The sequence below is a fragment of the Triticum urartu genome, chromosome 7, assembly GCF_003073215.2.
Source record: "Triticum urartu cultivar G1812 chromosome 7, Tu2.1, whole genome shotgun sequence".
Lineage (NCBI taxonomy): Eukaryota > Viridiplantae > Streptophyta > Magnoliopsida > Poales > Poaceae > Triticum > Triticum urartu.
In genome coordinates, this window is record NC_053028.1 from 513868417 (window position 1) to 513940505 (window position 72089).

At 48.0% G+C, this 72089-nt stretch overlaps 2 protein-coding genes across 2 annotated transcripts; one reads left to right on the forward strand and one right to left on the reverse strand.

The window, feature by feature from the left end:
* The first annotated feature begins 28615 nt into the window (after positions 1-28615).
* Positions 28616-37385, forward strand: LOC125525221 (kinesin-like protein KIN-14M). The gene is made up of 21 exons (XM_048690230.1): positions 28616-28941; positions 29042-29223; positions 29306-29398; positions 30335-30560; positions 30818-30969; positions 31060-31143; positions 31261-31338; positions 31405-31530; positions 31613-31642; positions 31957-32661; positions 32756-32837; positions 32916-33011; positions 33093-33272; positions 33350-33456; positions 33566-33744; positions 34117-34281; positions 34364-34617; positions 34699-34862; positions 35183-35733; positions 36032-36132; positions 37112-37385. The coding sequence occupies exons 1-21, from the start codon at positions 28914-28916 to the stop codon at positions 37192-37194; spliced, it is 3666 nt and encodes a 1221-aa protein (XP_048546187.1). The 5' UTR covers positions 28616-28913; the 3' UTR covers positions 37195-37385.
* Positions 37386-37716: 331 nt separating this feature from the next.
* On the reverse strand, positions 37717-48923 carry LOC125525219 (ABC transporter G family member 42). The gene is made up of 21 exons (XM_048690229.1): positions 48244-48923; positions 46106-46560; positions 45862-45938; positions 45382-45435; positions 44388-44478; positions 42752-43053; positions 42342-42623; positions 41939-42255; positions 41694-41854; positions 41496-41611; positions 41264-41420; positions 41036-41173; positions 40767-40954; positions 40259-40606; positions 39701-39991; positions 39532-39615; positions 39295-39428; positions 38952-39179; positions 38699-38870; positions 38335-38589; positions 37717-38248 (listed from the first exon to the last, which is right to left on the reverse strand). The coding sequence occupies exons 1-21, from the start codon at positions 48651-48653 to the stop codon at positions 37979-37981; spliced, it is 4530 nt and encodes a 1509-aa protein (XP_048546186.1). The 5' UTR covers positions 48654-48923; the 3' UTR covers positions 37717-37978.
* Positions 48924-72089: the final 23166 nt, after the last annotated feature.

The following is a 72089-nucleotide window of genomic DNA, read 5'->3' on the forward strand; positions in this document are numbered from 1 at the left end:
CTAAGCACAAAAGAGCTCACTCCAGACCCATGGCGGCGATGCGCATGAGCAGCCAGCGGCTGCGCCAGATGGTCCACGACGCCGGCCTGCAGCATGGCGTCGAGGATCGTCTCCAGACGGTGTTGGAAACCGGCTGGTGGATGGCCGCCGTCGACGCCAACTACGACTCTCAGTTGGACCAGATGATCGTTGCCACCAGCAACAAGTTCACCGTCCTCAAGAAGCTCGCAGACGACATCGCCGTACTCCTCCAGCCCGCGCGCCCGGGCTCCTCATTGCCTGCCACCCTAATCGGCCTCCATGGCCGGAACCTCTTTCAAGCACTAGTGGCCCTGCGACTGCCCGCTGACGCCACGAAGAATGTCCACCTGGAGGTCGCGCTCGCCGCGAGGTGCCTCGCCCTGCAAGAATTCGTCGACCTACACATCCACGTGTACGAGGAAATCATGTACATAGGTATCTACAAGGCCAGTGAGGACACTACGACGTTGGCCTTCCTCAACCGCTGGAAGCCTTGGATGCCTTTGCTGAGAAGCACCTCGACCTCGCCACAAAAGCCGCCGCTCCTTAGCCGCCGATCGATGGCCCGGCGCACTAAGTTGAGGAGGAAGTTGTATGTTCGTGGATCCATCTTTATGCTTGCCTTCTGTAACCACCACTGCGATCGCATCATCGTGGCCTTAATTCTTATTATGTTGTTGCATTCTCGTTCTAGTCAATACCGACATGTGCGATCCCTTTGCTTAATTATATGCATCACTATAACTAGTACTCCATCCGTCAATTTATAAGTTGTGCTTATCTTTTTCATCAACTTCGTGCAACGCGCGGGCATCTTGCTAGAAACACTAGAATATGTCTATATAATCCGTATGTGATAGTCCATTTGAAATCTCAAAAAAGACAAATATTTAGGTACGGAGGGAGTAATATATTAGAAGTATATCAAAACAATAGTGATTTATTTCAAGTTTGTGAACAAATACTACTATTCTACTATTTTGGATCCGTCGCAGCGCACGGGCACATTGCTGGTAAAAGGAAAAGGCCTGCCGCGTTCGTGTCGCACCCCCACACGCCCGGGAATCGGGAGTACCACACGGCCCGTCCGACACGACACATAGCTTAGGGAAGGCATGTTGCCTAGCATTTTCACTTTCATGTGGGACCGCCATTGAGCAAACCGACACCCCGCCCGCCGCCGGGTTGGAAAACAGAAACGAGGGGAAGATCTAGCTGTAGCACGGAAGCCAAGAAATTTGGTGTCAGACGGGGCTCGTTGATAGAGTAGGAGCATTCTGTACTAGTACTACTCCTACTAGTACCAAGTTTGTACTCCTAATACTATATTACTGGTACTACTACTATACAACTAGTAGGTACGTGCACGGCACAACATCGTAGGAACAAAAAACGGGAAGATCTTGTTTTGGGTGATTTATCTTTTTTCAATCAATGTAGTATGAATAATATGATGTGGGGGGCACCCATGAAGCTTATGTGGCTTGGTTGCATGGCTACGGAAGGTTAGAGAAAAATAAATAGATAATGTGTTTAGAGTGCACTCCACTAAATAGATATACTTTGGATCCATTGCAACGGACCAACACATCTATATCTATACCCCCTATATAGTGTGTGAAAAACTTTGAAAGTTGGTCATTGGATGAAGCCAATCCGATGGTACAAAGATGGCAAATCCGAGCACTACTGGCCGTTGGATATCATCCACCAGATTCTGCCACATGTATAATCTAGAAGACTCCATGGTTGAACTTAATTCATGACTAACTTTGCCACAACTGAGCTTAGGCAAAGTTATTAGTTCTTCAAAATGAGAGCCACAAGTTGGCAAGCCTAAGGGAACCTTGCCACATTTTTTGTGTGTATGTCATGTGGGGCCTTAGTGTGGCTTGCCTAAGGTGTGGCTTGAACCAAACACTCACCTAAGTTAATCAAACTTGCCTAACCTTACATTCCACCAGATTTTGCCACATGTTAGAATCCAGAAAGCTCCACATGTAGAAGCATAATGCACAAACCACCAGAATCTCATGCGTGCAATGCACGTGTACCTTACTTGTACTAGTTGGTAGTAGTAAGAAACAAATTCCAGTTTGGGCACGAGCTCGTACTGCGGGAGCACCACAAGGCCTGCCGCAGGAGTTACATTTCCCTCTCGGGGCCCACGGGACCGAACTTCAGTGGCTTAGTGCCCGGCCTATGAGTCAATGACATGCGGACCTTAAATGCGGCTGGCCCACATGTCATTCTCATGGTGGTGGCCTGGTTCGCGACTCACTCGTTCGAGATGAACCGGCCGGTGGTGGCGTGGCCGTGGCGAGGGTGCCACAGCTGGGCGTCGGGGCGTTACGAGGCGTAGATGGCCACACCGGCGGGTACTACCTGTAGTACATAAGTACTCCAGCTGAGGATTGATGCTCGAGATGAAATGTGTCACAGCCGCTGGATGAAAATTCGATGGTGCGGGAGTACGAATCGAAGCACAGCAGCGGAGCAGGCAAACCGCGTCCAATCGGGTGTGTCTATGGTAGAAAGTTGATGGTCGCCGCAGTTCAGCTGGCCCGCATGTCATGCACACAAAGTCAGAGGAGCGGTGGGGCCGAGAGGGATGAGGGGCACGTCGGGGGGATGAGGATCCCCTGATGCGAACAATCCTACAATTCTGTCACTAGCATGTGGGACCCATAAGCATGGGTCCCACCTGTCATCGAAGGAAAGGTAGGGCAAGGCAGTGATAGCCACGTCAGAGGATCCATGTCCACGTCGGGGGACGTCGTGCCGTGGGTTGGAGCGGCGTCGTGGGAATCACGTGTGGGTGTGGCAGTGGTAGAAACAAGAAACGTGATGGTCGCCGTGGTTCAACTTCCATGGACAAGCTGTCATGTCTGCTGACACATGTATATCAAAACTAGAGTGTTTATATTTCAAGCACGTGAACAAGTATTATTCTACTACTTTGGATCCATTGCAACGCACGGGCCAGCACATTGGTAGTAGTAATGTCCAACTCTATCTCAAGAGGCCTTCCCTCGTTCATCATTTTCTCTCACAAGATAAACTACTCATACAAATGCATCTTGATGTTCCGTGGAACGCACGAGGATGTTTCCTTGGGGGTCTCTCCAGCGCGGTGTGGCCGTAGTTGCAAGTTGACGCCCCTTGAGATGCCGACGTTGAGGGGCACTCGGATTTCCTCCGACGAGCAGGTAAGATGAGTTTGATCACATAGTAAATGCATTCTAAAGACTACTTCCGTGTCCATTTCCTAATTCTCCCCCTGCCCACTGTTTCACAGGTTATACTCGGTGCGAGTGGAGATTGGCTTGCATATGTACGGGAGGGTACCAACATCAATTTGCACAACATTTACAACAGTGACACCGTTCCCGTAGAACCTTTGTCCAACATTGGGATCAGCCATGCAACGGGCCACCGCATGAATTGGTACGATGGAACCACGGTGAGATTGAATAAGATAGCACGAACCTTGCACATGGCGGTCAAAGGCGGACCATGCTGTCTGCGGCCGATTTGTTGCCGTACGAGTAGGAAGACGTTGTGCTCCTTTCTAACCGCATCTTCGCGGTGACAAACCAGGGGACTTATTTTGTATGGGACACATCCTACGATATACTCCCTCTTTCCCAGTTTATTTGTTTTGAATCTTTTCGTTTTATAAGTTTCAAATTCAAATTTAGAGCTCCCCATCACATGTTGAGATTACAATGTCCATTAATTCGTTGCGTGCATGTATAGTAAAGAAACAAATCTCGAGTTTGGCACGAGTTCGTGCTGCGGGAGCACCACAAGCCCTGGCGCGGGAGTTACATTTCCCTCTCAGGGCCGTCGGGACTGAGCTTCAGCGCCTTACTACACCTACCTTTGAGTCAATAACATGTGGAACCGATAGGTGACTGGTCCACATGTAATGCTCCCGTAGGCAGAGGGGCAGTGGGGCCAAGAGGGGTGAGCCGCAGGTCGGGGGACGTGTGGTTTCATGGGTTCAAGCGGCGTCGAGGGAATCGCGGGTGGCTGTGGTAGAAACTTGATGCTCGCCGCATTTTAGGTGGCCCACATGTCATGCACACAAAGGCAGAGGGGTGGTGCGGCCGAGAGGGGTGAGGCGCACGTCGGGGGGGCGTGGTGCCGTGGGTTGGAGAGGCGTCGTAGGAATCGCGAGATGAAACGTGATGGTCGCCGTCGTTGAACTTCCATGGACAAGCTGTCATGTCTACGGACACATGCACTGCATACCGATCACTGGAAGGAGTAGCATAGAAAGCTATATATGCGGATAAATAGTTCCTTATAGTCAAGCGGACCCACTCTACTACTCTGTTCCAAAGACATGCACACCATCGAAATAGTCCATCTATATCAATATACACCGAGAGGGAATAATTTTTTTACAAGAGAGGAAATAGTTCATCCATCCATGATGCCCTCCTGCTGGTGCAGCCTTTTCTTCTTCTTCTTCTTCTTGTTCTCATTCTCTGTGGGAGACGGCTTCGCAACAAGCTCTTTGGACCTTGCAGCTATCTCGAAACTCACACGGGCATCGAGGGCAGCATATTTTATTCGCTCGTACGTCAAGGGATAATTCTCCCATCCAGATGACCTTAATGCCACCGTCTCGTCACCCTTCTGAAGATTTGTACCGAGCACAAAATTTGCTACATCGAATAGGGATGGTGTCTATTTATCACAATATTCTACAGGAATTTTGATTCTGGTTTGTAGGTCAGCGATGATTTTCAAATCAAGGTTGTATGGCTCCAGCTTCTGTTTTTCCCCTTCGATGGCTGCCCCACAGAAGTATACGTCCTCCCGAGACAAGAAATCGTGAAGCTCATGTGGTATGGAGGGCGAGTGTATGATGTGGCACACCAAAACATCATCTTCGTGGCACAGCTGAAGGACGGTGGCGCGCTGGATCTTCCCAGGGGCACGCTCTGTGTACTCTGCGTCGAGACCGATGACCCTCGTCTCTACCTTTTCGAGGGAGTTGGATACATTGTTGATCCACTGCCGAACAACCCTTGGGTGGACGGTGACGGTGGCAACTATGCGCATCAAGCCTTCGACGAGGACATGTTGGACACTAAAAACCTGCATCTCGATCTCTTCCGCCATTTGGAACCCCTGGAACGGAGGGCTATGGTTTGGAGAATTAGGATTAGATGGCTAGTCTAACTGAAGTAGTAGATGATTATTTGAAGAGGTTAAAACAATGTGAACGCAGTGGGGTTTGGATGCAAATGAAGACGAAGGGGAGGTGAAGAAGCCGAGGAGAATCGGTTCCCGATGGAGAAGTAAATGGGAGAAGTAGCGTGTAGGCAGTTGATTAGACGGCTAGGTAGACTAAACGAAAAGGCTATGCGGGTAGAATGATGAGTCGTACCTGTTCGTATACGTGCCCATCCTTCCTGATAGGTGGGACCTATGCAAACAGATAAAAATGTGTCGTAGTTTTTTTGAGCGCGTGAGTGGGAGACACAACATTCTCTGGTTAAGGAATACTCCCTCCGTTTAGGTGAGTATAAGTCACCTTATGAAAATCAGGTTTTCCCAAAACCTTTAGGCCTGGAGCATTAACTTCCTGCTCGATCCCCTCCCAGCCTCGTTAGCCAGCGTTCTCTTCCTCTGCTGTCGCGTTCTACCTTTCCATTTTTCCTCTTCTCAAGTGTGGAACGATTTGCATGTCGTCCTTGATGCACCTGAATGACCACTGCATGCATCGCGACAGGGCGTTGATTGGGCATGCACGAGAATTTGGTTAGTCCTGCCTTCGGTCGCTGCGTGTTGTTGCTCAACAGTGGCATGGCGGCGCTTGACGACCAGTTTGCCGGCAAAGTGCTAATGGTAACCATTAACGGCGACCGGCCTCCCGTCTCACCGGACGACCTTGTCAAAGCTCTTGGCATTGCGCACGGCATCCAAATAAGTGACTTGCTCGTCGAAGTCTGTCCGCCACCGGCTGATTTCTTCGTCAGGTTCACTTTCGACTGCAGTCATGTGTTCGAATCTTCCCGGCGTTTGTTCTGCAATGGCACGCTGGTGAGCTCTGATCGGTAGCACCCAGGATGGGGATCGGTTCCCTCTGAGCTTGAGTTTTTAACAAAGCTTACCTTCCACGGCATGCCTCGACGTGCTTGGAACAGCGAGTCCATGAATGAGCTTACCAACGACCTTGGAGGTGAGCTCATAAGTATGTTTGTTCCTCCAGACAGCTGGGCTCTGATGGTTATGGCATGGATGAAGAAGACGTCCACCATACAGAAGGTGATTGGTGTTGAGATACCGGTGCAGGAACCGGGGTTGTACTATTCGTCACCACCAAGGCCGCGGCGGACCACATTAGGGATGTACCTGTATCGAGTGTTCGTGCATGTTGAAGAAGTGGTCAATCCATCAATCGAAGTCCTGCCGCCGCCGCTGGTGCCAGGGTCCGTTGACGACTGTAACGCCCGGATAATCTTGCTACAGAAATCCCACGCTAATCATGCCATGTCATCCCGATTATTGTTGCTAAACGCCCGTTAGTTCAAACCGCGTCAACTTCAAATTTAAAATTAAAATTAATGTCGGCAATAAAAGTTTTCAAAAATTGAAACAAAAATGTTCGGTGGTTGCCAAATATTACATAGGTAATTATGGGGCAGCAAACACATTTTTATAAAATGTCTAAATAGTTTAAAAGGTTTAAAAGCAGAAATGCAAATAGATAAAAACAAAATAAGAGCAAGCCCCCCCCTCAACTGGGCCGAATGGCCCAGCTGGCCACCGCGCCCCCCCTAGGGCCTCTACCCACCGGGCCGCCAGGCCGGCCCACCCCACCGCGCCCTTATCCCCCCACTGCCCTGAAACCCCAGCCCCACCGACACCCACTCGCCCCCACTCCCCCTCGTTGTTCTGGATCTGGATCGGGATCCCGATCCCCTCGCCCCTCGACCCTGTGTGCGCCGCCCCGCCGCCCATCGGCGGACCGCCTCGCCTCCCCCTCTTCTCCGATCTGGATGCGCCGCCGCCCGAAGGCCTCACCGTCGCCGGACCACCCTGCCGTCGCTGCTCGTCGCCTGGAACTTCTCCGCCCCGTCGCGCCAGCCCCGACTCCTCCTCGAGCCGGCTTTGCTCATCTACAGGGCTCGGTGAGCCCCGTCCTCCCTCTCTCCCCTTGTTCTCTGTCGCCGGCGCCGTCCACCGCGCGCCGACCGAGCTCGGCCCTGCGCCTCGCCATGGTCCTCCACGCCCCTCTACACGCACGCCGCGTCCGCGTCTTTGCGCGCCCCGGCCTCCTCGCGGTGCACGCGCGCGGCCCACTCGCGCCCAGCGCTCGGTGCCCCTCCTCCCTGCTCGCCCGCGCGCCCCACTGATGCCGCCTCGCCCTCGCCGTGCAGCCTCGCACTGCTCGCTACCCCGCGCCGGCCATGCCCCTGTTCGCCCGAGCTCCCCACCCCCCACACGCGCGTAGTCTCCAGCCGCGCCCGCTGCTGGCCCTCTCTCACCGCCAGCTCCACCCTGCAACTGCTCGCCGGCCACCGCCGCCGTGTCCCCGCGCCGCCCCTCGCCCCCGCGGCCGCCGCTCCGGCCTCCTGGCCAGCGCCGTGGCCCCCGACGCACCGCAGCGCTCAGTCGGGTTCGGCCACGCCAAGGCGCATGTGCCCGACGCCCGCGCCAACTATGGCTCACCAGAGCCACTGGCTAGGGGCCCCACCCGCTGAAACGAAAACAAAAACAAAAGAAAAAAAAGGAATTTAAAATAAATAAATAAATTTAATTAATCAATTAATTAACTTAGATTAATTAGCTTAACTTAATTAATCTATTTAGTTAAACTAATTACACGGGATTAGTTAGTCTAAGTGAATGACATGTGGGACCAGAGGTCTGTTGACTAGTCAAAGTCCACATTTGATTGCTGATGTCATGCTCACATCATGCTGACGTCATAAATGCATTTTAGGATTAAATTAATTCTGTTAATTCTAGAAAATGATAAAATCCTTTTAAAATTAATATAAAATAAACCGTAGCTCGGATGAAAAAACTTTATACATGAAAGTTGCTCAGAACGACGAGACGAATCTGGATACGCAGCCCGTTTATCCACCACACATCCCTAGCAAAGCGAACATGCAACTTTCCCCCTCCGGTTCACCGGTCCGAAAACGCGAAACACCGGGGGTACTTTCCCGGATGTCATCCCCCTTCACCGGTATCACCTACTACCGCGTTAGGGCACCTCTAACGCCGTTACTTGTCATATCATGCATCACTATGCATATGCTTGCATTATATTTATTGTTTCTTCCCCCTCTTCTCTCGCTAGACACCAAGGCCGACGCCGCTGCTACCCAGTACGACTACGGTGTTGACGACCCCTCTCTCTTGCCAGAGCAACTAGGCCAGCCCCCCCCCTTGATCACCAGATATCGCCTACTCTCCTCTATACTGCTTGCATTAGAGTAGTGTAGCATGTTACTGCTTTCGTTATTCCTATCCTGATGCATAGCCTGTCCTTGTTACTACTGTTGATACCTTTACCTGCAATCCTACTTGCTTAGTATAGGATGCTAGTATTTCCATCTGTGGCCCTACCTTCTTGTCCGTCTGCTGTGCTATACTATCGGGCCATGATCACTCGGGAGGTGATCGCGGGTTTATACTATGTACTTTATACTTGATACATGTGGTGATTAAAGACGGGTCGGCTCGTAGGAGCGCCCGCGAGTGGAACTTTGAGGCGGAGCGACAGGGCAGGTTCAGACCACCTAGGAGAGAGGTGGGCCTGGCCCTGGTCGGCGTTCGCGGATACTTAACATGCTTAACGAGATCTGGGTATTTGATCTGAGTCTGGCCATTTGGTCTATACGCACTAACCATCTACGCGGGAGTAGTTATGGGTATCCTGGCGTCGTGGTATCAGCCGAAGCCTTCGTGACGTCAGCGACTGAGTGGCGCGCGCCGGATTGGAACGTAAGCCTGCTCTTGTATTAAGGGGGCTAGTTCTGCTTCCGGCCGCGTTCGCAACGTGCAGGTGTGCTAAGGGCGATGAGCGCAGACCCCTGTGCGCTTAGGGTTAGACCGGCGTGCTGACCTCTCTGTTGTGCCTAGGTGGGGCTGCGACGTGTTGATCTTTCGCGGCCGGGCATGACCCCGAAAAGTGTGTCCGGCCAAATGGGATCAAGCGTGTTGGGGTATGTGGTGCACCCCTGCAGGGAAGTTAATCTATTCGAATAGCCGTGATCTTCGGTAACAGGATGATTTGGAGTTGTACCTTGACCTTATGACAACTAGAACCGGATAATTAATAAAACACACCCTTCCAAGTGCCAGATACAACCGATGATCGCTCTCCCACGGGGCGACGAGGGGAGGATCATCGGTTAGGATTATGCTATGCGATGCTACTTGGAGGACTTCAGTCTAATCTCTTCTACATGCTGCAAGACGGAGGCTGCCAGAAGCGTAGTCTTCGAAAGGACTAGCTATCCCCCCTTATTCCGGCTTTCTGCAGTTCAGTCCACATATGATACCCTTATCCCATTTGATACCAATGCATACATATGTAGTATAGCTCCTTGCTTGCGAGTACTTTGGATGAGTACTCACGGTTGCTTTCTCCCTCTTTCCCCCCTATCCCTTATACCTGGTTGTTGCAACCAGATGTTGGAGCCCAGGAGCCAGACGCCACCTTCGACGACGACCCCTACTACACCGGAGGTGCCTACTACTACGTGATGCCCGCTGACGACGACCACGAGTAGTTTAGGAGGATCCCAGGCAGGAGGCCTGCGCCTCTTTCGATCTGTATCCCAGTTTGTCCCATTTGATACCAATGCATACATATGTAGTATAGCTCCTTGCTTGCGAGTACTTTGGATGAGTACTCACGGTTGCTTTCTCCCTCTTTCCCCCCTATCCCTTATACCTGGTTGTTGCAACCAGATGTTGGAGCCCAGGAGCCAGACGCCACCTTCGACGACGACCCCTACTACACCGGAGGTGCCTACTACTACGTGATGCCCGCTGACGACGACCACGAGTAGTTTAGGAGGATCCCAGGCAGGAGGCCTGCGCCTCTTTCGATCTGTATCCCAGTTTGTGCTAGCCTTCTTAAGGCAAACTTGTTTAACTTATGTCTGTACTCAGATATTGTTGCTTCCGCTGACTCGTCTATGATCGAGCTCTTGTATTCGAGCCCTCGAGGCCCCTGGCTTGTAATATGATGCTTGTATGACTTATTTTATTTGTAGAGTTGTGTTGTGATATCTTCCCGTGAGTCCCTAATCTTGATCGTACACGTTTGCGTGTATGATTAGTGTACGATTAAATCGGGGGCGTCACAAGTTGGTATCAGAGCCGACTGCCTATAGGAACCCCCCTTCCACACCCCTTGGCCGAAGTCGAGTCTAGACATTGCAAAAACTTTTACTAACTTGGCTGTGTGCCTTACGGGCCCACGTCGCCATCGGGTGGTACTAGGATCTTTTACTCCTCGACCTTTACTCTGGGACTCTGAACTCTCTCCTACTCGGGTTAAACGATTTTACTAACTCTAACACTAGGATCCCGTGACCACGTTCACCCCGAAGTTGGATAAGCCCTAGTTATTCTTTAGAGTAGTATCTGAACATTATCCGCATTGTCATTTGACTCCTGTGAAAACATCTTTGTTTTCAGATGGAACCCACGAGGCAGGTCGTGCGCCACACGACGGCCATTGGTGCCTCAGGATCACCTGTTGTGTTGGTTGAGATGATGACCTATCTGGGTTATCGCTGGCACCCTGAGTACACCGTCTATGAGGAGTATCAGGACTTCAACCAGGAGCAGTACCGTGCCATCGTCCACCTCTACTCTCGGGAGTATGACTCCACTACCGTGCTGCACACTGCTCATGGTGTTGGAGTGACCATCGACATGGCGGTCCACGATGCTGCTTATGCTGCTCTGACACGTCTTCGTGGAGAGTATCAGGAGTTGGACACCTCCCCCTTCAGGCACATTGCTATCGCATCCGATGTTGGTGCGGAGGGATACTACACTGCTGCCTACTCCACTGTCACCCGAGATCCCTTCTACCATCAGAACCTGGTTCTGCATGCTGATGGGCTGGATAGAGCTAACCGAGCTCTTCGCCACGAGTTGTACACCACCCGTCAACACCTGTATCGTGCTCTGACGCTGTTGCACCCCTCTGTCCACTCTGGTGATCTGTCGCGTTCTGCGATCTACCCTGCCCGGACCGTGATGCCCCAGGGCGTCGGCTGGCCAGATGTGGGAGGCTACTCTCCTGCATTGGGTCCTCTCCTGCCACCTGTGCATCGGGTTCCGCACCAGAGTATCCGCGGACCCCAGGCTACTCGCGTGGAGGTCTTCCCTTCGCGTCACTACCAGCTGTCGGGCTACACCTACCTCCGCAATACCGCATGGGACTGACGTAGACTTGCTTATTAGTGTTAGCTGCATTCGCCGCGAGCCTGTGTGCCGCCTATGATGTCTTAGCCTATGTACTGAACACTGTGTAACGAACTCTATGCATGATCTCTTTTGTAAGATATGCCGACTACTATGTAGTATCTATCGTGCTACGTTCGTTGTGCATGTTTCATCATGAATGATTCTTGTTTTTTTTTGCAATTCCTCAATGCTGAACTACCCCTGTTAAATATTAGCAGGATGGTTAGACCAGGTGGTCGTGGTCGTGGTGGCAACGCCCCACCACCGCCTGAGTACATGGCTGGGATGATGCAACAGTTTGAGCTGAATCGTCAGTTCATGGAGAATATTATGGCTCAGTTTCCTCGCCCCAATATGAACCAGCAGCCAACCCAAGTGACTCTGCAAGATTTCATGCGCCTCAACCGAACCGTGTACCGCAGCTCAACTCAGCCTCTGGATGCTGACGACTGGCTCCGTGACATCACCTATGAGATGGAGTCTGCTGATGTAGCCCCTTCCAGCTATGTCACCTTTGCTTCCTTCTTCCTGAAAGGACCCGTGGCTCAATGGTGGGACAGCCACAGGCGTACTCTGCCAGCTGGAACAATCATCACCTGGCCAGACTTCCAAGCTGTCTTCCGTGCTCGCTTCATCCCTCAAGGAGTCATGGACCGGAAGAAGCGTGAGTTCCGCAACCTCACCCAAGGCAACAAAACTGTGGAAGCTTACCAGCGGGAGTTTCTTGACTTGTCCCGCTATGCTGAAGAAGACATTGCAACTGATGCACGTAGACAGGAGAAGTTCCGTGATGGCCTTCAAGCTGACATCAAGCTCGCACTTCTAGTGCATGACTTTGCTGATTTCGCCACCCTGGTGAACAAGGCCATCAATGTCGAAACTGGTCTGCAGGAATACCAGGGCTCTCACAGGCGCAACCGTGACACGGGCTCATCTTCGGGCCCGCCTTCACAGAAGCGTAAGATATGGATTCCCAACAGTATGTACCAGCCAAATGCACCTGCCCCAAGGCAGACCTATGCTGCACCTCGTCTGCCTACTCCTCCAACTAGGCAGACAAGACTTCCAGCTCCACCACCACAAGCTCCTGTTCCCACTCCCAATAATGGTCTCTGCTACAAGTGTGGACAACCAGGTCACCGTGCTAGGGATTGCAATCAGAACCAGAATCAACTGGCCCTCCCAGCAACTGGCCGTGGAAGCAACCAGCCTCGCAACAATAGTGCCAAGTCTTATGGTCGTGTTCATGCCAACCATGTTGATCTCAATGAAGTTCTAGACCAGCCTGCTACCGTGATGGGTACACTCCTCGTAAATTCAGTACCAGCATCTATTTTATTTGATACAGGAGCATCACATTCTTTCATATCAGCTGAGTTTGCATTCATGCATGGCATCAAATACAAAGAGATGAACAATGCGATTGTGGTACACACCCCTGCGGGCCAGTGTCAAACCTCTATGGTTAGTCACAACGTTCCCATTGAAATTGAAGGACTGGAATTCCTTGCCTCCCCCATCGTACTAAAGTCCTGTAGCATCGACCTCATTCTGGGAATGGATTGGTTGAAAGCGCATACTGCTTCTATAGTTTGCGCCACTAAGGTCGTCCATCTGCTACACCCTTCTGACGAAATAATAGCTTACCAAGCTCATCTAGTTCAGAACGCCGAGGCACGACTTTATGCCTTGAACGCGTTGAACGCTGCACCACTCGAGGGCATTGAAAACATTCTCGTCGTTCGTGAATTCCAAGACGTCTTCCCAGAAGAACTTCCAGGGATTCCTCCTGCTAGAGCTGTCGAATTCATCATCGACTTGAAACCCGGCACTACCCCTATAGCTAAACGACCCTACAAGATGCCGCCGCATGAACTCATTGAGCTTAAGGAGGAAATCGACAAATCTCTTGTCAAAGGTTTCATTCGCCCAAGTTGCTCTCCTTGGGGAGCACCTTCTCTCTTTGTTAAGAAGAAGGATGGGACAAACCGATTGGTCCAAGACTACCGTCCTATAAACCAAGCTACCATTCAGAATAAATACCCTCTTCCTCGGATCAATGATCTTTATGATCAACTGGTTGGCTCATCAGTGTTCTCCAAACTCGACTTGAGGTTGGGTTACCACCAGATCCGTGTTCGTGAGGAGGACATCCCAAAAACCGCCTTCGTGACTCGGTATGGATCATACGAGTACACCGTCATGTCATTCGGCTTAACGAATGCTCCCGCCACCTTCTCTCGTCTGATGAACTATATATTCATGGATTACCTCGACAAGTTCGTCGTGGTTTATCTGGACGATATCCTTGTATTTTCCAAGAACGAGGAAGAACATGCTGGACATCTTCGTCTGGTGCTAGAAAAGCTTCGAGAGCATCAACTGTATGCTAAGTATTCCAAGTGTGAATTCTGGCTCCCCGAAGTAACCTATCTTGGGCATGTCATCTCCAAGAATGGTATTGCCGTCAACCCTGAACGAGTTCAAGCTATTCTCGATTGGACTCCTCCGAAGAATGTGAAGCAAGTCTGAAGTTTTCTCAGCCTCGCCAGCTATTGCCGTCGATTCGTCGAGAACTTCTCCAAGATTGCCAGGCCTCTGACTAATCTGTTGCATAAGGGTGTCAAGTTTGACTGGACAGACAAGTGTCAGGAAAGTTTCCAGGCGCTCAAAGACAAGTTGACTTCTGCCCCCGTACTTGCTCCACCTGATACTAAGAAGGACTTCGTCATTTACTGCGACGCTTCCCGTCAAGGATTAGGCTGTGTCCTAATGCAAGAGCGTAGAGTGATTGCTTATGCCTCTCGTCAACTGCGCCCTCACGAAGAAAACTACCCAGTTCATGACCTCGAGCTTGCTGCTGTCATTCATGCACTGAAGCAGTGGCGACATTACCTTCTCGGTAATCGTTGCGAGATCTTCACCGACCATCAAAGTCTGAAGTATCTGTTTACTCAGCCAGATTTGAACCTACGCCAGCAAAGATGGATGGAGACTGTTGCAGACTTTGACGTGGGTATATCCTATACCCCCGGCAAGGCTAATGTAATGGCTGATGCCTTGAGCCGCAAGTCTTACTGCAACCACCTCCAGGTCCACAAAGTTCAGCCCTCGCTTGCCGAAGAATTTAAAAGGCTGAACCTCCATATTGTTCCTCCAGATCACTCGCTCCCCCTCCTGAAGGTTTCCCCAAACGGAACCTCCATGTTGTTTCCAAGGGTTCTCTCAATACCCTGGTTGCGAAACCAGATCTTGTGGACACCATCAAATGGATACAAAAATGTGACGATGAAGTCCTCAAGATTAAGCGCGACCTCAAAAAAAAGCCCTCATTCTTCACTGTTGCTGACGATGGCGCCTTGTATTTCAAAGGCCGCCTAGTGGTACCATGTTCGAAGAAAAACCTGGATAAGACTAAAAGGGTTATGCAAGAAGCTCATGATACGCCTCTGTCCATCCATCCTGGTAGTACAAAGATGTACCAGGATATTCGTCAAAGATTCTGGTGGTCTAATATGAAGCAGGACATTGCTCGTTATGTTGATGAGTGTGACGTTTGTCGCCGAATCAAAGCAGAGCATCAAAGGCCTGCTGGAACTCTGCAACCTATCTCTATTCCTGAATGGAAATGGGACCATGTTGAAATGGACTTCGTCACTGGATTTCCCAAATCTCAGAAAGGTAATGATGCTATTCTTGTCTTCATTGACCGGCTTTCCAAAGTTTCCCATTTTCTGGCGGTCAAAGAGACAATCACTGCTAGTCAGCTTGCTACTCTCTACATGGCCAGAATTGTTTCACTTCACGGTATCCCACTGGTTATCAGTTCAGACCGTGGCAGTTTATTCACTTCAAGGTTTTGGGCGAGTTTCCAAGAAGCTTTGGGAACTCATCTGTCGTTCAGTACTGCATTTCATCCTCAGTCGCAAGGACAGGTTGAACGTGTCAACCAAGTTCTCGAAGACATGCTTCGAGCTTGTGTAATATCATTCGGCAAGAAATGGGAGGAATCTCTTCCATATGCCGAGTTCTCTTATAATAATAGCTATCAAGCTAGTCTGAAGATGTGCCCCTTCGAAGTGCTATATGGACGAAAGTGTCGAACCCCTCTGAAGTGGTCAGAAACTGGGGAATGTCCACTCTTCGGTCCGGATATTATCCAACAGGCCGAAGAACAAGTTCGCATTATTCGCGAGAATCTCAAGACTGCTCAGTCACGTCAGAAAAGTCAGTATGACCGTCATCACCAAGACATGGTCTATCAACCTGGCGAAAAGGCTTATCTTCGAGTTACACCAATGAAGGGTGCACACCGCTTCGGGATCAAAGGAAAGCTAGCTCCCCGCTATATTGGTCCTTTCACTATTCTCGAAAGGCGTGGAAAGGTGGCATATCAACTGGAGATTCCGCCGAACCTTTCTCAGGTTCACGATGTATTCCACGTGTCGCAGCTTCGACGCTGCTTCAAGGACCCAATCCGAGCAGTGGATCATGAAGTGCTTGAATTGCAACAAGACCTCTCCTATAAAGAGCATCCGGTCCGCATTCTTGACCAAGCTGAACGCCGCACACGTCAGAAGGCGATCAAGTTCCTCAAGGTCCAGTGGTCGAATCACTCTGAAGACGAAGCCACCTGGGAACGCGAGGATCGTCTTCGTGATGAATACCCCGCACTGTTTCCTTCTACCTCCTAAATCTCGGGACGAGATTTCTTGTAGTGGAGGAGATTTGTAACGCCCGGATAATCTTGCTACAGAAATCCCACGCTAATCATGCCATGTCATCCCGATTACTGTTGCTAAACGCCCGTTAGTTCAAACCGCGTCAACTTCAAATTTAAAATTAAAATTAATGTCGGCAATAAAAGTTTTCAAAAATTGAAACAAAAATGTTCGGTGGTTGCCAAATATTACACAGGTAATTATGGGGCAGCAAACACATTTTTATAAAATGTCTAAATAGTTTAAAAGGTTTAAAAGCAGAAATGCAAATAGATAAAAACAAAAAAAAAGAGTAAGCCCCCCCTCAACTGGGCCGAATGGCCCAGCTGGCCACCGTGCCCCCCCTAGGGCCACTACCCACCGGGCCGCCAGGCCGGCCCACCCCACCGCGCCCTTATCCCCCCACTGCCCCGAAACCCCAGCCCCACCGACACCCACTCGCCCCCACTCCCCCTCGTCATTCTGGATCTGGATCGGGATCCCGATCCCCTCGCCCCTCGACCCCATGCGCGCCGCCCCGCCGCCCATCGCCGGACCGCCTCGCCTCCCCCTCTTCTCCGATCTGGATGCGCCGCTGCCCGAAGGCCTCACCGTCGCCGGACCACCCTGCCGTCGCTGCTCGTCGCCTGGAACTTCTCCGCCCCGTCGCGCCAGCCCCGACTCCTCCTCGAGCCGGCTTTGCTCATCTACAGGGCTCGGTGAGCCCCGTCCTCCCTCTCTCCCCTCGTTCTCTGTCGCCGGCGCCGTCCACCGCGCGCCGACCGCGCTCGGCCCTGCGCCTCGCCATGGTCCTCCGCGCCCCTCTACACGCACGCCGCGTCCGCGTCTTTGCGCGCCCCGGCCTCCTCGCGGTGCATGCGCGCGGCCCACTCGCGCCCAGCGCTCGGTGCCCCTCCTCCCTGCTCGCCCGCGCGCCCCACTGATGCCGCCTCGCCCTCGCCGTGCAGCCTCGCACTGCTCGCTACCCCACGCCGGCCATGCCCCTGTTCGCCCGAGCTCCCCACCCCCCACACGCACATAGTCTCCAGCCGCGCCCGCTGCTGGCCCTCTCTCACCGCCAGCTCCACCCTGCAACTGCTCGCCGGCCACCGTCGTCGTGTCCCCGCGCCGCCCCTCGCCCCCGCGGCCGCCGCTCCGGCCTCCTGACCAGCGCCGTGGCCCCCCGGCGCACCGCAGCGCTCAGTCGGGTTCGGCCACGCCAAGGCGCATGTGCCCGACGCCCGCGCCAACTATGGCTCACCAGAGCCACTGGCTAGGGGCCCCACCCGCTGAAACGAAAACAAAAACAAAAGAAAAAAAAAGGAATTTAAAATAAATAAATAAATTTAATTAATCAATTAATTAACTTAGATTAATTAGCTTAACTTAATTAATCTATTTATAGTTAAACTAATTACACGGGATTAGTTAGTCTAAGTGAATGACATCTGGGACCAGAGGTCTGTTGACTAGTCAAAGTCCACATTTGATTGCTGATGTCATGCTCACATCATGCTGACGTCATAAATGCATTTTAGGATTAAATTAATTCTGTTAATTCTAGAAATTGATAAAAATCCTTTTAAAATTAATATAAAATAAACCGTAGCTCGGATGAAAAAACTTTATACATGAAAGTTGCTCAGAACGACGAGACGAATCTGGATACGCAGCCCGTTTATCCACCACACATCCCTAGCAAAGCGAACATGCAACTTTCCCCCTCCGGTTCACCGGTCCGAAAACGCGAAACACCGGGGGTACTTTCCCGGATGTCATCCCCCTTCACCGGTATCACCTACTACCGCGTTAGGGCACCTCTAACGCCGTTACTTGTCATATCATGCATCACTATGCATATGCTTGCATTATATTTATTGTTTCTTCCCCCTCTTCTCTCGCTAGACACCGAGGCCGACGCCGCTGCTACCCAGTACGACTACGGTGTTGACGACCCCTCTCTCTTGCCAGAGCAACCAGGCAAGCCCCCCCCCCTTGATCACCAGATATCGCCTACTCTCGTCTATACTGCTTGCATTAGAGTAGTGTAGCATGTTACTGCTTTCGTTATTCCTATCCTGATGCATAGCCTGTCCTTGTTACTACTGTTGATACCTTTACCTGCAATCCTACTTGCTTAGTATAGGATGCTAGTATTTCCATCTGTGGCCCTACCTTCTTGTCCGTCTGCTGTGCTATACTATCGGGCCGTGATCACTCGGGAGGTGATCGCGGGTTTATACTATGTACTTTATACTTGATACATGTGGTGATTAAAGACGGGTCGGCTCGTCGGAGCACCCGCGAGTGGAACTTTGAGGCGGAGCGACAGGGCAGGTTCAGACCACCTAGGAGAGAGGTGGGCCTGGCCCTGGTCGGCGTTCGCGGATACTTAACACGCTTAACGAGATCTGGGTATTTGATCTGAGTCTGGCCATTTGGTCTATACGCACTAACCATCTACGCGGGAGTAGTTATGGGTATCCCGGCGTCGTGGTATCAGCCGAAGCCTTCGTGACGTCAGCGACTGAGTGGCGCGTGCCGGATTGGAACGTAAGCCTGCTCTTGTATTAAGGGGGCTAGTTCTGCTTCCGGTCGTGTTCGCAACATGCAGGTGTGCTAAGGGCGATGGGCCCAGACCCCTGTGCGCTTAGGGTTAGACCGGCGTGCTGACCTCTCTGTTGTGCCTAGGTGGGGCTGCGACGTGTTGATCTTTCGCGGCCGGGCATGACCCCGAAAAGTGTGTCCAGCCAAATGGGATCAAGCGTGTTGGGGTATGTGGTGCACCCCTGCAGGGAAGTTAATCTATTTGAATAGTCGTGATCTTCGGTAACAGGACGATTTGGAGTTGTACCTTGACCTTATGACAACTAGAACCGGATACTTAATAAAACACACCCTTCCAAGTGCCAGATACAACCGATGATCGCTCTCTCACAGGGCGACGAGGGGAGGATCATCGGTTAGGATTATGCTATGCGATGCTACTTGGAGGACTTCAGTCTAATCTCTTCTACATGCTGCAAGACGGAGGCTGCCAGAAGCGTAGTCTTCGAAAGGACTAGCTATCCCCCCTTATTCCGGCTTTCTGCAGTTCAGTCCACATATGATACCCTTATCCCATTTGATACCAATGCATACATATGTAGTATAGCTCCTTGCTTGCGAGTACTTTGGATGAGTACTCACGGTTGCTTTCTCCCTCTTTCCCCCCTATCCCTTCTACCTAGTTGTCGCAACTAGATGTTGGAGCCCAGGAGCCAGACGCCACCTTCGACGACGACCCCTACTACACCGGAGGTGCCTACTACTACGTGATGCCCGCTGACGACGACCACGAGTAGTTTAGGAGGATCCCAGGCAGGAGTCCTGCGCCTCTTTCGATCTGTATCCCAGTTTGTGCTAGCCTTCTTAAGGCAAACTTGTTTAACTTATGTCTGTACTCAGATATTGTTGCTTCCGCTGACTCGTCTATGATTGAGCTCTTGTATTTGAGCCCTCGAGGCCCCTGGCTTGTAATATGATGCTTGTATGACTTATTTTATTTGTAGAGTTGTGTTGTGATATCTTCCCGTGAGTCCCTGATCTTGATCGTACACGTTTGCGTGTATGATTAGTGTACGATTAAATCGGGGGCGTCACAACGACGTCCATTACAGGAGTCAACGTCAGACTTTCCCTGTGTTGCTCGGAATGATGGATGGCACAAGGCCTACTCCATCGCGCGGCGGAGGCCACTGCTTCTTTGGGAGAAGAGGTAGGGCTGGCTGCCTGGATGTGCTCTAATTTGAGGTAACAACTGAATCTTGTCAGATACTAGTTAAATCCGAGCTATGGGTGTGAAGCACTGATATGCCAGTACATTTGATTGTGACCTGTTCTAATTTTGTACCTGAACTTTTTTTAGAAAGGGATGTACGTCAACTTAATGTGCTAGCAGAACTTATTGTGTTGTCTGTCTGTTTTCTTTGCACAACATTCAAGATATTTCCCCGTCATTGATAAAGACGATGAACCGTTATGTACGACTTCGTTGGTTTCAACATATCCCTTCCCGTAGCGATCCACTGCTTCCATCCTGATTGTGCCGCCTGCGTGAAATTTTTGTATGCAAGTTCAGTGTGTTATGATGTTCTATACGATTGTGTCAACTATATAAGTTTTTACTGAGCATCAGCAATGCATATGGCTGAAAGATGTATTTACGAGCATCGACCGAAAGGTTTCTCTCTCTATCTCTCTCTCACACACACACGCGCGCGCGCACACACATACATGCGCACACGCACAAGTGGGACCCGTTGAATTATTTATTTGCTCGTGACAGCTTTTAATTAGGTTCCACTGTAATCTAACTTTTTTCTTAAGTTATTAATTGAGCTCAGTGACTTCAAAAAGTTGTATAGAAGCCTTGTTTGGGCCTTTCCGGCGTCGCTGAATGTGGGCTGAGTAACCATGTTAGGTTGTACTGTACTACACAGGCCTTTTTTCAATATCAGCAATGCAACTGGGCCGACAATTGTACACAATATCCGGGTCAACTTGTTATTCTCTGCCCCACTGGGCTGCAAACTTTCCTAGGAGGTATGCATTAGGCTTAACAAGAAAATGGACTTTAAAAAATAATAAATGGGATGTAATTATAATAACTGAACAGTTACTATGCACCAAACACGTAATTAGTTTGAAAAATATATTATTTTTGGAATTTGAAAATTTTAATTTCATTACTTGTTGTGCTCGCAATATTTTATTGGATTTTAACGTAATACAACTTTATTTTGAAATTATATTTAACCTGACTAGAAATTTCGGATAAAAATATTTCGGATCCCATCAAAACGTGGGAATGTTTTATGAATTCTGTTTTGAGCGGTTGTTTGAAATTATTAATCATTGTCCTAGCTAGAAGTTGGGCTGTACTTTTAACAAATTGTAAACGGGCTGTAGTAAATACCATTATAATTAAAAAATGGGTTGTACATTCTTACAAATCGCAAATGGGCTATATGTTCTTTGCCAAATCCGAGCTGTGGGCCTACTAAGTTGACGCGTACCAAGGGCTTTGTCAACTTAGTCAATATAAACGATTCTAGCTGCAGTGATCATACGATGTCCATCCAACAGCCGTAGTGCTTTTTCAACCTCTGGTCTTCTTGCTCTAGCCGCCCAAAGCAGCGCTGGTCGTGTCGCGTGCTCCTGCCTCCCGTGGTCGGCTGTGATGTCGCGGAGGCCTCACCGCCCCGTACTACTCCCACTGCTGGCTGGGCCATCCCTCTACTCACCCACACCCCCTATTATTCTGCGGCGACGGCAGCCTCACACCGCAGCCGAACCAGTGAACCCTCGTACTCCTCTCCGTGCGGGCTTCCACTGCCGCGTCTTCCCCGGCTCCGCGTCGTCCCCTTCCTAGGCCTCTCTGTCGTCCAGACCACCGCCCTGGTGCTCTCGGCGCGGCGTGGTCAACGTGGTCAACGACCGACTACCATTGGAAGAGTACTGTACGTGGAGAGGCTGACAGCTGGGTCCAGGCGGCCGCAAGAAAGTGCCTTCTTATTACGCGCAAAATAATTATTCCTCCACCTGACAACAGGGACCCACCGAACGGGCCACCTTATTTCGCGAAAAAATGTTTCCCCCTGACTGCTGGGACCCACCGGACGGGCCAGCGTATTTCGCGAAAAAAATGTTCCCCCCACTGTCAGCTCAGATCCACCGGAAGTGCCTCCTTATTACGCACAAAAAAATGAATACTCCCCCTGCTAGCTGGGACCCACCATGGTGGGAGGCTAACTTGTGGGCCTACTAAGTTGACTAGGACGGGGGCCTTTGTCAACTTTAGTCAATATGAACGATTCTAGCTCCAGTGACCGTACGATGTCCATCCAACGGCCGTAGTGCTTCTTCAACCTCTGGTCTTCTTGCTCCAGCCGCCCAAAGCAGCGCCGGTCATGCTGCATGCTCCTGCCTCCCGTGGCCAGCTGTGCTGCCACGGAGGCCTCACCGCCCCCTACTATTCCCACCGCTGGCCAGGCCCTACGGCGACGGCAACCTCACACCGCAGCCGAACCAGTGAACCCTCGTACTCCTCTCCGCGCGGGCTTCCACTGTCGCGTCTTCCCCGGCTCCCCGTCGTCCCCTTCCTAGGCCTCGCCATCGTCCACCGCCCTGGTGCTCTCGGCGTGGCGTGGACAACGTGGTCAAGGAACGATTTCCATCGGACGTGGACTGTACGTGGAGAGGCTGACAGCTGGGTCCACGGCCGCAGCAAGGAAGTGCCTCCTTATTACGCGGAAAATAATGATTCCTCCACCTGACAGCTGGGACCCACCGGACGAGCCACTGTATTTCGTGAAAAAAATATTTCCCCCTGACTGCTGGGACCCACCAGCTACATCTTCGCACGCAAAGAAGTGCATCCGGGCAAAAAAAAAATGATTCGCCCCCCTGACTGCTAGGACCCACCAGCTACATCTTCGCAGGCAAGAAAGTGCCTGATAGTCGGGACCCACCTAGTCGAAGCGTACGTAGCGTTGTCATTCTGGTCGCGAACATGTACGTACATATATACTGGTGGATGTAGAGGCGCGCACGTGTCGTAGTAGAGGCGTGTACGTGTCATAGTAGAGGCGCGCACGTAGCATGTACACGTACGTACAGCGGCCAGGGTGCAAGAAAGAAAATACGTCCATGTATGTGTACATACGGGCGGGGTCTCGAACGCCTACTCGCGCATACGTATGGCCGGGGTTCGTGTACATGGCTGGGTCGAAACGGAGAAAACAGCGTCGTCGTCGTGTTCATGGGGAGGCAACGGAATGCCTCATGTTCATGGGGAGGCAACGGAATGCGTCGTGTTCATGGGGAGGCAACGGAATGCGTCGTGTTCATCGGGAGGCAACGGAACGCGTGGGAACCAACCGGCTGGGTTGGAACGGAATGCGTGGTCGTGTTCATCGGGAGGGCTTGGACGGAACAGGCGATGGGAACGAGACCTAGCGTACCGCAAAACAGAGGAAACGGCCTTGTGTTCGACCGGCCACGTTCAAAACGGGATCCTGTTCATCGGGATGGGTCTGGCATACCGCAAAACGGAGGAAACGGACCTCCTACGGTCGAAATGGGGGTCCTGTTGATCGGGAGGGGTGTGGCGTACCGCAAAACGGAGGAAACGGACTTGTGTTGGAGCGCTATTCGAAGCGGGGGTCCTGTTCATCAGGAGGGGTGTGGCGTACCGCAAAACGGGACTCCACGGGATATTGTTCATCTCCACCGTCGACCTCCTCCAGCCTCCACGGGCTCCTGTTCATCTAGCCTCCACCGCGCGCTACTCCACCAGCTACTGTTCAACCACCCCTCCACGGGCACCCCTCCACCATCTACTGTTCATCCAGCCCTCCACACCACGGGGTCCTATTCAACCACCCCTCCACGGGCACCCCTCCACCGTCTACTGTTCATCCAGCCCTCCACCACACCACGGGGTCCTGTTCATCCAGAGGCAACGCCACCGCTCACTGTTCATCCAACACCCCCCCCCCCCCCCCCCCCCCCCCCCCCCCCCCCCCCCCCCCCCCCGCGCGCAATGCTCACTGTTCATCCAATCGATCGGCTTCAGTTAGCAGCAGTAGCGAAGGAATTGCTCGATCGGGTTCAGTTAACAGCCATCGATTGATTGCTCGGTTTCAGTAATGCATAGCCTGCAGTGCAATCGCTCGGGTTCAGTTAGAGCCCAACGCCTCGCTCGGGTTCAGTTAGAGCCAATGCCTCGCACACACACGCGTACATGTACGAGAGAAACGCGCATCACTCGGCCTCCGACCTCCCACCGTAACCAGGAACTCCTCGAAATTTTCCTCCCCCTCGCTTCTACCACGGTTTTTTCCGTCATGGACGGCCCAAAGAATGTCATGGAGCTGCGTCTCCGGCCTGCCTAGGACGAAAAGCCCATTTTCTGTCATGATTTTTTGTCATAGAAGTAGGAGCCCACCACATCTATGATGATACCGGGTTTTGTCACAATTATCGTCATAGAAGTGTCATATGTATGACAGAAAAAAAAATTCGTTCAGCCCAAAATGTCACGGATGTGTCTTTTTTTGTAGTGTAAGTTTCCTAACCGTAGACATGTTTGTCATTTGATTAACGGCATCACATCATTAGGAGAATGATGTGATGGACAAGACCCATCCGTTAGCTTAGCATAATGATCGTTAAGTTTTATTGCTATTGCTTTCTTCATGACTTATGCGTATTCCTTTGACTATGATATTATGCAACTCCTGGATACCGGTGGAATACCTTGGGTGCTACCAAACATCACAACGTAACTGGGAGATTATAAAGATGCTCTACAGGTATCTCCGAAGGTGTTTTTTGGGTTGGCATAGATCGAGATTAGGATTTATCACTCCGAGTATCGGAGAGGTACCTCTGGGCCCTCTCGATAATGAACATCATAATAAGCCTTGCAAGCAATGTGACTAATGAGTTAGTTGCGGGATGATGCATTACGGAATGACTAAAGAGACTTGTCGGTAACGAGATTGAACTAGGTATGGAAATACCGACGATCAAATCTCGGGCAAGTAACATACCGATGACAAAGGGAATAATGTATGTTGTCATTACGGTTTGACCAATAAAGATCCTCGTAGAATATGTAGGAACTAATATGAGCATCCAGGTTCCGCTATTGGTTATTGACCGGAGAGGTGTCTCGGTCATGTCTACATAGTTCTCGAACCCGTAGGGTCCGCACGGTTAGAGTTCAATGACAATTTGTATTATATGAGTTATGTGATTTGGTGACCGAATGTTGTTCGGAGTCCCGGATGAGATCAAGGACATGAAGAGGAGTCTTGAAATGGTCGAGAGGTAAAGATTCATATATAGGACGATAGTATTCAGACACCGAAAGTGTTCTGAGGGTGCCGGCTACGTATCGGGTCACCGGAAGGGGTTCCGGGCAACCCCCGACGAGCTATATGGGCCTAATGGGCCAAGAGGGGTTACACACCAGCCACAAAGGGGTTGGTGCCCCCCATACGGGCTAGCCAAATTGCAGAAGGAAAGGAAAATGGAATAGGATTCCCCCTTCCCCCTCTTTCCTTCCTACTCCGAATAGGAATAGGAAAGGAGGGAGGCCGAACTGGGAGGACCCTCCTACTTGGGCATTGTTAGACGTGTGCGGCGCCCCCCTCCACAGCTTACGCCTCTGGTCATATTCACGTAGTGCTTAGGCGAAGCCCTGCGTGGATCACTTCACCATCACCGTCACCACACCGTCGTATTGACATAACTCTCCCTCGACACTTTCCTGGATCAAGAGTTCAAGGGATGTCATCGAGCTGAATGTGTGCAGAACTTGGAGGTGTCGTACGTTCGGTGCTTGATCGGTCGGAACGAGAAGAAGTTCGACTACATCAACCGCGTTGTCAAATGCTTCCGCTTTCGATCTATGAGGGCATGTGGAAACACTCCCCCCCTCTCGTTGCTATGCATCTCCTAGATAGATAGATCTTGCGTGAGCGTAGGAATTTTTTTGAAATTGCATGCTACGTTTCCCAACAGTGTGTGTGTTTTTTCTATCATTCATGTTGATGATTTTTTCTAAAGGAAGTGGTTGGAAAATGGAATTGTCAGTGGAGGAGAAGAAAGGAGCTAGTTCAGAGCAAAGCCATGAAGAAGAGGTGCGGACAAAGCATATGCATGAGAGGAGGTGCAGACAAAGCAGGTGCAATGCAATGCCAAAATTATCTGTGTTCGGGGCTGCAAGTTTGTACTTGATAGAGGAGGAAATGAGTTGCAACTGAGGATAATGAGATTTCACGAGATGGCGATAGTGATAGTGACTATGTTGTGCCTCCAGCGGAGAGAAACGATTTTGCTAAAGATGAATAAATCATTGAGTGCATAAAATATGCTAAATAATTCAAGGAGAAGAGCGAAAGAAGATGTTGGGGGAGGCAGATGCAAAAGCTTTCAATGTTCCTGGGGATTTCATTGTACCAGAAACATGTAAGCTGGATGACGATGCAGATGATGCCCCTTATTGTGAAAGTGACAATCTTCCTTAGGATGAGGCTAGTGATGGAGAGGTCAATGCATGTTGTTATAAGGAGAAAAACCAACCATAAGGTGTATGATGACGATTTATGCACCACAATTTGAAGTTGGCATGGCTTTTATGGATGGTAGAGAATCCAAACATGCACTAGTGAAATATGGACTGAATAATTTCCATCATTTGATATTTCTCAAAGATGAGAATAGGAGACTGAGTGTCAAGTGCAGCCGGCCTTGTTGCCAATGGAGCATATATGGGTCAATCAATAGCATATCTGAGTAGTTATTGGTTCAGTGGTACAACGATGTGCACACATGTGTGCCTAGGAGAGATAATAAGCTGGTGATAAGTACTATCATTGCTAAGAAATATTTCAAACAAATTAGAGACAATCCAACATGAAGGGTGGAGAAAATGCAAGAAATTGTATTCAAAGATTTGCTAGCACATGTCAACATATCCAAACGCAAAAGGGCAAAGAAGATTTCCATGAAAAAGCTCATCCTATGTACCTAAGAGAGTGGTCCCCACTATTTCTTATTATCTCAACACGCGCGCTTCTACATCATCAAAATTGTTGTAGACATTAGATTTACTATCGTGATCCACTAGCATCCTTCTGATCTATGCATGAGAATCCTCTGCCATGCTTCATGCATTAGTGCATTCTAAGTGGATTTTAAATCAAATTACATTTAGTTATGACATGCACTACAACCCATTACCTATATTTTCCTAGCCATGCAACTATGCTACATCAATAGGACATGCATGTGGATTATAAGTTACATTTTTGCATTAGCATATCAACAGAGCGCTGCCACATCATTGGTTGCATGTAATTCATCGGTTAATTGTTTCATTAGATTTTTGCTCTCTCATATACAGGATATATACCTCAAGTTGAACTATTGCTTTCACAGTGTTATGATCAAAGTGATGAAACTGAATTTGTTGCTTTCATAGTGCTATTGTCGTTAATTTCATACATAAATTCAGAAAAAATCCTGACAGAACTAATACACAAACTGAAATTGTTGATTTGACATTGTTCACTTTTATACAAAATTCGGACAAACTGCTATGTTCAAAGTGAATATAATAATACTCATTTTTAGATAAAAATTCAGACAAGAGTGCTTCTAAAATTGATATAATTGAATTTATTCATTGTTCAGATAAAGTGCTCAAAAACACACTAGCATCAATCTGCATGAATACATTGCAGAGGCAACATAAGAAAACCACATCTTCAACACATGGACATCTCACTGTCTAGACATAGCACTGCCTAGATATATAGCAAATGCAACAGAAAAACCCAGAGGAGCTTTCTAAACACCCCTGCATCTGAGCATCTCCATCTTCAGTGTCTTGATTTCAGCAGCTTGAATTTCAACCTTCTCTTGCAGTTTATAGATCTCCATCTTCTCACATATCTCTTTCGACGGATCTTCCATCAACCTCATCTTTTCCTCTCTCTTCTCCCATACAGTCAGGCACAGGTCCACAACCAGGCAACTCCGAAATGACGTCGTCGGATTGTCCACCCAGGAGTAGAACTCACAACCCCAATTCCTCCAATCTTGTGAAATTTCACAAAAGATCCAAAATTATACACCAAAACTGTGCACCAATCAAATGGAATCAGAACAGTGCTGGAAAATACCTGCCAAAGCATGCACTTGTGACATCTTCTTCCAAGATTATCATCACTCCACAAAATCCATATGGACATCCTAAGCAGGAATCTTCTCAGCCAATTCCTCCCGTGCAAAGCAGGAACCTTCTCAGCCGATTCACGCGTGAAGGAGGCGCCTCAGTCAATCCTACCTGGCAAAACATTCGCCATGTAGGCAAAGCCGGAGTAACGATCCTGGTTTTGCAGTTGGGGGTGGATGTGGTCAAAATACGACAGTTGGGGGTATTTATTCTTCTTTCGTTTGAAATAAGCACTATCCCCTCCATCCTAAAACTTGGACACGTGAGACTTGCATTTAGGGATCGACAATAGAGGTACTAGCAAAGATAAGTACTAAAGTTTGAAAGGAAAATATCTAGTGCTACCAAGCCGTAGGTGCTACCATGATACGGGGTTCTGGGCTGTCGGATTCTCAGATAGAATGGCTCGCAATTACTTTGCAACACTTGCAGAAAAGCCTCCGAAAAGTTCAAAAATGGCGCATAGATCCAACAGATCCAACATCTCCTGAATGCCGTCCGATCTAAAAATCCAACGGCTCAGATGCCCGTATCACGGTAGCATTTAAGTGTCGGGAGCACCAGATGCCCTCCCAAAGTTTGAAAGGCATGATAACCAGAGTTGTGGTGACCGGTGAGGCCCCTCCCTTACCTTTCCCTCCACCTCCCGCGTAAGAAAACAGTCTGCTGATCTGACCTTGTACCTTCCCTGGGCAAGTTCAGTGAGAAGAATCCCAATCCACGACGGGAACCAAAATCACCCCCAAAATCTAGCGCGCAGCAGACAGCACAAGCAACATCGATCGCCCCCGCACGTCGCCCACTCGCCCACGCCTCTCTTCTCCCCGGCGCGCGCTCGCCCTCCCTCCCTCTTCTGGTCAAACGGCTCTCGGCTCCAATCCCCCGACCCTCTCCTCCCTCTGCCCGCGCCCGTCCGCCGGCCGCACTCGGTTTCCATGTCCGCCGCCACCGCCGCCGAGTCCCGTACGTAAAACCCTCTCGGGCTTCATTCAAAGTATGGTCGCCCCCACGCCGATGATGGTTAATTATTGACTCGTTCCACCATTTTGATTTTCCCCCGTAGCGGAGCGGCGGCGATCGGAGGCCGTCGCGTGGCTGCGCGCGCTGCTCCGGGAGTCGGCGCTGCCGCTGCCGCTCCCGCCGCCGCGCGCCTCCGACGACGAGCTCAGGGCCGCGCTCGCGGACGGCGCGCTGCTCCGCGCCGCGCTCGACAAGCTCGCCCGCCCCGCCTCCCCGCGCTACGAGGTACGCCGCCACCCGCCCACCCGCTTCTCTCCCGCTACGGCTTGTCTGGTCGTGATCGTCGTTGACACTGCGTGTGCCGCAGGGCGGAGCGGCGGCGGAGCGCGATGTCGGGCGGTTCCTCGCGGCCGTGGAGCGGATGGGCCTTCCCAGCTTCGCGCCCTCGGACCTCGAGACGGTACGCGGGTCGTTTGTTTGTTTGTGTTCTTCATCCAGCAATCGGCGTGATAGTGATCACCAGCGCTCATATTTTGGATTACCCGTTGACCCGTCGCCACCTGCCGACGGGGAATCGGATGATGTGATTGCTGTGAGTGTGAGGTAGCTGGAGCTTCGCGTCGAACAAGTTAGGAGCTCGTTTTCGCTCTAGGTTCTGTGTTGCCGGTTGTCATTGAACGGTTTGTTGTGTGGGCAAGCGACACATTAATCTCTGTCAGTCTGTGCTTGCCGAATCTAACTGCTAGTGGATGTCGCATGTGGTTTGCGATAACCATCAACTCTCAAACAGTTGAACAAATAATACCTCCAGTTATCGAGCTGGTAGGATATCTGAATATCTGATCGGCAAGTATAGTTGGTGATCAGTTTCAAGTTCAGTTTAATTGTAAAACAGTGGTAAATTGTCTTTTTATGGCGACGGTGGTAAATTGTTTTCTGAAGTAAAAAATGACAAATATAACTATGCAGCCGTGGGTTCTTTACTAGAACACGTACCAATTGCAGGTAAAATGTTTTTTAAAGTAAACAAATGGTTAATTGCTGTCTGTAACTATAGTGTGTTCTAGTCCAGAACCCATGTAACACACCGATTGCGTTGGCTAGTCTGATGCCATGTACAAATGGCAAAATTATGGAGAATTCCTCTTTATCATTGAACATAATACAGGTTTAAACTGCCTAAAATATTGAAGTTAATAAAATATTGGAGTGCCACAATTTTTTAATGTGATATTATGTGCTGCAGTAGTACTATGCACATGTGTTTTCGCAATAGTTGTCAGTTTTGCAATGCTGCCAAGGAGCATGTTTGCAGTTCCAGCTGTTTTCTGCAATACAAAGTTTCATCTTCGAGGCCTTATTGGGTTTTGTTGCGGCATTATTGCCACTAATTTAGGGCCCGATGTCAGCTGTGGTTGCCTGTCTTCTTGCACTAAGGGATCGGTTTGTCTCCCATGCTGGGGAAGGCTGGACCTGCGGCCTTCCACAAAATGGGAGGATGCACACCGTGGGATTCCCCAGAAGGGAGAATGGTCAGGTCACACAAAATTCTGAAGTAAGAGAAGATGTCAAACAAATGGAAACAACGCTACAGAAGGTCTCCAAAAGTCCAGCCATGTCAGGTGAGATCCTATTTATGTGTTCAAAGATTTGGGTAGGGGATTAACTCTAGGAGTTATCCAGTGAGGGTATACTGAGGGTGGTGCTTTACATTATTCCTGAGGATTGAGAATATAGAAGAAATCGTAATTTTAACAGTCAAGTTGTACTACTAAATTGCATGTATGTAGATTTATACATTATTGACCGTTTCAATTAGAGATGTTTTTATACGAAACAGGTTCCGTTATCAACTAAATCATTTTTTCTTCTTCTGTAGAACCACCTTCTGTTATATCACGACCTGAACTATCTTCTACAGCACGGCATGCCGGACGCAATTTTCATGAAGTCTTCCAACTGAGGCAAGGAGGTTATTCTGATCTGCCTAGTTCTAAAATTTCAGATATGATGAAATCCACCAGCTTGGATGTAAGTACTGTGTACTAAAATATACCTGTTGGAATTATTTAGACATCAGATTTGATTTTCATTCTCTGCGTCACAATATTCTTGTTGCAGAATGCCCCTACTCAGTCACTTTTGAGTGTTGTGAATGGCATCCTTGATGAGATTATTGAGAGGAAGAATGGAGAAATTCCTTATGTAGGCTACTCAAAAGCAATGCAGTTAGTTTATTCCTTTCATACATTGAAACTCCGATATATTTTGCTGTAGACTCTTTTCATCCTCTTGAATATGAAAATAGTATTCTTTGCACAGCATCTCGCTTTCTTGTTGAGAAAGATCATATTGGAGGTTGAACGACGAATTTCTACGCAGGCTGAGCACATAAGAAATGTAAGGAATACTTATTCACACTTAATTTTTCAGTTTGTTCTTGTTGTAAATTTAACCTCCATGCAGCAAAATAACCTTATGAAAGCACGCGAAGAGAAATACAAATCGAGGATTAGAGTTTTAGAGGCATTGGCCAGTGGGACAAGTGGGCAAATACATGTAAGCTCAAATGCAGCAAATGGAAAAGCACATGTAAGTTTCGGTGATGATGACCTCAATATAAGTGCAAATGGTTGGCTTCTTTCCTTATTTTCTTTCCTTAATTGTTTTCCAGGTTGCTGCAGAGCCTGTGCACCGGATGAAGGTATGTTTCTCATATAACATTGGTGACATCTTCATATTACCATCATTTTCCTATATTATATTCAAATTATGAAATCCTGCTATGTTTTCCCCTCATATCTTTCATTTGATGTCACTTCTACGTCTGCTCTTTCAATCTTTACAAGAGAAACACTTTGCACACAGAAGCTTTGCCTGTCTTTGCTTTAGGAAGGATGAAAAACCAAGAGTTTGAATTTATCCATACCAAGAATAATAGACTTATTACTGCTAATAAAAATAAGAAAATGAACACATTTTTTTCTATTTTTCAAAAGTAATTCAATTTATTTGCAGATGGAGAAAGACAAATTTGAAGAGAAAAGGCAATTACTTGAGGAAGATCAGACAAAGCTGACGAAGGACAAGGAAAATGTAACTACACTGACAAAGGATAAGGAAGATATGACTAGATTGTTGAATGACAAGGAAGACATAATTAGATTGATGAAAGAGAAGGAAGAAATGGCTAGGTTAATAAAGGAGAAGGAAGACACGGTTATCTTGAAGAAAGGCAAGGATGGGGATAGAAATCAATCAGCGGATGAACATATAGCTAAGCCAATTATGTATAAAGATGAACTCATCAGTTTGATGAAGGAGAAAGAAAACTATAAAGTTACAATTATGAAATTAAAGTTAGAATTAGAAGCCATGAAATCATCATGTGAAAAGAGCCACAGCCTGTTGGAAACTAAGAACAAAGATGTAGTTAATCTTCTAAAGGATAAAGAGAACAGTGGCAATGTAATATCACAACTCAGGCAAGAGCTTGCCATGGCAAGAAGATCACATGAGACATATATTCAAGATTTGAAGACTACGGCTTTACAGGAAAATAGGAATTTTGAACAGAGAATAAAGGAAGTGGAGCTAAAACTAGAAGATTCTACTAAGAGAGAAAGATATCTTGAAGAATTGTTGGAAGCAAGAATCCAGACCTGGGAGCAGAAGGAAATCATGCTGAACCAATTTGTAGGTCTACAAATGCAGAATATTCAGGTATAGGTTGGTTAAAACAATCTTTATATTTCCTCTATATTTCTTTTAAGAATTGATGAAGTCATCAATTTAAGTTAAAACTTCTCCCTATCAGGATTTGAGGTTATCTTCTGTTTCCATTAGGCATGAAATCCAAAACTGCCAGAAGAGATGGTCTGAAGAACTTAGTGGCCTTGGTATGAACAAATGAGTGAGTAATTAATTGATTTCTTGTTATTGGCACTTTATAACTTAAATCTTATTTGATTCCTCAGGACAAAGCCTTAAAGTATTAGCAAATGCTTCAGAGAAGTATCACGCTGCTCTTGAAGAAAACAGAAAATTGTTCAACGAGGTTCAGGAGCTAAAAGGTGGCTATGTGAGCAACGTCAATTTACACATGCTGATATTATAACTGTGTCAACTTTCTAAGAGTTCTAATTTTTTATCAGGAAATATCAGAGTCTTTTGCCGGATAAGACCTTTTCTTCCTAACGAGGATCATAAGTCTAGTACAACTGAAATTACTGGTGATAACGGTGAACTCATTTTAGCAAACCCTACAAAAATTGGAAAAGAGGGGAATAAGTTGTTTAAATTTAACAAAGTTCTTGGCCCCACTACTTCTCAAGGTACTGATGAATATGTGGCCTATTCCGTGGTAGTATACGATGTGGTTTGATTTTTTTAATTTATGTTTTTTTTCTAGATGAGGTATTCAGGGACATTCAACCACTAGTTAGATCAGTCCTTGATGGCTATAATGTTTGCATTTTTGCGTATGGACAAACTGGATCAGGAAAAACCTACACAATGGTATGAAGATCTCAATATAACAGTCTTAAATTTCTTTTTTGAGAATTATAACCACTATTTATTGACAGATACGATGTGTTTATTGTGCCTTTTCTAATTAATATCTCAGACTGGACCTGAAGATGCTACGGAGGAGGAATTGGGTGTCAATTTCAGAGCTCTGAACGACCTGTTCCTTATATCACGCAATCGAGGAGATACATTCAATTATGAAGTCAGTGTTCAAATGATTGAGATATACAATGAACAAATCCATGATCTCTTAGGAAGCAATGGTTCAGAGAAGAAATATCCTTTTGTCGCTTACATTGTATAGTCACCTATGTTTATTATGCATATTGATCTGTTTTCATGTGGTCAACATACATACACTATGATGTGTTGATTTAGTTAACAAATCCATTGTTAGTGTGTCTAGATTAAAAAGAAGGATTAATGCAACTGAAATACTTAACCTAAGGTCTAGTTGTAAACTTGACTGGTCAGTTGATTCGCTTCAAATGAACGTGTAGAAACTTGGAACTTGGTTGAACATCCCTTTACTGTCCTTAATGGAATGCCACGTATCTGTTTCATCTTGTCATAGCACACCCCCTTAAACCTCTGGAAGGTTACAAATGCATGTAAAGAACATACTGTTGTTTCCTTTAACTTGCACACTCTAGGGATTTTGAATTCCAGCCATCCCAATGGGCTTGCTGTTCCTGATGCAACATTGCATCCCGTCAACTCTACGACCGATGTTATTGAGTTAATGAGAACAGGACTTGGGAACCGATCTGTGGGTGCAACAGCACTGAACGAGCGAAGCAGCAGATCTCACAGGTTAATCTTACCGCTCCATGATTTCAGTCGAGGTTTCCTGCTGATTCTATTGAAAATCAGGCTCATTTCGAGTATTTTTCAGTGTTGTCACTGTACATGTTCAAGGTGAAGATTTGAAAACTGGAGCTACTTTGCGCGGGGCCCTCCATCTTGTTGATCTTGCTGGAAGCGAAAGGGTGGACCGTTCTGCTGTTACAGGCGATAGACTCAAAGAAGCACAACACATCAATAAATCTCTGTCTGCTCTTGGAGATGTTATATTTTCTTTATCACAGAAGACTTCTCATGTGCCATACCGAAACAGCAAACTTACACAAGTCCTGCAAAGTTCTTTGGGTGCCTATCTTTCCTCATTGGCTATCTAACACTGTTTTACATGTTTTATATTTTTTATAACTTGAAAAGATTCATTTGTAGGTGGCCATGCGAAGACCCTGATGTTTGTGCAGATCAATCCAGATGTCTCATCTTATGCAGAGAGTTTAAGTACTTTGAGGTTTGCTGAAAGAGTTTCAGGAGTGGAACTAGGTGCTGCAAAGGCAAATAAAGAGGGCAAAGATATCAAAGAATTTAAGGAACAGGTGAAGAATTTTGCATGTTTTATATTTTGCTAACTAATTTATTATTGAAACACTGGCAACAGAAATGTATAACCAACTTCTCTTGATTACATATAACTAGTACTATTCTAGTATCCTCAATGTGTTCTATGCACCTGGAAAACATAATAGATGGTGTAAGCGTGGAACTTACCTCTGGCATGAAATGCAACTACATGATACTTCCCATGGAAAAAACATACAATATTTTTTTTGAGAAAAAATACTATAATATTAACAGTTTACCACATGATACTTCCATGTATCATTTGATTACTATAATATTGTTTTTCACCCTGCAGCTCTCACTGCTCAAAGATAAAATTGCAAAGAAGGATGAGGAGATCAACCAGCTACAGACTCACAGTCCAAGGGTAAAGACAGGCAAACGTGCTGATTCCTTGCTGAAACATTCGTCCTCCTCCCCAGGAATATCCTCCCTGGGAAGCAAAATGCAACATCGAAGAACGGCATCTGGCGGAAAGGCAATGGGCCTTATCAGTAGGGCAGGCTCCGATGCTGATAACTTCTCTGAGATCAGTGACAGGCATTCTGAAACTAGCTCCATGCAGTCGATTGATGATATTCAGCAGCAGAGGGAGATTATGGTACTTTCCAAGCTCCCTGAAGATGATATGGGTCCGAATTCAGCTGACCCTGAGCTTGCCAGCTTTGGTTACGCTGATTCAGAGGGGAGGTTAAGCGATATATCAGATAGTGGCATATCCATGGGTACAGAAACCGACGGCTCAATAAGTAGCATGGTTGACTTTGCTCTCTTCCCGGAGCAGGAAAAAATAGCTAGCACATGGAAAGAACAAGAAACTGCACCCAACACACCAAAAGATCGACTGTAAGTACTTCCGGTTGTCTTGGTAGCATCATGAACTCATGGTTCCATTTTCAATTTAGTACTGTACCATCTTTCTGTTCATAGGAGGGGAGAAATTCCCTTTAGTATTCTCTACCATGTAAAAATGCACTATTAATTAATACAAGTAAAAGCAATCCATGTGACTGGAGTAGGTAACTAAGGTAATCAGGCACTATGATGTCAAAAATCTTAGATGAATATCTCTATGTGCTTACTTGGCCCTTAGCCTTTTGGCTTACCTATTTTTACTTGTAAGCACTCATTCTTCCTCATGCAGACCTAAGGTGACTACTCGAGTACAAAAGGCAACAACACCAAAAACAGCCCCATCTTCTAGTGTGTGGCCCAAATCAAGAGATTCTACTCCTAGATCTTCAGGTAAGCTCACTTGTATCTCATTGAAATTGTGCGCCACCATAGCAGATATGGTTACTGCTTTGGGGTGCAATTAAATCAACTGTTCGTGGCTTAGGATCTAAATATCTGAGTAAAGATTATTGCAATGTCCTTATAATGCTTCAGAATGTACGCTAGTACTATTATCTAAAGATAAGTATACTAGTACTCCTATTATATTTCAGAATATTCCATTGACCGCGTAAACAAGTGCAGATTTAATGCTCGGAAAAATTAAACCAGTACCCACGAAATAACATGATAAGACAATTTAGAAATCTACAGGGAGCATGTCATGAGTCTGGGCCCACTTCAAGTTATTATAGCTCATGGACTATAGTTACTGTGGCTCATGAACTGCAGCAGATTTAGTTCTGTTAGTTTGGCTGGAAGATTAGGAGATAATTTGAGTCTTAGGGCACCGCTCAAGTGAGCGCTATAAAAGAATATACTTCTTCCGTTTCTAAATATAAGCCTTTTTATTAGAGATTTCAATACGGACTACATACGGATGTATATAGATGTATTTTAGAGTGTAGATTCACTCATTTTGCTCCGTAGTAGTCCATATTGGAATATCTAAAAAGGCTTATACTCCCTCTGTCCCAAAATAAGTGTCTCAACCTTAGTATAACTTTGTACTAAAGTTAGTATAAAGTCGAGCATTTTGGGATGGAGGGAGTACATCATATCTGTTCATTAAAGGTCTCCTCCTGCACCTATGGTCTATTTCTCCCTACTCTAGTATTATACAGTATCTGCTTTGATCCGCGCCGTCCCCAGTTACTCTTGTGCAGTATTTACCTATTCATGAACTAAGCTCCCTAACCAAACATTTCGGGTACAATTTAAATTAACTGAGCTTAAACTATACATTTGATACAATACAGCAGACATAAGCTTCACTAGGTCCAGACACACATACAGTACTCTGAAGTGTTTACCAACTATTTTGTTACAGCGTCAGCAAGCACACGAAGAAGCACAATTACACAAGCAACATCCTCACCAAGAACCTCAAATACTCCGAAGCGATGGAATTAGCTCAAAGTCGATGAACTTCTTTCAATATTCTTGTTCCTTTATGTACAGAAAATTCAGAAAGTATTTTTTAAGTTGATGGCTGCTTAGTGATGCTGCCCTTTGTTTAAGTGAGAATGTAAATGACACTGTACATACGACACTGCTTCGACAAAACATTGTTGAGTGTTAAATAGAAGAAAGGTTGTCATTCTTGTTGTTTTAGCTTCTTCCCTTTTTCTAATGTAAGATAGCATCTCCCTGTTCCAACGATATGAGCAATTGAGAATAAGAAATTGTACTTCTCAGAAAATTGGATGTTTTCGTTATGTACATCAGATGTTGAGCATTCTTATATTTTCACCACTATAGCATGTCCCTTAACATCACTGAAAAATGCAATTATACAATCTATTCGAAATCTGATCTCATGTGGTCAAAATTTAAGCTTCCATTGTGGTAACAGAAAAAAGAAGAAAATATTCACCATTTAGAAAGCCCAAAGGCTGCTATCCTTACTGCTAGACAAAATCGGTTGTGAACTTGTGAAAGAAAAAACTCCAATGTATTTATAGGCCATGAACAAATTCTGCTCATCGCAGTCTTGCAAATTTGCAATGCAATACACTTCCAAGCCTGAAAGGCTGGTGCACCCTCATCGTATTTGACTATGTAAGGAATCCAAAAAACTACACCTGTATTTACACTGGCACATAAATAGACCCAAAAATGGAAGGACAAAAGAAGAGTTGGATCAAGAAAAATCGACCATATTGCCTGCGAGATCTTGTCTGTTGGCTTTCCGCTCCTACCGTGTTTGAAAGTTCAACTTCTTGAGGCAGAGAGCATACATGAAAGCGAAGAACACTGCAAAGAGCACAAGCACCGGTGCAACGACCGCCATGAAGCTCCTGTGGTATCCAAAATGATGTGTTATGTAGTAGCTGATTGTCTGGTTAGATTGGCCTGGGACGGTGATGATGTCTTCCATGTCTCCATATTGTGTCACTATGAGCCCATACACTGTCCATGCCAATGGGCAAATCCAGTAGTACCAGATCCACCATTTGGGGATTTTCTGGACAAAGCAAGAACAGAATAAGTAATTGATCTTACGAAAAAGCAAGAACTGCAACAATCATCTAATGTAGGAACACAACTTACCGGTCTTGGGATGAAGAAGCCAGAGAAAAGGTTGAATAGGGAATAGAAAGCTGCGGCGAAGATGCCTGCAACCTCATGGTTTGGTGAGATTGATACAGTCATCATCCCGTAGTAGGTGAAGTAGAGGAAGGAAAAGTAGGAGACGAAGAAGAACCAGAAGAACTTGACAGCTGTCCACTGGAAGCTCATCATGGCGTATACGATGAGGGTGTAATACGAGGTTTGGACGAAGACATAAGGTATCTCCATGACAACCTGAAGCAACACACAAAGGCTTGAGATACCCGAAGAAGCCAATGACAACCTTAATACTTTATCTACCACTCTGTTTAGTTATAGCTCTTTTATTTTACTCTATTCTTACCTGAGCAATGGCATATGGCAGTGCAGAGTACATCCCAGCAGCCCTCTCTCGGTAGAAAACTGTTCTCTCGATTGAAACAATTGGTTGAACGGTTGCACAGTTGTTGATGCCGACAAACATCACTGCTGTGTACATTGCTCCAATGACCATTCTAAGAGTATTGGCATCCCCCCTGCATCACAAGGCACCAAAAATTCAGATGCTGGTACATTAGGATTAAGGAGTCAAAGATGAAGATAAGTACAGTAATTACATATTGGTGCCAATCTTCCAAAAGATGGAGCCCAGCAGCAAGGCTGTGAACAAAGTGAAGGAAAATCTGACAAGGTTGTAATCTGGGCTGCGCCAATAGGTCAGCCAATGCTTCCAGAGGCAGGCTTTGAACTGCCCTATAATGGATTGCGAGTATTCTGTAGGAAAATACAGATCTGATGTTCCTGGTTCTGGTCGACTTAGCTGGCTCACCAATACCTTGTTTTGCCTGGAAATACAGACAGTGTATTGCATGAGAATTTTGTTCCTTAAAGTTGTGCCATGATTATGCACTTTGAGAAAAACATTAGAGGTCCATATGATGAAAAACATGTTTTTCTTACTTGTACAGATCTGAAGTCCTGTAGTAGTCAGCAAAATCCATACTCAGGCGTACTTCTGCAGCAACTGAACTGACCTCAAGCATCCACGTTGCAGGGTTGTACTTATCTTTGATTTTAGGCACTCCAGGAATCGCCTGGTAGCATTGAACATAATATTAGACATAAAAAAAATTATTTTAGTTATTTAAATGATATCTCCCACTTAAAAAAACCATAATCGTGTAATTCTATCCGTACCTCGAAGTATTCAGTCATTTTCTGTGAGTTGCGACCCAGTTTCCCAGAGTATATTACCTGGCCTCCTCTTTTCAGTAATAGTAACTGCAGGAAAGAGCTCGAGTTATAGTTTAGTTGCTGAAAAGGTTGAACTAACACTTAAACTGATTTGTCTATGTTCAGTGTTCACCTCATCAAAAGCTTCAAAGATGTCAATGCTTGGCTGGTGGATTGTGCAAACCACTGTCCGTCCAGTGTCAACAGTGTTCCTCACTGTTCTCATGACAATTGCTGCTGCTCTTGCATCAAGACCTGATGTCGGTTCATCCATGAAGATGATCGATGGATTTGCGACAAGCTCCACAGCTATTGTTAACCTCTTTCTTTGCTCTGTTGAAAGACCTGAAATTCCTGGCAGTCCAACTAAAGCATCCTTCAGATTGTCGAGCTCCACTAACTCCATAACTTCATCAACAAATTGCTGAAACCATTGAAACAATGTCAGATAAGAGCTTGATAAAGCAAACAAAAAATTCCAAGTTGTATGAACATTTCTTGACATATATTTATCAAATCTCAAGCATCCAATTAACTTGTACCAAGATCCAAGAGGTATACACTAATTGTAAAAATCAAGTGAAAATGCTTAATTCACCTTGTCAAAGTAGCAAAATGATTCGATATTCCAATATAAGTTAGTAAGCAACTAAAGATATAGTATTCCAAAAGGCAAAAAGACATGACTTACAATCTTGATTTCATCAGTGATATCTTGATCTCCGATCTTTTCAGGAAGACGCAGGAAGGCGGAGTATATCAGAGATTCCCTAATCGTGACCTGAGGTGAATGGATATCATTTTGCTCACAATAGCCAGAAATCCTTGCAAATGTTGCTTGGTTCTTCGGATAACCAGAAATTCTGATATCTCCTTCAATGTAACCACCAGTCTTTCTTCCAGCTAAAACATCCATAAGAGTGGTCTTTCCTGCTCCACTGACTCCCATGAGTGCTGTTAGCACTCCAGGTCTAAATGATCCAGTAACATCACGTAACAATTGGAGCCTATCATCAGTCACTCCTTGCTGTTTCATTTCCTACATAGATAGGAAGACCTCATAAATTTTCCAGATTTCTAATTGAGGAGGAAGGTACGATAAGAACATGACAAAATGCTGTGGAAAAAAGTCATGAGGACTCATTTTGATGCTTGTTTGAGGAAAACAATGATGAGAAAATTGTGCATAGTGAACTCACTGCAGGCATGTCGACATAGTAGTTCACATCATCAAAACACATAGATAGAGGGGAGAATGGAAGAACCATTCCTCTTCTTGGAGCAGCTTCATTGCTGCCAACGGACATGACTCGTGAAATCCCATTAGAAATTCCATTTGATGAACTATTGCTCAAACGAGCACTCAGTCTCATCTCTCTCATTTCCTCTGAAATAATTTTAGCTTTCAGTTTAGAAACTTTTACTTATGCTGTCCTATTTACATATGAATTCAGTCAGAATAGCTTACTGTTATTGGACCCATCCTTCGATTTCATGCTGCCATTTCTTCTTGTGCTGCCATTGCTTACTGTCTCTCTCGGAAGCCCATTGTCTTCTGCTTCCTTTGCAGTTTCTTCAGATATAACAGCTTGTGGTTTGCCCAAGGCTAACGAGTAAAGAGTAAGTGGGTTACATACTGATCCAAAATTTATTAGCAGAACTCGGAAGGCAATAAGATTAATTTTCCAATACTTACGATCCAGATACGTGAGGCACAAAGTAAAGAGCACATTGAAGAAGATTGTGAAACCTAACAGCCCTGCTGCTCCAATCCAGAACCAGTTTTTGTCAGTAAAAATGTTGGCGCCTTCAAGCATAGCCATACCTAGTCTTTTAGGAACACCATTCTTGTCCTATCAACATGAACACAGCTTGTTAGAAAAGCATACACGTCAATCAGTGAAAGATGAGTGCTGCAATGAGCTAACCATTACAAACTTGTCCATCCACCGAGGAGAATAGAATTCATTCACTGCTAGAGCATTATATCCATACACCAGCGGTGAAATCCAATAGCCCCAGATCCACCATTTTGGGATGAAGTCTGTTGATAGTGGAGAGCAAAGGACTAGTCAGCAAAGCTGCAGAAGAATGTGAAGTGAAAATGAACAAGATAAGTAATCGACCTTTTGGCAGAAGAAATCCTCCAAGGACAAAGAAGATGAGAAGGAACAGGGCTCCTCCGGTTTGAGCAATGATCATGGATCTACAAAGGCCAGCAATTGCTCTGAAAAGCCCACCAGCCATCTGCTGGATCAAGAACACAAGGAGCAACTGCTTGAAGAATCTGCGCACAAAGATGGCAATTTAGCAGTCACAAAAGTTATAGGTCCTGATTCACGTAACAACATGTACTCTACTCCATATGTACCTGTCAGCTTCTGGGGCAAATCCCATAGTGTAGTATGTGACAACCACCCATACTATGGATTCGATCATTGAAAATGGGATTCTGAGAACGACATTCGGTAGTGTGAATATCCAAGCAGGGTAGAAGAGGAGGTCCCGGTGCTTGAAGAACACCGGCAACCTTGTGATGGTCAAAGGGAGCTCGGCAAAACCATTGAACATGTTCACAATCAGAGTAAAAAGCAGTGCTCCCACGTAGACAAAACCATCATCCAGATTCCTTGTGTGCATCTGAGTCCTTAGAAAGACTGTTGACGCGATAAGGGCTACAATAATGAGCTTCGGAGTTCACCGAGAAATAATGTCAGGTTCTTCGCATTGTGGATTTTAAGAAGTGGCGATATGGACAGGAAAATTATGCCCACCTGTATGGTCTTGAAGATGTATACAAATGAGTTGCGCTTTATGAGGAGCCACTCCTTGTCAAAGGATGCCTTGAGGAGCTCTCGAGTTGATACCGAGTGCTTGGAGAATACCAGGGCAGCCTGATGGCTGCGGCTCTTGTCAAATGGCACTGAGAGATGGTTCTCGAGTTGTAGTCCAACATGAAACCGTTTAAACGTCTGCGCAAATTCTGAGACTGAAACATATCGGTACGGTCTCTGCTTGTCAGCCCAGTACTGCTCCTGATCCTTCTTTGATGTCACCTGAGAAAATTAAATACAAGGCTTTCATTTATATCATAACATGGAGCTTTCATCCCTTCAAAAATAATAATTAACATGGAACGCTCAGGAAGACGGTAACTGATAACTAGGCTAGTGCTTGATGTTACCTCTTGAAGAAAGTCTGCAGTGCCCTTGCGCTCTGGGCAGCGAAAGCCACAGGACTCAAAGAATTCAAGGACACAATCACGGGGTCCCTGATAAACAATCTGGCCTTCTGACAGTAGGATGATGTCATCAAAGAGTTCAAAGGTCTCAGGGGCTGGCTGGAGGAGGGACATGAGGATGGTGGCCTCGCCCAAGTGCACAATCTGCTGCAGACATTTGACAATCTGAAAGGTGGTGGAGCTGTCTAACCCAGTCGATATCTCATCCATGAATAGCACCTTTGTCGGACCGACAATCATCTCTCCTGCAAGTCAGATGAGCCAAATCATTTCAAAGACCTGCATCCTGGTAATGTTCTGAAAATTCCTCGGATTCATCAATTTATATTATTATTTATTATTATCATTATGAACCTGGCAGGAGCTCTGTCTTTTCAATTAAGAAGAAATCGATACAGTTTGGTAACAAGCAATATCATGCTGACACCAACCATTGACCCCTCAACACAAAATCCGTGTGAAATGGTTTGAAGTTGTTGCTTTAGCATTGGTATACATTTCTAAGCTAAAAATCAAGCTGCTTTCCCGATTGCACTTTCGGCCCAGCTTCAATTATGTGGAATGCATTTTATTTCTGCAAAAAATTGGCGGAAGCACTGCCCTTTCATGAAGAAGAAATACAACATGCAACGTGAAAACAATTATATAATGCAGCGGTCTTGTTCTTCGCAAAGCAGAAACAAGCTAAAGAAACTGCTCGTGCAGGAACGGGTCAGTAAGCAATGTAGCAACACATGTAAACTGCAACCCGTCCATAATGCGATATCCCCGCCAGCAGTTTTCGGCCATATATATATTTATGGTCCATTATTTTCAGCAACTCTGCAAATTGCCGCTGACTCTGTAAAGTGTCACCACTCGGTAATCTGCCACGGCATAGGCTGCTGCTAAAGGCCAAAAGAAGAGGCATGAAGCTCTAGCATGTCAGGATCACGATTAGTTCCTCTAGAGGTTGGATCGTAGCGTTCGTTCGTACGTTCTTAGAGGAAACACCGAAAGAGTGGCAACGACCCTCCAACAACTGTGCAATGGCAGCACGCTAATGGCCTCGTGCCCTCCCAAACTCCCAACCAAACGCTCAGGCCCCTAATGTGTGGACCTGAAACACATCTCAATGGCACAGACACCCTTCAACCGTAGGAACCACAGGATGTGACACAGCAACTGTATGTATGTATGCATGGACACCTAAACCTCACCAGCCTTCTAGAAAGGCCAACATGTTCAGCAAATTCCTCTCAGGAGGAGCCTCTAAGGCCTTGTACAATGGGAAATGCTTAGGCAGGTGCTTAGAAAAATAAACCGGATTTTTCTGAAGCACCGGTGCCTATTTTTATAGGAGAGACGCTTAGTTAAGCGTCTACCCTGTACAAATAAGCACCGGTGCTTAAGGAAATCCTGGTTTATTTCTCTAAGCACCTCTCCTAAGCACCTCCCATTGTACAAGGCCTAATACGACATGCCATTTTTTATTTCTTTGAAAAGGAGGATTATCCTACACAGCCATTTATTAAATATAATATGATGTGACAGAATGGTGAGGTAAGCATGACGGGGTGATGGCGAGAGATTAGGTTACCGGTGGTGACGCGCTTCTTCTGGCCGCCGGATATGCCCCTCTGCATCTGGTCGCCGACGATGGTGTCCGCGCATATGTCCAGCCCCAGTATCTGTCCCCATGGAAAAAAAAGGCACAAACAAACTTGGTCAAAAAACAAGCACTCCGTCATCACGTCCACGTCCGTCGCGGTCAAGGTAATCACGGCGAGATTTCCATTTCGTTAGGGCCACTCGTCAAACCGGGGGTTGATGGCCCGAAAGGAACCGCTACCCGCCATGCGGGACAAAGAAAAGGCCGCGGCCCCGGCCGGGCATAACGGCAAACAGGTCACGGGCATCTCGCGGCCGGCCGGCCGCCGGTGCGATGCGATGCGATGCGCTGCGCCTGTCATCGCGATCCGGTGACGCCATCATCACGGCGAGCCGGAGCGTGCGTCCGTCCACCAACCCCCCGTCCCCCAAAGCTAGGCGCAGCGAGGCCCCACCGACGGTGGAAAATGGAGCAGAGCTTCTGCGCTTTCCAAGCAAGTCAAAAGAGGGAGAAGGGGTGAGCGAGCTGCAGACCGACGCACTGCCTACTTGCTACCGACTCCCGCTGCCACTCGAGTCGAGTCGGAGTGCTTATCCTTCTGGCTATGCTGGCTCAGCCTCAACCACTACTCGCTGCGACGACGGCGTGGGTTGGTGTTCTTGGTTCGTGTGGACCGTGTGCCGCCACCCCCGCCACCATGACTGCTACCACCACCGCACCTCTGCTTCGTGCTGTGCCGTGCTGTCCATGACTGACTGGGATTGTTCCTTGCTTGAGTACACTGCACACTGGCCATGATCAAGAAAGGGGGAACATTTTCTAGATGGGTGCAGATTTGTCAATGTGTGGTCGCTGTAACATCTCGCCAACCTCGCCACGGTGCGATTTCGGCCAGGCAAAAAGAAGCGAAACCAAGAAAACTGCAGCCTCATGCGACGTCAGAAAAGGACATTCAGACAGGCGTGCGCGCGCGCGTACGTACCCTGAGGGTGTAGTCCGTCTGGAGGCTGCTCTCCACTCCCTCCATCGAAGTGGCCTGGAGACAGACAGGGAATGCGTCATTGATGTGCATAGTACAGAGAAAGTAAATAAAAAAGCTTGGAAACAAAGCATGTCCGTTTCATAAGACGCTTCCTCTTTTGTGAACCATCTGAGAACACGTCGGCCGGCTCACCTGCCAGTCGTATCGTTCGTACATGTTTCACACGAGTGTCATTTCGTTTTAGAAAAATGGAGCCCCTATCTTTTGGGGGGCATGTTAAGAAGGTGATGGTCTATTATTAGAATGTGAAGTTTCAAGGACAAAACACAAGTTAAAACAACACTGATCATTGTTGAATTTTTTTTCTTCTTTTACTACTCCTAAGTGAATCTAAGTTTGGAATTGTGATTGTATGTTTCTATAGGAACCAATCTCCTCCGAATATTGTACCCACAACTGCGGCGAAAAGAGCGTGCCTACCTTCATAAAAAGGTCAACCTCCGGCTCCGGCCGGATGCCGGCCTCCTTCTCCCTCCTCGCCAGCTCGGTCAGGAGATCTGCAACAGAATATATTTGTCCCCCCATCATTCAAAATCCTCAATCATCCACCACTTGTCCGAAAGCCAAAGCCAGCAAGGCCGTGGATTAAAGTTCTTCCACGCAATCCATGCACAGGTAGCTACCTAGCTAGCTAGGTAGCTAGGTGAAGGGTTGGTGTACTTACCGTACTTGGTGCCGACGCCCTGGCACCTGGCCGAGAAGTCGAGCGTCTCCTTGACGGTCATCTCGCCGACGTGCACGTCCGTCTGGCTGATGTACGCCGCCGTCTTCTGCGGCACGAACTCGTCCAGCGGGAACCCGTTGTAGGCCACCTCGCCGCCGCGCGCCAGAGACGGGTCCAGCTTGCCGGCCAGGGCCAGCAGCAGGGTCGTCTTCCCCGACGACGGCGGGCCCAGCAGCAGCGTCATCCTCGAGGGCCGGACGGCGCCCGAGATGTCCTTGAGGATGGTGAGTGTCGCCTGCCGGCCCAGCCGCACCCCGAGGAGCCCCAGGGCGCCCTCCGCGATGTTGCGCGCCGCGTTGAGCAGCGTCGGCAGCGCGCGGCTGCCCACGTGGCACCGCGCCTGCACCGTCAGCCGCTCGAACCGCACCTCCACCGTCGGGAGCTCGATGCCCACCCTGCATGCATGCATGCGATTTTCAGTTCGATATTATTTTCTTCCCACAAACATTATCCATTTAATTATATATAAGATTTGTCTAAAATCAAGCCTCATAAAGTTTGATCGACTTTATAGAAAAAAATGCAACTATTCACAATGTAAAATCAATATCAGTAGATGTGTCATGACTTCAAACTTTATGAAGTTTGACTTCAGACAATTCTTATATGCAGAATAAAAAGAACCGGAGGGGTACTTCATTAGTTACTTATTAATAAGGTACAGGACACAAATAAACTATTTTAGCATGTTCGATGGGTCAGCGGTTGATTTTTATGTGTCTTCACGCCATAAAAGGAAATGATCTATGTTACTGTTGGCGCCATCATTCATCCACGTGGGGAGCAAGCCAGCTACGGTGTGGGTTTGGCTGTCAACTTTAGGCGACCTTTGGGGCCAGAGACAGGCAGAATGTTTCCATTTCGAATCTCACACAAAGTGCATCATTTTCTATCAAGAAAGTAGAAAGAGCACTCCTAAAATACTGCAAACTTGTAGTCCCAAAAGCAAACCGCGAAGAAACTTGAACTAACACATATTCCATTTCTCCTTTTGCAAAGGTTGATCTGAACTAAGGCGTAGTACACGGCTAGTGCTACTGGTGCACAACTCCATGGATTGTTCAGTCAACTGCTACTAACTATACTACAGTATTACGGTTGATCCTAATCCACAACTCGAATTAAGTTATGCAGAAGGAGACTGCACTCAAATTGTGTGGATGTCAAAATTTAACTAACTCCACAGGTTAATCTGCAAAAAAAATTAAAAAAAAGAACAGTTGGTGTGCTGATGTCATGCGCATGCCTGCTGACGTAATTACGCAGGCCCTTGTGGTTAGTTTCAGCTCGGTCGGTACATTGATTTGGATCGGTTCACCTGCATGCAGCGACGTTTCGACAGGTGCATCCGGCCCACTAATTAGTTCCTGGAAACATATTGCAAACAGGGATAGGGAGAGAAGTGAACGCCAATATCTAGTGCCACATTGCCATCAATCACTTTCTTCGTGCGTACAGCTTCAGCCACACCAAGAAGACCACAGACTACTTTTCAATCAACACATCACAGCACGTGTGAAAACTGAAGCCTCCCACAGGTAAGGATGGCCGGGAGCCTACCGCACCGGGTGGGTTAAAAGTCTTAATTTCCGGAGTATGGAACGAATAATTCTGCGAGAAAGTATGGATGGAGGATTATACTCGTTTTGGGAGCGATATCTGATACGAGAGATCGGCCGGGTTTTTTAGCGTCCTTTTGCCTGATTGAGTGCGCATTGCGCAGTTGAGAGGTACCTTTCCGAGTGTTTTGAATTGAAACATGTCTGTTGTGGTCATGATCGACAAGTTGTTGTTCTTGTGGTGTTTATATTAAGCAAGGAGCTAGTAATGATTAAGATTATGCAACAACCGTGACATGCAATGGCGTGCGCCTGCACGTAGTCCGCTGCTACGGCCAAAGTTTCAAGCCAGTGGAAATCGCATGCTTAATCAGCTTTGTACTTATTTTGTTGGTCGGGGTCGCACGCGAGTATAAAAACCAAAATGAGTAACGGCAAGCTGTGGTAGCTGAAGTGGATTACGTATGTTTGGAGTTGATTATTGACGGGGGGGAAGCAGGTGGTAATTAACGTACGTACCTGTCGATGCGGTCGCGCAGCTTGCGGAGGAAGCGCTGGTTGTCCTCCTCGGCGACGCGGAAGACGCGCTCGATGAACTCCTGCCGCTCGCCCACCGCCAGCTTCCGCACGTCCACCTCCTTGTACTGCTGCTTGCCTTCTGCCGCCCCGTCAGTTGGCGAGGCGGCGGCCGCGGCGGCCGCCTCGGCCTGGAGGATGGACGTCCTCATGCGGCTGTAGGTGGGGAGGCGCTCGATGGCCGCCCACCGCAGCGCCTCCTCGTCGTCGTCGGCGCGGCCCCGGCTGCCGCGCCTGCTCCCGCCGCCGCCGCCGCCCTGCAGGAAGGCCTCGTCGACGCCCCACGTCTCCACCCCCATCCCCCGCCCGATGCTCCGGCTCATCCGCCGCCCCGAGTCCCACACCTTCTCCATCGCGCCCCAAGCCCGATCGCTCACCTAGGTTTACTCCGCGCGGTCGAACGAGCCCTGCGCTTGCGCGGCGGCGTCAGTGCGGCAGTTGGTGGCGCGCGGCGAGTGCCACTGCCATGCGCGCGGGGCGCCTAGCCTCGGGCCGCGATGATGAGAGCGGGAGCTGGAAAAGAGAGGGGGAGGGGTGAGTGGGCTGGCGGGCTGGGGAATGGCAGGCGTGGTGGTGCGCGGCACTTATACGCGGGCGCGCGTGGGGTTGGCGCCGGTGATTTCCCGCGATTTCTCTCTCGCGTTGCCTTTTGTTCAGCTTTTGCGACTACGGGGACGGGGACGGGGCGAGGTGGTGCGTCGCCGTGTGAGACATGTGGTGGTCGTCTTTGTGGGTTGGTGGGGGCGAGCCGGGCTTCTACTCGGGTGGGGTCGACGCGGTTGACCGCGCCGGGATGGGGGCTGCCGAGCGGCGGTGCGGTGCGGTGCACGGGGAGACGGCCCCTTGGCCCGCTCCCGCTCCGGTGCCGCGGTAGGTGCCGGCCAAATATTTCGGGTCGTCGGCTTCAGTTACTGTACCGAGCACAGCGCCGGGATTGACTGGTCGCCTGGACGGTGTATGTTGCCGCGATGTTGTAAGGCGGACCTTCGCCCTGCTGCCGCCAGCATTTCGTTGTTCTCTGTAAGACTTAGGGTTTGGGGAAACTGCACGACACCCATAATGGATGTGGCTATCTTATATATATAAGGGGTACATAAAGGTGTACGGTACAATATACAAGACTTATACAGAGGTTATATATAAATACAGTTTAACACCTTTCCTCAATCTTAACTATGCCCTGAAGTACAAAGTACGTTAAGATTGCGTCTGCAGCCTACAAACTGAGGTTGTGGTAGAGGCTTCGTGAAGATGTCAACAAGTTGATCTTTTGAAGAGATGAACTTGATGTGGAGTAGCTTCTGTGCAACACGTTCCCGCACAAAGTGATAGTCAACTTCAATGTGTTTTGTCCGAACATGAAACACTAGATTAGATGACAGATATGTAGCACCAATGTTGTCACACCAAAGAACAGGCGGCTGAGTTTGAGAAACTCCCAATTCTCTCAACAAGGACTGTACCCATATGATCTCAGCTGTAGCATTTGCAATTGCTTTGTATTCAGCTTCAGTGCTACTCCTGGACACTGTAGCTTGTTTACGAGCAGCCCAGGCGATCAAATTAGGACCAAAGAAGGCATGTCCCCCCGTGGATCGCCTGTCATTTGGATTACCAGCCCAGTCTGCATCTGAAAAAGTAGAAAGCGTAGGAGACGATGCTGGCTGAAGGAGTGAACCATATGAGGCAGTAAAGCAAACATAGCGAAGAATGCGCTTCACCGCTGTCCAATGAGAAGTCTGAGGAGCATGAAGAAACTAACAGACACGATTGACTGCATATGAGATATCGAGCCGAGTGATAGTCAGGTACTGCAGACCACCAACAATACTATGATACTCAGTGGCATCATTAGAGATGAGAGGATCTCCATCAAAAGCAGACAGACGATCAGTACCAGACATAGGAGTCATGGCATGTTTGCACTTCAGCATACCTGCTCGTCGCAACAAGTCCATTGAGTACTTATGCTGCGTGAGTGTCAAACCGACAGGAGAACGATAAACTTCCAGGCCAAGGAAGTAATGCAACGTTCCTAAATCCTTCACCGCAAAATCACCACTCAAGGAAGAGATCAGACGATCAGCAGCAACATCAGAGGAGCTAATGAGGATAATGTCATAAACATATACCAGAAGATACATCGTCACCTCAGGCCGATGCAGAAGGAAGAGCGAGGTGTCAGCAGTGGAGGGAACAAAACCAAGTGACTGAAGAACAAAGCCCAATCTGGCATGCCAAGCACGAGGAGCCTGCTTCAGCCCATAGAGCGCCTTGACCAGGAGACACATATGATGAGGGCGAGCAGGATCAACGAACTCCGGGGGCTGACGCATGTAAACCTCCTCACCAGAACACCATGGAGGAAAAGCATTCTGAACATCCAGCTGACGAAGAAACCAGCCCCGAGTAACAGCCAAGGACAACAGAAGCCGTATAGTTGTCGGTTTGATCACCCGACTGAACGTATCCTCGTAGTCAAGACCATACCTTTGCTTGAACCCTTTCGCCACTAACCGTGCCTTATAGCATTCAATAGAACCATCGGCATGCTTCTTAACTTTGAAGACCCACTTGGAATCAATAACATTGACACCAGAGACCGGGGGAACGAGCTGTCAAGTACCATTTGTCAACAATGCCTGATACTCTTGCTCCATAGCTTGACGCCAATGAGGAATCCCGAGAGCAACCTGGAAGTGACGCGGTTCAGCCGAGGGATCTTCCTTGATGTGAGCAACACAGGCCGCAAGCCAGGCCACCGTCCCATCTTTGCGTTGCTTGGGACACACAATACTGGATCGGCTGCGTGTATGTGGTCGATGAGCAACAGAAGTAGGTGGTGCAGCAGGTGGCGACGGCACCAGCGATGAAGAAGCAGCCGGTGAGTCGGCTGGTGATGGAGCATCTGCGCCGGGCGAGGATGAGGCAGAGCCAGGCGAGGCAGCGGTCGACCGGGCAGGTCAGCCAGTTGGCTCGAGGCCGACCAAGTCTCGGGAGGCCGGCTCAGGGGAGGCCGGCCCAGGCGACGGCTCAGGGGAGGCCGGCCCAGGAAATACTGGCCCAGGGGAGGCCGGCACGGGCAAGGCCGGCGCTGAAGAGCCCGGTCCAGTGGCAGGTGCATGGCGAGACGTGCATGGCTCATGCATGAGACTGCTCCCCACGTCAAGTGCAGGCGACAGCTCCGGCTCCTCCAGCAACTCAAGGCGAGCTCCACGACTCGTTCCTGCAACATGGTTAGGCAACAACGCAGGAGAGTATGCAATATCAACAAATTGAGCAGGCAGTGGAGAGGTGGAATGCGAGGATGAGACCGGAGGTGCGGGAGTTGTGGACAACGACGAGAACGGGAAAACATTTTCGTCAAACACAACATCACGCGAGATGCAGACACGGTTGGATGGAATATGAAGACACTTGTACCATTTGTGAAGAGAGCTATACTCAAGAAAAACACAAAGTTTTGACCAAAACTCAAGCTTACGCTTATTGTAAGGACGAAGATGAGGCCAGCATGCACAACCAAAAACTTTGAGAAAGGTATAATCTGGAACCTCATTAAGCAACAGTTCAAGTGGTGTTTTCATCCCAAGGAGTCGTGTAGGAAGCCTATTTATGAGAAAACAAGCAGTGGAAAATGCATCACTCCAAAACCGAAAAGGTGACGATGCATGAGCAAGTAAAGTGAGGCTAGTTTCGACAATATGACGATGCTTACGTTCAGCCGTGCCATTCTGCTGATGTGTATGAGGACAAGACACCCGGTGCGAAATCCCAAGCTTATTAAAAAAGAATTGAGGTTGTGATACTCACCCCCCCCCCAATCTGACTGGACATGGATAATCTTATGCTTAAGAAGACGCTCAACACGAGCTTGAAATTGTAGAAACACATCGAACACATCAGATTTGCGCTTGATAAGATAAAGCCAAGTAAACCGACTATAAGCATCAATAAAACTGACATAATAATTATGACCACTCACAGAAGTTTGGGCAATGCCCCCATACATCAGAAAAAACAAGCTCAAGTGGAGTTTTGACGACACGACTCGAATCTAAAAACAAGCTGATGACTCTTGCATTGCTGACAGGCATCACAAACTGTGGCAGCATCTTTATTGGACACAACGGGAAGACTATGAGGATGAAGAACACTACGAACTATGGGAGTGGCAGGATGACCAAGCCGTGCATGTCAATGAGTAGGCGACACACGAACACCACTGAGCACCCGAGGAGCAGAAGGCAGATCAAGTGCATATAGTCCATCGCGTAGGCGACCTCTAAGCAGAACGTCCCTCGTGGCCCGATCCTTGATAAAAAAAAGGATGAAACTCAGTGAAAACATTGTTATCACGAGTAAGTTGAGGAACAAACAATAAGCTACGAGTAGCAGAAGGAACTCTAAGGACATTACGAAGATGGAGAGATTTTTGTTTATGAGTTAAGAAAGAGGCCTGACCAACATGTGATATGTGCATACCTACTCTGCTGGCGGTGTGAACCTGATCATGTCCACGGTATGGCTCCTGGATGGAGAGTTTGCCCATCTCGCCCGTCAGATGATTCGTAGCGCCCGTGTCCATATACCAAGTTGGATCGATGGGATATGATGGAGTGTGGCCTGCTTTGACGAGCAGGCTCGTGAGTGGCCAAGGCAGCATGTTTCTCATTGCCTTTGCCATTGTTGCCGATGCCGAGAAAGTCTTGCTTGAAGCTAAAGAAAATATGCCCTAGAGGCAATAATAAAGTTATTATTTATTTCCTTATATCATGATAAATGTTTATTATTCATGCTAGAATTGTATTAACCGGAAACATGATACATGTGTGAATACTTAAACAAACAGAGTGTCACTAGTATGCCTCTACTTGACTAGCTCGTTGATCAAAGATGGTTATGTTTCCTAACCATAGACATGAGTTGTCATTTGATTAATGGGATCACATCATTAGGAGAATGATGTGATTGACATGACCCATTCCGTTAGCTTAGCACTTGATCGTTTAGTTCATTGCTATTGCTTTCTTCATAACTTATACATGTTCCTATGACTATGAGATTATGCAACTCCCGTTTACCGGAGGAACACTTTGTGTGCTACCAAACGTCACAACGTAACTGGGTGATTATAAAGGTGCTCTACAGGTGTCTCCAAAGGTACTTGTTGGGTTGGCGTATTTCGAGATTAGGATTTGTCACTCCGATTGTCGGAGAGGTATCTCTGGGCCCACTCGGTAATGCACATCACTTAAGCCTTGCAAGCATTGCAACTAATGAGTTAGTTGCGGGATGATGTATTACGAAACGAGTAAAGAGACTTGTCGGTAACGAGATTGAACTAGGTATTGAGATACCGACGATCGGATCTCGGGCAAGTAACATACCGATGACAAAGGGAACAACATATGTTGTTATGCGGTCTGACCGATAAAGATCTTCGTAGAATATGTGGGAGCCAATATGAGCATCCAGGTTCCGCTATTGGTTATTGACCGGAGACGTGTCTCGGTCATGTCTACATAGTTCTCGAACCCGTAGGGTCCGCACGCTTAAAGTTTCGGTGACGGTTATATTATGAGTTTATGAGTTTTGATGTACCGAAGGTTGTTTGGAGTCCCGGATGTGATCACGGACATGATGAGGAGTCTCGAAATGGTCGAGACATGAAGATTGATATATTGGAAGCCTATATTTGGATATCGGAAGTGTTCCGGGTGAAATCGGGATTTTACCGGAGTACCGAGGGGTTACCGGAACCCCCCGGGGGATTAATGGGCCATAGTGGGCCTTAGTGGAGAAGAGGAGAGGCGGACAGGGCAGGGCCGCACGCCCCTCCCCCCTAGTCCGAATAGGACAAGGAGAGGGGGCGGCGCCCCCCCTTTCCTTCCTCTCTCTTTCCTCTTTCCTCTTCTCCTAATCCAACAAGGAAGGGAGGGAGTCCTACTCCCGGTACCGGGAGTAGGACTCCTCCTAGCGCGCCTCCTCCTAGCCGGCCGCACCTTCCCCCTTGCTCCTTTATATACGGGGGCAGGGGGCACCCTAGAGACACAACAATTGATTTGATCTTTTAGCCGTGTGCGGTGCCCCCCTCCACCATAGTCCACCTCGATAATACTGTAGCGGTGCTTAGGCGAAGCCCTGCGTCGGTAGAATATCATCATCGTCACCACGCCGTCGTGCTCACAAAACTCTTCCTCAACACTCGGCTGGATCGGAGTTCGAGCGACGTCATCGGGATGAACGTGTGCTGAACTCGGAGGTGCCGTGCGTTTGGTACTTGATCAGTCGGACCGTGAAGACGTACGACTACATCAACCGCGTTGTGCTAACGCTTCCGCTTTCGGTCTACGAGGGTACGTGGACAACACTCTCCCCTCTCATTGCTATGCATCACCATGATCTTGCATGTGCGTAGGAATTTTTTTGAAATTACTACGTTCCCCAATAGAAGCGGCGATGACAGCGGGAAGCGATGTGACCTGGAAGGCTGCACAGTTGACAGGGGAGCTGAACGCCGCATGAGGGGCAACAGGCACACGGGCGACCACCCACGGTCGTGGGCAAGGGGGCGGCGACGGGCGACCGCTGAGCCTGTGGAGTCAGTGGTACTGATTTGCCACCTGCAGGTGACTTGAAGAGCTTCCCTTTACCACGAGTGGCAGCATTGTCAGCAATAAAACTCGGGTTGGGACGGCGGGACTTGATGCGCTGTTCCGTGGCGAGGAGGCGGGCGTAGAGCTCATGAGGTTCAAGCAGAGTATCACAACCATTGATGTTCTCAGCAAGGTTATCATAGTCGTCGTCCAGGCCGTTCATGACGAAGGTGGTGAAGTCCTCTTTGCGAAGTGGTTGACCAATGGAGGCCAAGGTGTCTGCGAGACGCGTCATCTTGCCGAAGTAGTCGGTAATGCTGAGGTCAAGAAGCTTGGTCTCTCCCAGCTCCGTATGAAGAGTGTGAGCACGGGCCTGCTGCTGAGATGCGAAGCTTGTGTGAAGGGCCGACCATGCCTCTTGGGACGTGGCAGTGAAGAGGACCAAGGAGGACACCGCCTCGGTGAGTGACGATTGGATCGCAGAAAGGATGGCCTGATCCTGAGCCACCCATGCATGATACGCCGGGTGATGTGGTGGAGGACACGGCAAAGAACCGTCGACGTAACCCTCCAGGTAGCGATTGCGGAGAAGCGGCAACACCTGTGCATGCCACGACAGATAATTATCCGTCGTCAGTTTCACTGGGATGAGATGCGCGAAGTAAAACGGCGCGCTGGCCACGGCATGATCAGCGGCAGGAGGCGACGTGTACTAGCTCATGTGGGACGAACCACCAGATGCACCAGGACCCATCGTTGTGGAGGAAGTAGCAGCCGGTGTAGGAGCTCCAGGATAGGGCGCGGCCATTGCTGGCGAGTAGTAGCCACCGTAGGGCAACGGCGGTGGCGAGGTGCCGTAGGGCACAACCGGTGCCCTGCCAGACCCGGCAGTGTAGGACGTTGCGGGCACGACGCCGTGTGGTGCAGCCGCAGCGGCCGAGTAGGGTGAGGCACCATACACGGTGTTGTACACGGAGATAGCGACAGGTGCCGCCCCATAAGGGCCTGCTGACAGCGGCGGAGGAGCAGCCCCGTAGGGCCCATAGGGCGCCGATCCGGCAGCAACAGGAGCCACCCAATAGGGGTTGTTGGCGGCGGAGGAGTAGCCCCGTAGGGCCTGTAGGGCGCCGATCCCATCCAGGGACCAGCATACGAAGGACCCTCCCAAGCAGGCGGAGGCGCGGTCGGTGACGGCAGCGGCGACTGATCTGAGGAGGCACCCATCATCGAGGATTGGCCGATGTAGACCGAGACCAGGGGCACGAGGAGAGGAACGGCGATGCAGGCGCCGTGGTAGAGACTGGCGCGACGGCGGCGGAGGAGGTCGGTGGCTCGGTGCGATCGCGGCAGCGGCAACGAAAGACATAGGACTGGTTAGGGTTGATACCATGTAAGACTTAGGGTTTGGAGAAACTGCACGACACCCATAATGAGTGTGGCTATCTCATACCGAAAAAGGCTTTCGCCCCGCTTTATATATAAAGCACCAAACCATAAGCATCCAGTACAACCACACGCCACGCCACCGCAACACACACACACACACACACCCAGGACAGGATACATAGGCGCTGAGCGCAGCAACACCACTCCTAGCACTACCGCCCCGAAGAGATGAAGCTACATATGACGAACCATGCGCTCCAAGGCGGCGCCTTCAGAAAGGATACGACGCGGGAGCGCCGCCACCGCCCGATCCAAGGATCAGAGTTTCCCCCGGAGCCGCATGACGGGCAATGAGAGCCGCGACGAAGCCTTCAAGAAGGGAACGATTTTCGCCGCCGCCGGTCTGTCCGAAGATAGAGCAGATTTTCACCTCGGCCAACATTCACCGCCACCGAACGCCACACCCCGGCAACCACGCCGCCCACACGACCATGGTGTCCAGGCAGCACCAATGCACGGGCTCTGCCCAAGAGCACCGCGCAACCACCACCAGGGCCGCCGCCCCAGCATCCAAGACCTCGACACCACCTCACCCGAGACCCGCTGCACCCCAACGAAAGAGACGAGCGGAAAGGTCCCACCTTTCTCGCCCCTGGGCAACCCCCAGCGTCGAGACCCAATAGGTCGGCCAGAACTGGCATCCACCAACCCATCCTGCTGCCCCAAGCGCGAGACAAGCTCGGTCCTACAGCAACGAGAGGGGGACGAGGTCAGTCCTACCGCACCGTGCGCGAGACGAGCTCGGTCCTGTTGCATCATGCGCGAGACGAGCTCTGTCTTGCGGCATCGGGCACGAGACGAGCGGTGGACCGCAACTGGGAGAGGACCAGCCCTTTGATGGAAGAAGCGCCCGGGCGACGAGGAGACGGGGTGAAGGTCGAGACGGCCCGAACGCAGAAAAACCGACGCCGGAGAAGCCGGCCGTTGCCGCGGGCAGATCCATCGAGCCACCGTGAAGCCGCCACGACACCGGTAGGCCACCACCGAGACCTACCCATGCCGCCGCCCATGGCCGGAGCAGCAGCCACGCCCGATGTTAGAATTATGTCGAATATTATTGTACAAGGTAGGTTACAGTTGGACTTGGTTTGGACTGTGTGTAGACAGGGTAGAAGTTCTGTCCTAATAGGACACTTGTATCCTAGGCCTCTCATATATATCAGGGGTAGACACACGATGTAACCTATGCCAACATAATAGCACGGGAATGCGGGGGAGCCGGCGGCGTGTGCTGGCGCCCGGGCGGCCGGAGTGCAGTATTGTGACGGTGTCACGGGGAGGAGCGCCCGTGGTCAGGCCCCGGGGATGTAGCCATATCGGTGAACCTCGTTAACAAATCTCGGTGTCGTGCTTGTGTGGTTGCTTGGTCCTCGATAGATCGACGGAGCGCCTCGGATTTATTCTAACACCCAGCCGCTGCCCTAGCCGTGTCGCCCGCGAGCTCCAAACGCCGGAGCCGCCGGGCACGCACCACCGGAGCCAGGCGCCACCGGCCGGCACCCGAAGCCAGATCTGGCAAGAGACCGGTCGCGCGCCCCCTCCCGAGACGGGAGCACCGCAGCCGCCCCGCCGCGCGCAGAACGAGGATTGCCGGAGCGCCGCCACCAGCAGGCCACCCCGCCGCCCCGCGAAACCGCCGCCGCACCGCTGGATCCCGCGGACGTCCAGCGCCATCGCTCGAAGGGGCCGCCCCGCGCCGGCACCCACAAGCAGACGGGGAAGGAGGGCCCCGCCGCCGCCGCGCCCCCCGGGCTTTGCCCGACGGAGCTCGCCGGCAACGGCGGGGGGAGGGAAGGGAGGCGGGGCCGAGAGCCGAGAGCCGCGGCCACAAGAGGCCCCCCGGGCACGTGTGGGCGCGCCGCATGAGGGGAGGAGAGAGGGGGAGGGGGAGAGGAGCGGGGCGGGCCAGGAGCCGCGCGCCCGGCGGCCGGCGGCGACAGGGAAGCTAGGTTGGTGGCGGTGGCGGGGGATGGAAACCTAGCGGAGCGGGGGAGCCTTTGCGACCAAAAAAACCGTGGCCGTTCGTGAAATTCAACAAGGATGCTTAGATTGCAGCTCCGCTATCTCATATATATATAAGTGGTACACAAAGATATACGGTACAATATACAGGATCTATATAGAGGCTACGTATAAATACAGTCTAACATTCTCATCGGTGGAAAACGACTGTTGGGCTGCTGTTTTGTGGCTGCTGTTGTGATTCTTGACTGTAGAACTCAGTGCGTGCGATGCACGTCAGGGGTGGTCAGAATCTCCGGTAGTAGGTGCTACTGTATTCAGGTACGGAGGGAGTAACACGAGGCATGCATGAGCGGAGCGCGCGGTTCTTCGTGCCACCGCATGATTAGTACTCCATGACAGGTGCATTGAAACGTACCCAGGGGCTCATCTATGATGAGTAGAAGCAGAATAGGAGGAGGTCCCTGCGTGCTGCACGGCCACGATTTCTTTTCGCCGTAGTACGAAGGAGAAGGGAAGGGGCTGCCAGAAAACAAAGGCCGCCAAAAGGTTTAGTGAGGGCTGCACTAGCCTGATTAACCGAATAATCAAACATCGCAGGTGTCTGCCTGAATTTTGCACGTTTTTTTAGCACCCTCGCACAAAAGGAGATAGAGCGTGTATGAATGATGCCTATCGTAATGCGATGCTTGTGGTTCTCGATTATAATCGAACCCCTCCAAAAGAAGCAAGCCGAATGGAATCTCTGCAAGAAAAAGCCGTTCTGAGCTGAGCTGAGCTGAGCAACAACGGAATAATGAGTCATCTGCTTCACACGCATTGGTGCGAGCTTCAGTTCTGACCTCTGCCAAACAATCGTAGCTGTTGCCTGTTGGTTTCTTTTTCAAGGATAATCAATCTTTTTTGCGGGGGTTTTTCCCGAGGATAATCATAATATTACAGATACTACTCCCTCCGTTCCTAAATATAACACTTTTAAACATTCCATTATAGACTGCATACGAAGCAAAATGAATGAATGTACACTCTAAAATATGTTTGTATACATCCGTATGTAGTTCATAGTAAAATCTCTAAAAAGGTCTTATATTTAGGAACGGAGGGAGTAGTTGACATCGTATGGATTATTTTTTCCAGGAATAATGTATAGATCATCGGTTTTGTTTAGGAACAGAAGCAATCCGGTCAGGGGAGAGGAAAATTTGGGATACCATCTAAAAGGCCAATGTTCCTCAAAAGATCCATATTTTTACATGGCGGGCTGCAATCAATAGTTGGCGGTCCAAGTAAACAGAGTGACGCATCACCAAGCCACTCTCAGTACGTGCTCTTATGTGGAGTGGGGGATGAAAATATGTATCATGCGCTTGTCATGTGCCCGAAGGCCTTTGCTCTGCGAACAGCCATGAGGTACATTTGGGATTTACCTCCAGAGGAGGTGTTCAGGTATATTAGGGCAGAATGGTTTCTTGTTCTCCTAAGTTATTTGGGATCTTCTATGCGGAACAAAATTATATTTATTTTCTGGGGAGCATGTCATTTGAGAAATGATACAAAATTCGACTCACTCTCGTATGGCTTGCCCTTGAGACCTAGGCGAGTCGGCCGGGTTCTTGGTAAGGGCAAGGAATCAGTCACTGCCTCGGTTAATTTTGTGGATAATTATTAGGCATCCTTTGTCGCTTGTCATTCGTTGCCAATGGAGGACCCAAAGAATAAAGGAAAAAAAATCCGATGAGTGGACTGAGAAGTGTCCCTAATAGCTCAGATGCTCAGGTGATTTGGAAACCTCCACCTTCAGAGTATATCAAGATTAATGTCGACGCTAGCTTTGTGAAGAGCATTAACGCAGCAAGTGTGAGTGTGGTGGCAAGGGATTCTGATGGGAAAGTAATGGTCTCCTCATGGGACTGCATTGGGAGTTGTAAAAGCGCAGAGGAGGTGGAACTCCGAGCCTGCATTACCGGTCTCTATATAGGTATAACATTTCACTCTTCTATTATTCAAGAGACTGGCTGTGCTTGTGTTGCTGCGATTATTGTAGAGAAAGTTGTTCATAGATCAGCCTTACACGATCCGAAGAAAGAAGCTTGGAGTATCCACTCTTCATCCGCGGCGGTTGCTATCCTAGTGCGTTGGTTCTATGGAGCTTAGCACGACGACTTCCCGACTGTTTACAACAACAAAATTTGCCTGGCTCCAGTGAGGGAGGGGCGATGACAGTGGTGTGCCTTCAGCTCGCTTTAATGTTTGTATCCGTCGCTAGATGGTTTATGGATCCGGATGTAATTTTTATTATTTCTAGTATTTGTTGTGATGGGGAACACAGTAATTTCAAAAAAAAAAACCTACGCACACGCAAGATCTATCTAGGTGATGCATAGCAACGAGAGGGAAGAGTATAGTCTACGTTCCCTTGTAGACCGTAAGCGGAAGCGTTATGACCACACGGTTGATGTAGTCGAATGTCTTCACGATCCGACCGATCCTAGCACCGAAGATACGGCACCTCCGCGATCTGCACACGTTCAGTTCGGTGACGTCTCGCGAACTCTAGATCCAGCTAAGTGTCGAGGGAGCGTTTCGTCAGCACAACGGCGTGATGACGGTGATGATGAAGCTACCGGCGCAGGGCTTCGCCTAAGCACTGAAACGATATGACCGAGGTGGATTATGGTGAAGGGGGGCACCGCACACGGCTAAACAATGTCAACTTGTGTGTTCTAGGGTGCCCCTCTGCCCCCGTATATAAAGGAGCAAGGGGGGAGGCCGGCCGGCCCTTGGGGCGCCCAAGGAGGGGAGGAATCCTCCTCCTAGTAGGAGTAGGATTCATCCTTTCCTAGTCCTACTAGGAGGGGGAAGGAAGGAGTGGGAGAGGGGAAGGGAAAAGGGGGGCGGCGCCCCCCTCCTAGTCCAATTCGGACTCAAGGGGGAGGGGGCGCGCGGCCTGCCCTGGCCGCCCTTCTCTCTCTCTCTCTCTCTCTCAAATAAGGCCCATCTAGGCCCATTAGTTCCCCGGGGGGTTTCCGGTAACCCTCCGGCTCTCCGGTTTTATCCGAAACCACCTGGAACACTTCCGGTGTCCGAATATACCCGTCCAATATATCAATCTTTATGTCTCGACCATTTCGAGACTCCTCGTCATGTCCGTGATCATATCCGGGACTCCGAACCACCTTCGGTACATCAAAACACATAAACTCATAATACCGATCATCATCGAACGTTAAGCGTGTGGACCCTACGGGTTCGAGAACTATGTAGACATGACCGCGACTCATCTCCGGTCAATAACCAACAATGGAACCTGGATGCTCATATTGGTTCCTACGTATTCTACGAAGATCTTTATTGGTCAAACCGCATAACAACATATGTTGTTCCCTTTGTCATCGGTATGTTACTTGTCCGAGATTCGATCATCGGTATCTCAATACCTAGTTCAATCTCGTTACCGACAAGTCTCTTTACTCGTTTTCGTAATGCTACATCCCGTAACTAACTCATTAGTTACATTGCTTGCAAGGCTTATAGTGATGTGCATTACCCAGAGGGCCCAGAGATATCTCTCCGATACACGGAGTAACAAATCCTAATCTCGATCTATGCCAACTCAACAAACACCATCGGAGACACCTGTAGAGCATCTTTATAGTCACCAGTTATGTTGCAACGTTTGACAGAACACTAAGTGTTCCTCCGGTATTCGGGAGTTGCATAATCTCATAGTCATAGGAACGTGTATAAGTTATGGAGAAAGCAATAGCAACAAACTAAACGATCATCATGCTAAGCTAATGGATGGGTCAAGTCAATCACATCATTCTCTAATGATGTGTTCCCGTTTATCAAATGAAAACTCTTTGTCCATGGCTAGGAAACTTAACCATCTTTGATCAACGAGGTAGTCAAGTAGAGGCATACTAGTGACACTCTGTTTGTCTATGTATTCACACATGTACTAAGTTTCCGGTTAATACAATTCTAGCATGAATAATAAACATTTATCATGATATAAGGAAATATAAATAACAACTTTATTATTGCCTTTAGGGCATATTTCCTTCAGACTCCCACTTGCACTAGAATCAATAGTCTAGATTACATTGTAATGATTCTGACACCCATGGAGTCTTGGTGTTGATCATGTTTTGCTCGTGAGAGAGGCTTAGTCAAAGGGTCTGCAACATTCAGATCCGTATGTATCTTGCAAATCTCTACGTCTCCCTCCTTGACTTGATCGCGGATGGAATTGAAGCGTCTCTTGATGTGCTTGGTTCTCTTGTGAAATCTGGATTCCTTTGCCAAGGCAATTGCACTAGTATTGTCACAAAAGATTTTCATTGGACCCGATGCACTAGGTATGACACCTAGATCGGATATGAACTCCTTCATTTGTTGCTTCCGAAGCAGCTATGTACTACGCTTCACATCTAGATCCCGCCACGACGCTCTGCTTGGAACTGCGCCAACTGACAGCTCCACCATTTAATAAAAATACGTATCCAGTTTGTGACTTAGAGTCATCCGGATCAGTGTCAAAGCTTGCATCAACGTTACCATTTACGACGAGCTCTTTTTCACCTCCATAAACGAGAAACATATCCTTAGTCCTTTTTAGGTATTTCAGGATGTTCTTGACCGTTGTCCAGTGATCCACTCCTGGATTACTTTGGTACCTCCCTGCTAAACTAATAGCAAGGCACACATCAGGTCTGGTATACAGCATTGCATACATGATAGAACCTATGGCTGAAGCATAGGGAATGACTTTCATTTTCTTTCTATCTTCTGTAGTGGTCGGGCATTGAGTCTGACTCAACTTCACACCTTGTAACACAGGCAAGAACCCTTTCTTTGCTTGATCCATTTTGAACTTCTTCAAAACTTTATCAAGGTATGTGCTTTGTGAAAGTCCAGTTAAGCGTCTTGATCTATCTCTATAGATCTTGATGCCCAATATATAAGCAGCTTCACCGAGGTCTTTCATTGAAAAATTCTTATTCAAGTATCCTTTTATGCTATTTAGAAATTCAGTATCATTTACGATCAACAATATGTCATCCACATATAATATCAGAAATGCTACAGAGCTCTCACTCACTTTCTTGTAAATACAGGCTTCTCAAAAAGTATGTATAAAATCATATGCTTTGATCACACTATCAAAGAATATATTCCAACTCCGAGAGGCTTGCACCAGTCCATAAATGGATCGCTGGAGCTTGCACACTTTGTTAGCACCTTTTGGATCGACAAAACCTTCTGGTTGCATCATATACAATTCTTCTTTAAGATATCCATTAAGGAATGCAGTTTTGACATCCATTTGCCAAATTTCATAATCATAAAATGCGGCAATTGCTAAGATGATTCAGACGGACTTAAGCATCGCTACGGGTGAGAAGGTCTCATCATAGTCAACTCCTTGAACTTGTCAAAAACCTTTTGCAACAAGTCGAGCTTTGTAGACAGTAATATTACAGTCGGCATGATACGTCTCCGTCGTATCTACTTTTCCAAACACTTTTACCCTTGTTTTGGACTCTAACTTGCATGATTTGAATGGAACTAACCCGGATTGACGCTGTTTTCAGTAGAATTGCCATAGTGTTGTTTTTGTGCAGAAATAAAAGTTCTCGGAATGACCTGAAAATTAATGGAGATTATTTTTGGAATATATAAAAAATACTAGCGAAAAGATCCACGTCAGGGGGCCCACACCCTGTCCACGAGGGTGGGGGCGCGCCTACCCCCCTGGGCGTGCCCCCTGCCTCGTGGGCCCCTGATGTTCCACCGACGTCCATCTTGACTCCATATAATCGTGTTTGAGGAGAAAAAAATGAGAGAGAAGGATTCATCACATTTTACGATACGGAGCCGCCGCCAAGCCCTAGACTCTCTTGGGAGGGCTGATCTGGAGTCCGTTCGGGGCTCCGGAGAGGGGAATCCGTCGCCATCGTCATCATCAACCTTCCTCCATCACCAATTTCATGATGCTCACCGCCGTGCGTGAGTAATTCCATCGTAGGCTTGCTGGACGGTGATGGGTGGGATGAGATTTATCATGTAATCGAGTTAGTTTTGTTAGGGTTTGATCCCTAGTATCCACTATGTTCTGAGATTGATGTTGCTATGACTTTGCTATGCTTAATGCTTGTCACTAGGGCCCGAGTGCCATGATTTCAGATCTGAACCTATTATGTTTTCATGAATATATGTGAGTTCTTGATCCTATCTTGCAAGTCTATAGTCACCTATTATGTGTTATGATCCGTTAACCCCGAAGTGACAATAATCGGGATACTTACCAGTGATGACCGTAGTTTGAGGAGTTCATGTATTCAATATGTGTTAATGTTTTGGTCTGGTACTCTATTAAAAGGAGGCCTTAATATCCCTTTGTTTCCAATAGGACCCCGCTACCACAGGAGGGTAGGACAAAAGATGTCATGCAAGTTCTTTTCCATAAGCATGTATGACTATATTCGGAATACATGCCTACATTACATTGATGAATTGGAGCTAGTTCTGTGTCACCCTATGTTATAACTGTTGCATGATTGATCGCATCCGACATAATTATCCATCATTGATCCAATGCCTACGAGCTTTTCATATATTGTTCTTCACTTACTTACTTTTCCGTTGCTACTATTGCAATCATTATAAAACCAAAAATATTACTTTTGCCACCGTTACCACTACTATCATATTACTTTGCTACTAAATACTTTGCTGCAGATATTAAGTTTCCAGGTGTGGTTGAATTGACAACTCAACTGCTAATACTTGAGAATATTCTTTGGCTCCCCTTGTGTCGAATCAATAAATTTGGGTTGAATACTCTACCCTCGAAAACTGTTGCGATCCCCTACACTTGTGGGTTATCAAGACTATGTTCTCGCGCCGTTGCCGGGGAGCATAGCTCTATTCTTTGAGTCACTTGGGATTTATATCTGCTTATCACTATGAAGAACTTGAAAGATCAAAGAACCAAGATTTTTCCCTCAACTACAATGGGAGGTAAGGAACTGCCATCTAGCTCTGCACTTGATTCACCTTCTATTTTGAGTAAACTTGCAACACCTACACCTGCTATTCATTCTGATATGTCGCATGTTATTGATGATACCACTTCTGCTTTGCATGATACTTATGATGAAACTACTTCTATGCTTGATAATACTGTGCCACTAGCTGAATTTCTTGATGAACAACTTGCTAAGGCTGGAGAGAATGGAATTATTGAAACTGATAATATTGATGAAAGTGATGATGAAGATTCTCCCCCTAAATATGAATTGCCTGTTGTTCCTGAGGGTTATGTTATGGATGAAGAAACTGCTAGAGACTTCTTAGCTTGCAATGATAGATCTGATCTTAAGAAATTATTAGTTAAGCTTAAAGAAAAGTCTTTGAATGCTAGAATGAAATACGACCCTGCTTTTGCTACTTCACCTATCTTTATTACTGATAAGGATTATGATTTCTTTGTCGATCCTGATTTAATTACTTTGGTTGAATCTGATCCTTTCTATGGCTATGAATCTGAAACTGTTGTGGCACATCTTACTAAATTAAATGATACAGCCACCCTGTTTACTCATGATGAGAAAACTCGCTATTACTTTATCCTTAAGTTGTTTCCGTTCTCATTAAAGGGTGATGCTAAAACATGGTTTAATTCTCTTGATCCTAGTTGTGTGCATAGTCCCCAGGATATGATTTATTACTTCTCTACTAAATATTTCCCCGCTCATAAGAAACAAGCTGCTTTAAGGGGAATATGTAATTTCGTGCAAATTGAAGAAGAGAGTCTCCCACAATCTTGGGGGAGGCTTCTCCAATTACTTAATGCTTTGCCTGGTCATCCTCTCAAGAAAAATGAAATACTTGATATCTTTTATAATGGACTAACCGATGCCTCCAGAGACTACCTGGATAGTTGTGTTGGTTGTGTTTTGAGGGAAAGAACTGTTGATCAAGCTGAATTGCTACTGGATAATATGTTGACTAATGAAAATAATTGGACACTTCCTGAACAAACTCCTAAGCTAACTCTGAAGAAAATGGGTATTCTATTTCTTAGTCCTGAAGATATGCAAGAGGCAAAGAAATCTATGAAAGAAAAAGGTATTAAAGCTGAAGATGTTAAGAATTTACCACCTATTGAAGAAATACATGGTCTTGATAACCCAACACAGGTAGTAAAGGTAAATTCTCTCTATAGATTTGATAAATGTGAAATCCCATTTACTAAGTTTGCTAGCCAATGCTTAGATGAGTTTGGTAATTTTATGGTTAAGCAAGAAAACTTCAATGCTTATGTCGGTAGACAATTGAAATGCAATGCTGATATGCTTGAACACTTGAGTGATTATATGTTTAGAGGTAAAGGTTAACTTAAACTTATTAGTAAACATGTTGAAGGGCATATTTATCCCTAAGGTGTTTTGGTGATTGATGACAATGCTTTTGCGGACTAATCGTGTGCCTTGAGTATTTCAGACATTTCATCACTAGGCACAAGACGGTTTTTGTCCCCCTCGAAGACTACTGAAGACGACGTTTGTCTATGTTTCTTTTCGGTAGTTTTGAGTCGTAGGGAAGGCGTACTATTAAGAGGGGATCCACATTGGTGAGGCTAGGGTGGAATCAACACGTACACATCCCTTGTGAACCCTCTGAGCTTTTCCGTTTCGTTGAAGGCTCCCTTGCTGCCTTCTCCCTGTGGTCTGGTCCCAGCGGTAGTACCGCGAACCCCAGCGGTAGTACCGCTCGAGAGCTACAAGCAGCAGTACCGCGAACCCCAGCGGTAGTACCGCTTGGAGCTCTCAGCCGTAGTACCGCTGCGGCTCCATGCTCCTACCGCCTCGACTTGAGGTTTCTCCTTTTGTGTCGGGTTTTGCGGCACTAGCTGCGGCAGTAGGGGCGGTAGTACCACTCTTAGGCGGTAGTACCGTTCTTACCACCGCGGTAGTACCACCCTGGGTCCAGGTCGTGCTCTGCTTCCCACTCCTGTCCTTCTACGCGGCAGTACCGCGAGGTGGAACGGTAGTACCCTGGCCACAACGGTAGTACCGCCCACCCCTGCGGTAGTACCACCCTGTGCGGGGCTGAGCGAGGATAATGGTTGGTTTGTCTTCCCCCTTTATAAAAGGAGGTCTTCTTCTCCAAGTTGACATAACTCTTTTCCCAAGCTCCATTGTTGCTCCAAAGCTCATTTGCACCTGATCTCTCTCCCTACACAATCAAACTTGTTGATTTTCTAGGGATTGGTTGAGAAGGCCCAAATCTACACTTCCACCAAGAGAAATTTGATTCCCCCCACTCATCCCTTGCGGATCTTGTTACTCTTGGGTGTTTGAGCACCCTAGACGGTTGAGGTCACCTTGGAGCCATATTCCATTGTGGTGAAGCTCCATGGTTTTGCTGGGAGACTCCAACTCGGTTGTGGAGAGAGCCCCAACCTTGTTTGTAAAGGTCCGGTCGTCGCCTTCAAGGGCACCAATAGTGGAATCACGTCATCTCGCATCGTGTGAGAACGTGAGGAGAATACGGTGGCCCTAGTGGCTTCTTGGGGAGCATTGTGCCTCCACTCCGCTCCAACGGAGACATACTTCCCCTCAAAAGGAAGGAACTTCGGTAACACATCCTCGTCTTCACCGACTCCACTCTTGGTTATCTCGTGCCTTTACTCGTGCAAGCTTTTTGTGTTGTATCCTTAGCTGGCTTGTGTACTTTTTGTTGTTGCATCATATAGGTTGCTCACCTCGTTGCATATCTAGACAACCTACTTTGATGCAAAGTTTAAATTGGTAAAGAAAAGTTAAAAATTGTTAGTTGCCTATTAACCCCCCCTCTAGTCAACTATATCGATCCTTTCAATTGGTATTAGAGCTTCGTCTCTTTACTAAGGACTTTGCCGTCCAAAGAGTATGGTTGACACCGTAGACGGTGCGGAGGAGCACTCCAGTGTGAATCCAGTCTCGTCTACGGCCGATGGGGAAACCGCAGTCTCTCGTGAGGAATTCAATGTGGCCTTGGACACATTGAAAACCTCCATGATGACCGAGGTTGAAAGCATGTTTAACAAATTCATATAAGGGCTTAAACTATCCACCGCACCGTTGAGAGTGGGTGATCCCACTAACAAGGTGACGGATGCTAACTCCGACAAGGGGGAAGCTACTAGTGATAAAGTTCCTTCTTCTAGTGGTAAAAATGGCACCGACATCTTTGCCCATGTGGAACCTCCACTTGTTTAGGGTGGACCGATTCCTTCCACTCATTTGAATCATGTCGGTCCTCCCCCAAGATTGTGAAAAATGAGGACTTTGATTCTTGGGTCTATCGCTTTAAGAGTCATTTAAATCATGTGAATACTAATCTTTGGAGAATCATTGAAGAAGGTTTCTATCCGCATGACCGAAGCAACTTCACTCCTAGAGAAGCCTCGGATAATCAATTCAACGAGAATGCTCTCTTCATCATCCAAGATGCAATTCCACCCGAAGATCTTCCTCATCTCTGGCCCTTCGCCATGGCCAAAGATGCATGGCATCAAGTTGTTTCCCTCTTCAAGGGAAGCGCAAGCATTCAACGCTCCAACTATGAAGTGGTGCAAGATGAAGTCGATGAGTTTGCAATGAAAGAAGATGAAGAACCTCGTGAGCTTTATCGGAGAGTAACCAAACTCGCGGTCTCACTCCGAGATCATGGGAGCAAGGACACGGATGACAATTGGATCAAGCGCAAATTCCTCAAGGCAATGATGCCTTACCACAAGGCCATGTCCTCCGTCATTCGTCAAAGGCCGGACTTCCACACCTTGTCCTCAAGTGAAGTGTTGGATGAGTTTGTGGCCATGAGCATCTTGGACAAGACCGCCGACAATGCGGTGCTACGTTCTCAAAGAGCAAAGAAGCTCAACCTTGCATTAGAAGCCAAGGTTAGTGTGGAAGAAGAGGATGAAGAAGAAGAAGAGGAGAGCAACCCCGAAGATACAAAGTATGCCTATCATGAACACATGGCTCTTGCTTCAAGGCAATTTTGGAGCAAGAAAAACTCAAGGCCCAATTTCAACAAGAACAACTCAAGTGGCATGAAGGGCAAGCAACGTGTGAGGACTTGCTATAATTGTGGCAATATGAGCCATTTTGTTGCGGAGTGCCTGCATGAGAAGAGGGAAGACAAAGCCAAGTCTTTCCCAAACAAGAGCAACTTCACCAAGAAGACTCCTCCCAAGGCATTGGTGGTACAAGAAGAGTACAATGAGGATGATGATGAGGAGGAGGATGGTGAGTTGGTTGCCATGGCCTCCATTTCCATTGCGACAACTCCACGAGTGTCACTCTTCGACTCACCCAACGAGAGCATCACCGCCAAGTGCCTCATGGCTAAAGCCACCAACAAGGTAACCCCCAACATCAAAACTATCATCATTAATAATCCTTCTTTGACGGATTGCATTGATGAACATGATGGATCTAGTGTGGAGGAGAATGAGTTTGGGTCCTTTATGGGCAAACTCAAGGGTAAATCCAAGAAGCACTTCGTTGCTCTCTTGGAACAACTTGGTGAAGCCAATGACATGATCGAGGCTCACGAAGATACCATCACTAAGATGGAGGGGCATAGTCGTGACTATGCCGATGAGATTTTGGATCTTTCCAATGCTCTTGAGAAAGAGCATGGTCTTTGTTTGGCTCTTTAGGAGTCACACAATGATGATCACGCTAAGTTAAAGAAAGATCTTGATCATCCTATTGTTGTTTATCGTGTGCTAAACTCCGAGAAGGCCAAGCTTGGGGTTGATCTTGCTAGACTCAAAGAGGAGTTTGACCTACTTGACAAGGCTCACAAGGTCTTGAAGGGTACTCATGCTAGCCTCAAAGAGTCTCATGATCAACTTCAAGTAAAGCTAACCAAGGAGAAAGCCACATTTCCTCATATGGTGTTAATTGATAATGCAAATGCTACTAACCCATGTTGTGAGCATGTGCATCTTGTTGAGGAGAATGCTAAGTTGAAGGAGCAACTTGAGAAAGGCCTTGTTTCTTGCATATAAGGCGAGAAAAACCTCAACGACCTTTTGAGAAATCAAAGGGGAGTTGTGGCCAAGGAAGGGATTGGGTACGCACCCAAGTCTAAGAACAAGAAGAAGAAAGACAAGGCCAAATGAACTCCCCCTCTCAAGCAAACCTTTGTGAAGGAGGGAGAGGGTGCTACTAAGGAGAAGAAGAAGAACACCGTGAAGGGTGGTGATGCCAAGAAGGGAAACACTTCCCTTCCCAACCAAGCCGGCGACTTTAACCCTTCTTATGTGTTGTGTCGTGCTAGTGATGGACATGTTTATGCCAAATTTGTTGGCTCTCCTTATGAGTACATTGAATGGTCTATTTGGGTTCCTAAGACCCTTGTTACTAACATCAAAGGACCCATTACTAAATGGGTACCTAAAACCAAGCATTGATCTCTTGTAGGTGTTTGCTTCCGGTGGGGGATCATGGTTGTTCGATAGTGGAGCCACTAATCATATGACCGAAAGCAAGGATTTGGTGGTGGATGTTCACAAGATTCCATCTATGCCCACCAATGTCGAGTGGGGTGATGCCTCGTCCTCCAAGGTATTGGGGCTTGGCAAGTTTGTCATTTCTCATGATCTCATGATCGAGAAGGTCATGCTTGTTGAGTCCCTTGCATACAATTTACTTTCCGTTCGTCAACTTGCACTCATGGGCTTTGCCACTTTCTTTGATGTTGATACCGTGGCCCTCTTGTGGAGCAAGACTCTTAAAGTATCCTTTGTTGGGAATGTCGAGAACGGTCTCTATGTGATTAACTTTTTGGAGCGACCCACTAAGACCGCGACATGCCTAATGGCTAAAGTTGACGTGGGATGGCTTTGGCATCGCCGTTTAGCCCATGTCAATATGAGATCTTTGCAAAGTCTTCTCAAGGAGGACCATGTCCGTGGACTAACAAATGTTAGTTTTGCTAAAGATTGTGCTTGCAGTGCTTGTATCGAAGGAAAGCTTCATGAAAAGGCTCACCCTCCCACGACTATCATCTACTCGAAGAGGCCTTTGGAGATCCTTCACTTGGATCTCTTTGGGCCTCCATCCTTTGATAGTCTTGGGGGTAGAAAGTATTGCTTGGTGATTGTGGATGATTATTCAAGATACACTTGGGTATACTTCTTTAAGAGGAAGAGCGAGAACCAACAAACCGTCATTGACTTTTCAAATGAAGCCCAACGACAACACAATGCAAAGATCTTGACAATGAGAAGCAACAACGGCACCGAGTTCAAGAACTACACCTTGGATGAGTTCCTTAGTGATGAGGGGATCAAGCATCAATATTCCACACCATAAACCCCTCAACAAAATGGCGTAGCAGAGAGGAAGAACCGGATGTTGATTGATGCCGCAAGGACCATGATGGCGGAGTTCAAGTCTCCATACAACTTTTGGGCCGAAGCCATCAACACCGCTTGTCATGCATCCAATCGGCTCTACCTCCGCAAGGGCTTGAACAAGACTCCTTATGAGATACTCACCGGTAACAAGCCCAACCTCAAGTACTTCCGGGTGTTCGGGTGTAAGTGTTTCATTCTCAAGAAAGGTGCTCGTTTGTCTAAATTTGAGGCTAGAGCTTATGAGGGCATATTTGTTGGTTATGCTACCAACTCTCATGCTTACCGTGTCCTCAATAAGTCCACGGGACTCATTGAGGAGACGTGTATCGTGGAGTTTGATGAGAATAACGGCTCCC

What these genes read in the sequence shown, in the direction of transcription:
- LOC125525221 (XM_048690230.1), top strand. Translation starts at nt 28,914, where the DNA reads ATGTCCGCCGCCACCGCCGCCGAGTCCC. An exon ending in AGAATGGAGAAATTCCTTAT is followed by an intron (nt 31,144 to 31,260) that starts GTAGGCTACTCA and finishes TTCTTTGCACAG; the next exon opens with CATCTCGCTTTCTTGTTGAG. An exon ending in TGAAGAACTTAGTGGCCTTG is followed by an intron (nt 32,838 to 32,915) that starts GTATGAACAAAT and finishes TTGATTCCTCAG; the next exon opens with GACAAAGCCTTAAAGTATTA.
- LOC125525219 (XM_048690229.1), bottom strand. Translation starts at nt 48,653, where the DNA reads ATGGAGAAGGTGTGGGACTCGGGGCGGCGGATGAGCCGGAGCATCGGG. An exon ending in AGGATTTCTTCTGCCAAAAG is followed by an intron (nt 41,612 to 41,693) that starts GTCGATTACTTA and finishes CACTATCAACAG; the next exon opens with ACTTCATCCCAAAATGGTGG. An exon ending in GAAGGATGGGTCCAATAACA is followed by an intron (nt 40,955 to 41,035) that starts GTAAGCTATTCT and finishes AAATTATTTCAG; the next exon opens with AGGAAATGAGAGAGATGAGA.